Here is a 72,089-nt window from a genome sequence, read left to right as displayed (position 1 = left end):
GATCAAGTTAAGGAATGACAAATTGAGAACTTGCTTGATTGAAATTCCCGTGGAGGAATGTTCAGAAAGAAATTTTTTTAGTCTAATGGACCATTATCGTGTTAAAGATATGAATGATATGATCTGAATGAATTGTTATTTAATGATGAGTTCTATATAAGGGATATTTATCCCCGTATTCTGTTGGGTTGACCAAAATATAAGGAACCCCAGAATAAATTGGATCTTAAGAAAAAGAGTTGTCCTCTACTTGCGAGATGAGAACATCTCGCACTTTTTTAAGTGGGGTAGAATGTAAGATTCCTCCCCCAGCCTTCGAGGTATACAGGGCAAAGAAAAGGTAAGAAAGGTTAAAAAATATATTGGTTGGTCTCCTCCTCCACTTCGAAATTGATGTCTATATGTGAAGCAAAACGTAAAAAATGGTCTCTGACTCGAACTTTCTCTATTTTGTGAAACTATTTGTGTGACACAGCTACCCCTTGTCTTGGACACATGCCATTGCTAGAAAGAAAAAAAAGAGCGTGGATCCTTCTTTCACCTAGTTGAAGAGTTCTACCAGTGGAGATTGGTGGAGGGCTAGTGGTATTGTGATCGGTGCTTTCCACCTACGATCACAATGCCGTCACCGTAGGTGTTCCATTGGTGCAGGTGCAACTTCCTTAACCATGTGGTGGTGGAAACAACTCCATTACATTGTAATCTTATAGCCTAAAATGAGAAAACTCTTGCATGCACACACACACACACACACACACACACACACACACACACACTCATGCAGGAACACACAGAGACACACATACACTCATGCACGCACACAATGGGACACATACACACACACACACACACACACACACACACACACACAAGGAGAAACACATACAACACAGACACACATCTAGTAATGCTAGAGAGAGAGAGAGAGAGAGAGAGAGAGAGAGAGAGAGCAACATTTTTGTAATTTGGCAATAAGTTGCTTTGAAGCCAAACTGAAGAGCTCTCTCGCGCCAAACTACAAACACATACACACACACATATACACTTACATGACATCCACAAACACACACACACACACACACACACACACAAACACAAACACAAACACAAACAGAGAGAGAGAGAGAGAGAGAGAGAGAGAGAGAGAGAGAGAGAGAGAGAGAGAGAGAGAGAGAGAGAGAGAGAGAGAATTTATTAACGTCTTCCAAAAGGCCGAACTCGGCCTATGAGACAAATCAGTGTACATGTGTGGGGTATCCTCTGTCATCCCAACAAAATGAAAAAGTACTGAACTAAAAAGCTAAATCTGGGTGTGCAATAAGTACAATGAATGGGGGAGGTGATGGAGCTCTACTACTAGGAGAATGTAAAGCTATATGCAATGCTAGGAGAGAGAGAGAGAGAGAGAGAGAGAGAGAGAGAGAGAGAGGTTGATTTATGTCTCTTTCTACCAAGTTGATTGGTAGATCATGGCGAGAACAAAGGCCACTGCAAGGAGACAAGGTAAGGGGCTTGGATTGGCAGCAAAGGCTGCCTCTCAAAAAAAAACCAAGGAAAGGAAAACCTATTCATATTCTGAAGTAGGCCAGAACAAGGAGATTCTCACAGAACTACATTCTGAAGGAGATCAGGAAGGCGCAGAATTGTGTGGAGTTATGTGTTCCCAAGCTCCCATTCCATAGCAGGTGTGTAGGTCTATATGCGAGAACTGGAGCCTATTCGTAAGGTGGAAGAGGACAACCTTGCTCTGTCTACAAGAGGCTGTTGAAGACTTTCTCATAGAGTACTTCAATGACATGTGTGTTGTGTGTGCCCACGCACATAGGATGACTATAATGCCCAAGAATAGTGAGACACTGAAGAGGCTTAGGTGGAGGTATGAGAAGCTTCTACACCCTACAGAGATTACATACCCAAAAATGAAAAACATCCTCATGATTCCACCAGCAAGAGCTCCTTAGGATAAAATAAAAATTATAGATATTACACATGATATTAACACAAGAGCGAGGGCAAAACAGGACGCCAGATGGAAGGAAGAGAAGAAGGCAAGAAAAGACAAGGATCAACAAGTAAAATCAAACCCAAAGAATCTCCACAAATAGTACATGAAAGAAATAGAAGAGTTGGAGTCAGTCAACCTGGAGATACTAAGGAGATTGTAGAGGGGCATTTTTGTCTTTGTGAATATGGAAGATAGTGAGTGACACCTCTCGATGGAGAGGACATCAGAGATCACAGATACTATCCTATACATCTGTTTAAAGTCTGAATTGCATTTTTTGATGATATGGTACTTCCATCTTTAGTTCTTCCCTTTTTCCTCAATGAGTTACCCTTGTTTTTGCAGTTTAATAAAGTGCCAGCTTCCATGTGAGAGCCACTCTGAGGTGTTTATTCTCAACTCTCAGCTGGCACCACTGCTTCAAAGAAGGAGTACTTCCTAGCAAGAGATTCAAAAGTGGTTCACCTATTTGAACATGCTGGAGGTTACCGTATTAATTTTTCCATTCGAATCAGGGTATGTTACTCCTCTATCTTGTTAGTTATATACATCTAATAGATAGCCTAGATGCCTTAGTTTTAGATATTTCTGCTTTTGCAGGAACCATTGGAGCCTTGCCGTTATAGAATTGGATAAGAGAATCGTGAAGACTCTTAATTCAGTACCAAGATCACATCTTGAGTTAGGCCTATAAGTAAACATTCAAAGCACCTTTCTCTAGTATCTATGGCTCCTTGAAGTTGGAAATGTATCTTATTGTGAAAGCTTATTTATTATGCAGGTGTATAAAAAGGCTGCTTCATGTTCTTGGTTCCCTATATGGAGGCAATGAACTGTACAAATCAAAAGTCAAGCCTGTTCAAGTGCCAAAACAAGGAGACTCACACTCCTATGGATGGAGATCGATGATACATGCAAAATATAATGAGGTAGAGCAAGCTGAAGAGGCAGAGCCGAAGCTTGAAGAGAAAACAGACGAGAAGCAGACTGCAGAGGCAGAGGCGGGATCTAGTAGGGAGGCAAACAATGAAGAACCTAAGTCTGATGATGAGGATGCCAAGGCTAGTGAGGATCCCAAGCTTGATGAAGATCCCAAGCCTAATTTACCTGATGTAATGTAACCAACTCAATTTTAAGAATTGTTTCTATTATCTTTTTTTGTCCCTTAACAATGATTATAAGCTTAAATCATATTCAGACTGATTAGAATCATGTTAATAATGGTTCCAGACACCAAGGAGGCTTATTATCTTGCATGTTAATGGATTCTTGCTCAAAAGATAGCCCAAGAGCTTTGGACCAAGTGCTATAGGGAATTACAGAGTCAGAGAAATGCATGTCATGCTAAGGCCCAAACTGTATCAATTTATCAACTTTGTAACTAAGCACTTTGGATTGTCCATATGGTCCTCAATGATGATGCATAATTTGAGGCCTCTTGTCATGCTAGTTTTGAGAGAATCTAAGATTGAGGAAACAAAATTGTATTTTGTATATGACCAAAGGTACTGTTACATTGACCCATGTATTTTTCATCCCATCAACAAACCTGGGGTGCCCTTACTTATGAAGTGCTATGTGGATATCCAACACCCATATAATCCCACAAATACATTATTAATTGATGATACCCCTGAGAAGGCTATGTACAATCCCATGGGAACATGGATATCACCCTTTTCTTTCGAAGGTAATGCAGATGATGTTTATTTGGAAGAACAATTGATTCCATATTTAGATGGATTGTACAAATCAAAAGACTCTGTATACAAGATTATGTAATGAGAATTCCTTTTTTGTAATGTAATGTTTTCATCTATTCTATTCTCACTCAAGTAATGTGTCTTGGAAAATAGTATATATTGTATTGTTTTTTGAAAGTACTGCATTGAACAAAAGGCTCTTGATTAATTATGTTAAAAGAGTACATTCAAATTTGTAATGTCAAGTAGGAGTGTCATTAACAAGATAGACTATTAGTCGCTCCCTTCTAAGGAGGACCTTTCTTCCATTGTGAATGAAATTAAAGTGTTCCGGCATGTCTTGCAAGGATTCTTCGATAATATCCTTTTGTAGCTATTGTAAATTACATTTTCCTCATATAGAAATAATTGTCACTAGTGTTGAAGCTTCATCAATCACTTCAATGTCTATGACTTTGTCATAGACATTGCACTTGCGACTTCCTGATCCATTAGTACCAACTCTCCATTGATGTACCGGGACCTACTATACCAGAAGGACAAGATAAAAGTTTGAGTTGCAATCATGTACTTTGTAACTACTGTCTCCACTGCAATGTTACAATGGATATCGTCAAAAACTTTACTCGGCCATCCCTCATCAAGAAATCTTGGTAAGAGGAATGTGTCCAAATCTTTGTAGACAAGCATGGTTCTCGCTATCTTCACCTGAAACAAGCTAAAAAGTTCCACAAACATAGTAGTTGGTAGGTAAACAATAATTTTTACTACACGAGTTGGAATGCTCCCTCGTAGGGAGTGTTGCACATCCTTGAAGAGCTTGGTCTTTGCTGACTCCATTACTGAGGGGTATGGGATAGGCCAATCCATGTAGTTCCACTTAGCTTACAAAGGTAGCTCTTCCAAGCAGCCACGATTGTGTTTTTTGTTTAGCAGATGGTAGAAATGATCATAGAAAAAGATTCATGTATCTACAAGGATTTTGTTGCTCCTTCCCTCATACTGTAGAGCCGACCGATGTGTGCGTGAACCACATTCATAATTCCAATGATGCACTGAACTGGCTCCCACTCCTCATATGATGAGGGGTACACATCTGAAACCATAGACGTGGACAGTTTACATAGTTCATTAGACCATTATGAGAAAATGAAAGATTGACAAGCAATAGATTTACTTATAGTTTTGTCTATGCTAGGGCAATTTTATGTCATTTGGATTCTCAAGCACAAGCTCATTATGCATATATATATATATATGCTACACTAGGACTTCCTTGATGGTTGTCCTTCCAGTCTCTATCTTGAAGTCTTTTACTCTCCCTTTCCATGACGCCCTAAATGTATTCTTGTTGCTTGTCTTTCTTTTCTTCCTTGACTGCATAAGGACCCATGTGTCCTTGGTGATTAGCACTTCAGTCCATTGATTTTGTGCATTGAGAGAGTTGGATACAAGTATAGCAAACACTAATGATCTTGGTCTCCTTGCCCTAGGAATTGAATCATCTATGATGGCATTAGTGGGGCAAAATCGAGATGATATAAAACGAGATTTGCTACCCATCTTTTCAAAAAGGAATGGAGTACAAAAGCCTGAAGCTTTAGAAAATGGAGTGCAGCAGAAGGTAGAGGAAATGAAAAAGAGCGCGAGATATTGTTTAAGGCCAAGAGGAAGTTTGAGAGGGGGGAATTTTCCCTCCTTTGCAAAAAGGTGTATTTAATACACCTTTTTGAAAATAGAAGTTTTCCTCCCTACAAAAGTGTAGGTGTGTTTAATACATGAATTCAAATAGAAGTTTCCCTCCCTACAAAAGTGTAGGTGTGTTTAATACATGAATTAAAAAAGAATTTAATACATGAATTCAAATAGAAGTTTCCCTCCCTACAAAAGTGTAGGTGTGTTTAATACATGAATTAAAAAAGAATTTAATACATGAATTCAAATAGAAGTTTCCCTCCCTACAAAAGTGTAGGTGTGTTTAATGCATTCGGGTGTGAAAAGTGACTATCAAGTGTAAGTAGAGTACATTTTGACATGAGAAAGAAAAGTTTTTGGATTTAAAAAAAAAAGAAATAACTTATTTTTCAACGTAATGTTGCCTTCTTCCTGATTGGATGCACTCATTTTTCTCTCTCTACTAAAAGGCTCTACGAATGACCTCCAAAATGTCCTAATGGGAGTTGTAACCTGATTGCACTTGTAAGATTTCTCCCTCCAGCTTTTGAGGTGTACAGGTGTAAGAACCTTCCCTTCTGATCTTCAAATTATTTCCCTCTCTGAAATAAAAGAAAGATCTTGTTTTACCGTATTTTGGCCTGGAGAGAGAAAATATCTAGAGAGAGGTGATTCAAAATTGAGATATTTTTGGATATAAAATTCCTCCTAATGTCTAAAATGGTTTCCCCTAAAACAAAAATTCAAAAACAACTTTCCAATGTGCAATTGAAATTAATTGAAAATAGGTATAAAGGACCTTAGCCTAAGGGTCCAAATTTTCAGAAATTTTTGGATTATGATCCAATTAAGGTTCCTATGGGCCAATAGGATCAATCCAAGTGTAGGGAGGAGATAAATTGAAGAATAAAAGAACCCCCCTCTCCCAAAAAAAAAGAGTAAATGCTCACATAAGATGAAGAGTGGACTAAGGACCAAGGAAAAGAATTAAAAAAACTGAATTTTGACACCTCAGTGTGGAGATCTCCCCTCATGAAGTAGGTGCCTTTTTCTCATCATTACCCTCAATTCTTAATCAATAAAATGAGATATTTTCATCTCTCCTCTCTCGTATTTCAAAACTAGATCCAAAAAGTAAGCTGAACTGATCAAAAAATGGTCAAAAATTGACCAAACTAATCTGAAAAATTCTAGAATCAGTTTGCTTGGTTAGAGGCTCACTTTTTCCTATAAATAGAAGCCTCCCCCTTTGTAAAAGCTTAATGGTGTTTATTGCACTGTTACTCTACTCCTGTCCTAAGCCACCTACATTGAATTTTTTAATAATTCAATTGTTTTTAGCCTAATCCTCTCCAAAATGAATTGGTGGCCACTATTGCTTCAAACAATAGTAGAACCCTCAATCCCTCAAGCCAAAGGAGAGCTTACAAGCTCCATGTAAGCTAATTTTCTTACTTGTTTTCAAATTTTAATGAAAAATCTATGGTTTTCTTGATTTTTATGAATTGCAGATGATTGAATTAAATTCAAATGCTATGCCTTTGATGAAAAGGCCACCCCCTTCTCTTCTTTACATTCCAACCCTTCTTAATACTAGAAAGATTAACTAAGTGATTAATTAAACTCTTCTTATTGTTTACTCTCTTGAATTTCAAAAATTATATAGATTAGAGTTCTATAATTCTAAATTGGGCTAATTAAGTTAATTGTAGAATGATAAAAATGAGAAATGGTCAGTCATACAAAGGAGGTTATGGCAAAATTTTCGAGAATTTTGTGAAAAAGAAAGTTTATTTTTATGTTATTCCAAAAGAGTAATTCCCACCATATTTTACATCTAAAAGAAATATTCTAATTACTTCATGTACATATTCACCTATGAATATGCATGGATATCACTGATATTCTTATTAAAATTGATTTCTAATCATAAAAAGATGCATAAAGAATTTTTTTATTATAAAAGCGTTATTCTTATTAAATTTGATTTCTATGCATAGAAAAATGCATAAAGGAATTTTTTTTATTATAAAAGTGTTATTCTTATTAAATTTGATTTCTATGCATAGAAAGATGCATAAAAGATTTTTTTATTATAAAAGTGTTATTCTTATTAAATTTGATTTCTATGCATAGAAAGATGTATAAAGGATTTTTTGATTTCAAAAAGTGTTATTCTTATTAAATTTTATTTTTATGCATAGAAAGATGCATAAAGGAATTTTTTTATTACAAAAGTGTTATTCTTATTAAATTTGATTTTTATGCATAGAAAGATGCATAAAGTAATTTTTTTATTATAAAAGCGTTATTATTATAAAAATTGATTTCTATCCATAGAAAGATGCATAAAGGAATTCTTTTATTACAAAAGTATTATTCTTATTAAATTTGATTTTATGCATAAAAGGATTTCTTTATAAAAGTGTTATTCCCATTGAAGTTGATTTTTATGCATAAATAGATGCATAAAGAATTTTTATATCAAAATTAGAATTCTCTTAAATTCCATGTTTAAATTCTATGAGTATTTGATAAATGAATAATTAAATACTCTAAGAGAGAAATTCCTATTATTTTATATTCACACGGATTGTAAAAAGAAAATTTAAAAAATCTATCGAGATCAAAATATTTAAATAAATGATTAATTTATTCCTCATTGGAATTCGTAACTAATTTAGAAATCAGTTAAGTGAATATTCAAAGAAATAAATTCAGTAAAATAGTAACTGAATTATCAAACCTTTTCGAGAAAGATAGTTCAGGAAAAATGTTATCCGACTCGAAACTTGAATCAGACTATGACCAAGACCAAACTCTTTCGTCAGTTTCGAGGAAAGAAGGTGTGACCAGTTTAGAAAAATACACTCAAATCTCTCGCCAAATCTGAAACTAAGTTTGAGACCCTTCGAAGTGATCTGTGGATCAAGGTTATAGAATTCGAGGAATTCTGGTATGAAATTCAGAATTCCGATCAAGGAGTTTTGGGGATACTGATTCAAGAAATACTCTTATATTTAAAAGAAAATCAAACTGAAAACTTGCTTAGAAACCTTGTTTTCTTAAAGGACTGTCTTACGCCAAAATGGAGGGATGAGATGTGATTTGAATAGATGTGATGAGATGTCATGTGAATCAGATAGATGTGAATGAATGGATGAGATGTAATGTGATGAAAATGGATGTGAATGTGTATCTGAAGAATGGATGTGGATGTGTATGTGAAAGAATGGATGTGGATGTGTATGTGAAAGAATGGATGTGGATGTATGTGAAAGAATGGATGTGGATGTGTATGTGAAAGAATGGATGTGAATGTATGTGAAAGAATGGATGTGGATGTATGTGAAAGAATGGATTTGGATGTGTATGTGAAAGAATGGATGTGGATGTATGTGAAAGAATGGATGTGGATGTATATGTGAAAGAATGGATGTGGATATGTATGTGAAGAATGGATGTGGATGTGTATGTGAAGAATGGATGTGGATGTATATGTGAAAGAATGGTTGTGGATGTGTATGTGAAGAATGGATGTGGATGTGTATCTGAAAGAATGGATGTGGATGTATGTGAAAGAATGGATGTGGATGTGTCTGAAAGAATGGATGTGGATGTGTATGTGCAAGAATGGATGTGGATGTGTATGTGAAAGAATGGACGTGGATGTATGTGAAAGAATGGATGTGGATGTGTATGTGAAAGAATGGATGTGGATGTGTATGTGAAAGAATGGATGTGGATGTGGATGTGTATGTGAAGAATGGATGTGGATGTGTATGTGAAGAATGGATGTGGATGTGTATTTGAAAGAATGGATGTGGATGTGTATGTGAAAGAATGGATGTGGATGTATGTGAAAGAATGGATATGGATGTGGATGTGTATGTGAAAGAATGGATGTGGATGTATGTGAAAGAATGGATATGGATGTGTATGTGAAAGAATGGATGTGGATGTGAAGTCATAGATATGAATGTATAGATAGATGTGGGTAGTCGTACATGTGAACAATTGGATGGATGTGGATGAATGAGATGAGATGTGTATGAATGATATATGATGTGTATAGATGTGATGTGATGTGATGTGAATCGGGACGTGAATGAATGAGATGTGATATGTGAAATGGATGTGATATAAATTGGGATAGATGTGAATGGATGATATGTGATTTGAATTGATGTGATGTGATGTGATGTGAAACGGGATAGATGTGAATGAATGAGATGTGATGTGAATGGATGAGATGTGAATGAATGTGAAGTGATGAGATGTGGATATGGGTAGATGCGAGTGGATCTGATGAGGATAAATGAGGAAAGATATGATGAGATAAAAATGATGTGATTGGATGAGAATGGGAATACATAAGAAATAGAGGTGGATTAAATAATGTGGACTGATATGGAACAATGTGAAAAGACAGTTCGTTATAGAAACTATGTTTATGACCTGTTTTTAAATGACTGTTTTATGTCAAGAATGCTGGGGAAGCATTTTGACCGTCTTGTGAATGAGGTCGTGGAGACCTAGCTGATAAAGTTGTAACAGTTGATGGAGAGTCAATGGAGGACGTCTCGCGTAGCAAGGTCGGTCTTGACCAGCCTCGGTTTGAATGGTGAGCTTCCGGTACGGTGGATGAGGGACCAAGGATGCGGCCTATGAGTGAAGTGCTAGGTGACCTGTGAAGGATCCTAGAGGGTGCTGACCATACGGTGCTCGGGCTCTGGGTCATCGAAGATACCCACACGTGCGTCGTGGAAGATATTGGAACAAGGAGTAAGAGTTGTTTTCTAAATTCGGGCATGGATCTAGTTGATTGACCTTGCTGGTCCTCAACGGATGAGTCCATGGCTCTTTTATATGAATCTGTTGGTTGATCTTGCTGATATTCAACGGAGATTCCATTTTGATTTTTATAAGTGAAAATATTGCCGAGTACTATGAGCTAGGAACTATCGAAAAGGCCCTCGAGTGGACAGGTGGTGAGCGTTCTGGTTGCCAATGATGCCATAGGTATACCGATGAAGGAAAAATTGGAAATTAGGATTCAACTGGATATTTTGGAGGTTTATGATCAGTGATACTATAGTTTCATTAAAAGATTGTTTTAAAGACAACTGAATCTGTGAAAAAGGCAATTTCATATTGGGTGTGTAAGTGGTGTGACTAGTTTTAAGTTTGTATGAATATATGGCTAGGGAGCTTGGGAACTCTTTTCCCTAATACCCGGGAAAAAACCTAACCAAATTCTTAAATGGATCCCATCACTACAGTGGTTGGGCGATTGGCTAACCCACGGGACTCGATGGGGTTAGGCTGGACTGATGGATCCCTAAAATGAGACTCAAATCCGTTATGGTACGATAGATGAAGTAAATCCCGCGGATAAAAATTGTTCTATGGAAAAGAATCAACGGCTGTGTCTCTCAATGAGGAAAAAAGCGTTGGTCTCTATGATCCAAGTGCAAGTCTTTTCCTTGATCTGACTATGGGACTTACGGGTTCAGTCAGACTAGTTCAGTTAGTTCAGGCTCTTGACTACGTTAGAGTAAAAATATCAATAAAGGAATCGCCCGTGCTTTTTGGGTGAGGGAAGGTTTTTCCGAGTTCGGTTTTGGAAGAACTGAGGGATTAGTCTCTTGTCCGGATATACGTGGGCGAGGCCCCGAGTGAGGGACCATGCCCCACGCAAGAAGTGCTACTTCCGCTGCTAGCACCCCAGAATTTGTTGCACGGTGGGGACAGGGATCTTTCAGCTGGTATCAGAGCAAATTGGCTAAAGTGGATCAAGCGAGAAGCCAAAAATGTCAAAAATTTATGAAGTAACAGTAAAAAGTTAGAAATGTGTGATGAAATTCATACAAATTGATATTCATACTGAAATTCATAATTTAGTAATTGGGTCTTCAGATGGAAGTACTGCAATTGCATGGAATCCCTGACTTGCTTGACGCCTAGACATGATGGTATTTACCTTTTAATTCCAAGGAGACCGTAGCTACCCATATATACTGAGGGTATAACTGCAGCTCTTTACTGCCAGTATATATGAGTAAATCTAAGACCTTGAAGTTATAAACATAAATGCCCTCGCTATGTGCCCTTCCGTCCGACGAGCGAGCCGCTCGGCAATGGGTGGTAAGTGAGCTTGTACCTGCCCATGAATCTACATTCAGTGGCCGGGATTGATGACACTCCCTCTGTGCCGATGTTGCCCTCATCATCCTGGATTACATTGAATATGACACTTAATTTTGTTTGAAAATTGATAAGCTGAGCAAAACCACAATGAGGATGAATGGGACGAGTCCCTGTGATGATCTTCGTAACTGGAATGACGATAATGACTTCAGAAAATGTCTATGAGATTAGTGGATTGTGCTGACAGATTGCTACTATTAACTCTTGACCCAGTGGATCAAGTTAAGGGATGACAAATTAAAAATCTATATAATTGAAATTCCCATGGAGGACTGTTCAGATGGACATTTCGGTCTAATGGACCATTATTGAGTTAAAGATATGAATGATATGATCTGAATGAATTGTTATCTGATGATGAGTTCTATATAAGGGATCTTTATCCCAGGATTCTGTTGGGTTCACCAGACTATAAGGAACCCCGGATGGATCTTAAGGAAAAGAGTTATCCTCTAGTTTGCGAGATGAGGACATCTTGCGTTTTTTAAGTGGGGTAGGATGTAAGATTCCTCCCTCCATCTTTTGAGGTGTGCAGGTGTAAGAACCTTCCCTTCTGATCTTAAAATTATTTCCCTCTCTAAAATAAAAGAAAGATCCTGTTTTGGCATGGAGAGAGAAAATATCTAGAGGGAGGTAATTCAAAATTGAGATATTTTTTGATATAAAAATCCTCCTAATGTCTAAAATGGTTTCCCCTAAAACAGAAATTCAAAAAGAACTTTTCAATGTGCAATTGGAATTAATTGAAAATAGGTATAAAGGACCTTAGCCTAAGGGTCCAGATTTTCAGAAATTTTTGGATTATGGTCCAATTAAGGTTCCTATGGGCCAATAGGATCAATCCAAGTGTAGGGAGGAGATAAATTGAAGAATAAAAGAAAAAACCCCCCAAAAATGAGTAAATGCTCACATAAGATGAAGAGTGGACTAAGGACCAAAGAAAAAAATTTAAAAAAACTGAATTTTGACACCTTAGTGTGGGGATCTCCCCTCATGAAGTAGGCACCTTTTTCTCATCATTACTCCCAATTCTTAATCAATAAAATGAGATATTTTCATCTCTCCTCTCTCCTATTTCAAAACTAGATCCAAAAAGTAAGCTAAACTGACCCAAAAATGGTCAAAAATTGACCAAATTGATCTAGAAAATTCTAGAATCAGTTTGCTTGGTTAGAGGCTCACTTTTTCCTATAAATAGAAGCCTCCCCCTTTGTAAAAGCTTAATGGTATTTATTGCACTGTTACTCCACTCCTGTCATGAGCCACCTACATTGATTTTTTTAATAATTCAATTGCTTTTGGCCTAATCCTCTCCAAAGTGAATTGGTGGCCACTATTGCTTCAAACAATAGTAGAACTCTCAATCCCTCAAGCCAAAGGAGAGCTTACAAGCTCCATGTAAGCTAATTTTCTTACTTGTTTTCAAATTTTAATGAAAAATCTATGGTTTTCTTGATTTTTATGAATTGCAGATGATTGAATTAAATTCAAATGCTATGCCTTTGATGAAAAGGCCACCCCCTTCTCTTCTTTACATTCCAACCCTTCTTAATCCTAGAAAGATTAACTAAGTGATTAATTAAACTCTTCTTATTGTTTACTCTCTTGAATTTAGAAAATTGTATAGATTAGAGTTCTATAATTCTAAATTGGGCTAATTAAGTTAATTGTAGAATGATAAAAATGAGAAATGGTCAGCCATACAAAGGAGGTTATGGCAAAAATTTTTAAAATTTTATGAAAAAGAAAGTTTGTTTTTATGTTATTCCAAAAGAGTAATTCCCACCATCTTTTGCATCTAAAAGAAATATTCTAATTACTCCATGTACATATTCACCTATGAGATATCACTAATATTCTTATTAAAATTGATTTCTATGCATAGAAAGATACATAAAGATTTTTTTTTAATAAAAGTGTTATTCTTATTAAATTTATTTTCTATGCATAGAAAGCTGCATAAAGGAATTTTTTTATTATAAAAGTGTTATTCTTATTAAATTTGATTTCTATGCATAGAAAGATGCATAAAGGAATTTTTTTATTACAAAAGTGTTATTCTTATTAAATTTGATTTTTATGCATAGAAAGATGCATAAAGGAATTTTTTTATTACAAAAGTGTTATTCTTATTAAATTTGATTTTTATGCATAGAAAGATGCATAGAGGAATTTTTTTTATTATAAAAGCGTTATTCTTATAAAAGTTGATTTCTATGCATAGAAAGATACATAAAGGAATTTTTTTAAATTACAAAAGTGTTATTCCTATTAAATTTGATTTTATGCATAAATAGATGCATAAAGCATAAAAGCATTTTTTTATAAAAGTGTTATTCCCATTAAAGTTGATTTTTATGCATGAATAGATGCATAAAGAATTTTTATATCAAAATTAGAATTCTCTAAAATTCCATGTTTAAATTCTATGAGTATTTGATAAATGAATAATTAAATACTCTAAGAGAGAAATTCCTATCGTTTTATATTCAGACGGATTGTAAAAAGAAAATTCATGAAATCTATCGAGATCAAAATATTCAAATAAATGATTAATTTATTCCTCATTGGAATTCGTAACAAATTTAGAAATCAGTTAAGTGAATATTCAAAGAAAGAAATTCAGTAAAAAAAAACTGAATTATCAAACCTTTTCGAGAAAGATAGTTCAGGAAAAATCTTATTCGACTCGAACCTTGAATCAGACTATGACCAAGACCAAACTCTTTCGTTAGTTTCGAGAAAAGAAGGTGTGACCAGTTTAGAAAAATACACTCAAATCTCCCGCCAAATCTGAAACTAAGTTTGAGACCCTTCGAATTGATATGTGGAGGATCAAAGTTATAGAATTCAAGGAATTCTAGTATGAAATTCAAAATTTCGATCAAGGAGTTTTGGGGATACTGATTCAAGAAATACTCTTATATTAAAAAAAATCAAACTGAAAACTTGCTTACAAACCCTGTTTTCTTAAAGGACTGTCTTACGCCAGAATGGAGGGATGAGATGTGATGAGATGTCATGTGAATCAGATAGATGTGAATGAATGGATGAGATGTAATGTGATGAAAATGGATGTGAATGTGTATGTGAAGAATGGATGTGTATGTGTATGTGAAGAATGGATGTGGATGTGTATTTGAAAGAATGGATGTGGATGTGTATGTGAAAGAATAGATGTGGATGTGTATGTGAAAGAATGGATGTGGATGTATGTGTGAAAGAATGGATGTGGATGTGTATGTGAAAGAATGGATGTGGATGTGTATGTGAAAGAATGGATGTGGATGTGTATATGAAAGAATGGATGTGGATGTGTATGTGAAGAATGGATGTGGATGTGTATGTGAAAGAATGTGATGTGATGTGATATGAATATATGTGGATGTGAAGTGATAGATATGAATGTATGGATAGATGTGGGTAGTCGTACATGTGAACAATTGGATGGAGTGGATGAATAAGATGAGATGTGTATGAATGAGCTATGATGTGGATAGATGTGATGTGATGTGAATCGGGATGTGAATGAATGAGATGTGATGTGGTATAAATTGGGATAGATGTGAATGGATGATATGTGATGTGAAACGGGATAGATGTGAATGAATGAGATGTGATGTGAATGGATGAGATGTGAATGAATGTGATGTGATGAGATGTGGATATGGGTAGATGCGAGTGGATGAGATCTAATGAGGATAAATGAGGAAAGATGTGATGAGATGAAAATGATGTGATTGGATGAGAATGGGAATACATATGAAATGGATGTGGATTAAATAATGTTGATGTGGAACAATGTGGAAAGACGAGAGTTTGTTATAGAAACTGTATTTATGACCTATTTTTAAATGATTGTTTTATGTCAAGAATGCTGGGGAAGCATTTTGACCGTCTTGTGAATGAGGTCGTAGACCTAGCTGATAAAGTTGCAACAGTTGGTGGAGAGTCAATGGAGGATGTCTTGCATAGCAAGGTCGACCGAGGTCTTGACCAGCCTCGGTTCGATTTACATGGTGAGCTTCCGGTACAGTGGATAAGGGACCAAGGAAGCGGCCTATGAGTGAAGCACTAGGTAAGGATCCTAGAGGGTGCTGACCATACGATTCTCAGGCGCTCTGGGTCGCCAAAGATACCCACACGTGCGTCGTGGAAGATATTGGAACAAGGAGTAAGAGTTGTTTTCTGAATTCGGGCATGGATCTGGTTGATTGACCTTACTGGTCCTCAATGGATGAGTCCATGGCTCTTTTATATGGATCTGTTGGTTGATCTTGCTGATCTTCAATGGAGATTCCATTTTGATTTTTATAAGTGAAAATATTGTCGGGTACTATGAGCTAGGGTAAATCGAAAGGGTCCCTAAGTGGACAAGTGCTGAGCGTTCTGGTTGCCAATGCTGCCACCATAGGTATACCGATGAAGGAAAAATTGGAAATTAGGATTCAACCGGATATTTTGGAGGTTTATGATCAGTGATACTATAGTTTCATTAAAAGATTGTTTTAAAGAGAGCTGAATCTGTGAAAAAGGCAATTTCATATTGGGTGTGTAAGTGGTGTGACTAGTTTTAAGTTTGCATGAATATCCGGCTAGGGGGCTTGGGAACTCTTTTCCCTGGTACCCGGGACAAAACCTAACCAAATTCTTAAATGGATCCCATCACTACAGTGGTTGGGAGGTTGGCTAACCCACGGGTCGATGGGGTTAGGATGGACTGATGGATCCCTAAAATGAGACTCAATTCCGTTATGGTACGATAGATGAAGTAAATCCCGAATAAAAATTGTTCTATGGAAAAGAATCAACGGCTGTGCCTCTCAATGAGGAAAAAAGTGTTGGTCTCTATAATCCAAGTGCAAGTCTTTTCCTTGATCTGACTATAGGACTTATGGGTTCGGTCAGATCAGTTCAATTAGTTAAGGCTCTTGACTAGTTAGAGTAAAAATATCAATGGAGAAATCGCCCGTGCTTTTCGGGTGATGGAATTTTTTCCGGATTCGGTTTTGGAAGAACCAAGGGATTAGTCTCTTGTCCAGATATACGTGGGCGAGGCCCCGAGTGAGGGATGCTGCCATGCACAAGAAGTGCTACTTCCACTGCTAGCACCCCAGAATTCATTGCGCGGTGGGGACAGGAATCTTTCACCTAGTATCAGAGCGAATTGGCTAAAGTGGATCAATCGAGAAGCCAAAAATGTCAAAATTTTATGAAGTAACAATAAAAAGTTGGAAATGTGTGATGAAATTCATACAAATTGATATTCAGACTGAAATTCATAATTTAGTAATTGGGTCTTCAGATGGAAGTACCGCAATTGCATGGAATCCTTGACTTGCTTGAGGCCTAGACATGATGGTATTTACCTTATAATTCCAAGGACCATGACTACCCGTATATATCATGAGGGTATAACTGTAGCTCTTTACTAGCAGTATACACGAGTAAATCTAAGACCTTGAAGTTATAAGCATAAATGCTATCCAAATGATGAATTCGAATGTGGTTAATATGATTTTAAAACTCTGGTTGAGAACTGATGGGTTGATATGATTCCTGAATTTTTGTTGAAAAGCGATAAGCTGAGCAAAACCACAATGAGGATGAATGGGATGAGTCCCTGTGATGATGTTCGTAACTGGAATGACGATAATGACTTCAGCAAATCACTATGAGATTAGTGGATTGTGCTGATAGATTCCTACTGTTAACGTTTGACCCAGTGGATCAAGTTAAGGGATGAAAAATTAAAAATTTGTATAATTGAAATTTCCATGGAGGACTGTTCAGATGGAAATTTCGGTCTCTTGTCTGGATATACATGGGCGAGGCCCTGAGTGAGGGTCCCTGCCCCACGCAAGAAGTGCTACTTTCGCTGCTAGCACCCCAGAATTCGTTGCGCGGTGGGGACAGGGATCTTTCAGCACTAAAGGTAATCCAGTGACAAAGTCCATATACTGATTGGAATGTCTAGAGGCTGTAGTTTCCTTGGCATCTTGATTCTCTCTGCCTTGACTCTGACACATTAAGCATTGCTGCACATGATCAAGTACATCCTTTTTGAGTCCTGGCCAGAAGAAGCTTTTCTTCATAGATATATAGGTTTTTATAAACCCTGGATGTCCAGATATCAGGCTATCATGGGCTTCTCTCGTAATCCTTCCCTTTATTCCCTCATTTTTGGGAATACATAGCCGATTATTATAATACATGCATCCTTCATCCAATTTGTACCTAAGAACGCGGCTCATTTCCTGAGGAGTCTTTCTTTCCTGCATCAGAAGGGTAGCAATAGGGGCAAAGAATTTGTCCTGCATGATTCTCTCCCTTGCTTCATTGATCAATGGATTTGACACCACTGTAATTGCAAGCAAGGAGGCTTTTCTACTGAGCGCATTTGCCACTACATTTTCTTTCCCTGGCCGATACTTGATTTCAAAATTGAATTCCTGCAGGGTCTGCATCCATCTCTTTTGACACATGTTGAGATCCCAAAAGATAATGTCTCCATAACTTCAGAGCATAAACTATTGAGAGTAACTCCAAGTCATGGACGGCATAATTTCTCTCGTGTTCTGAGCTTTCTGGATTCATAGGCCACTGCATGACCTTCCTGCATAAGAGCACCGCCTAAGGCAAACCTGCTGGCATCAGTAACTACCTCAAAAGATTTGGTAAAATCTAGCAATTTAAAGATAGGGTTGGTTACTAAGGCTGTCTTCAACTTATCAAAGGCACTCTGACACATAGTAGACCACTAAAATAGGATACTCTTCTTGAGAAGGTTAGATAAAGGGGATGTTATCTAAGCATACCTGGGTATAAAGATCCTATACCATCTAGTTAATCCTAGGAATCCTTTGACTTCCTTTATCGTCTTGGGTTCTGGCCAATCTACGACTGCTTGGATCTTTGCGGGGTCAGGAGAAATCCCATCTTTAAACACTATGAATCCCAAGTATTCCACTTGGTCAACCGAAAAAGAACACTTGCTCTTTTTTGCAAAGAGTTGGTGCTTCCTTAGGATTTCCAGGACCTTGCGCACATGATCTTCATGATCTGCAACATTCTTTGAGTATACCAAGATGTCATCAAAGAAGACAAGAACAAAATCATCCAAGTATTCTCTGAGAATATCCTGCATAAGATGATTAAACGTCGCCAGGGCATTAGTCAATCCAAACGGCATGACTGTGAACTCATAGTCCCCATAGCGAGTGTTTAATGCTGTCTTCGGGATGTCCTGTTCCTTGATTCTAATTTGGTAGTACTCGGATTTGAGATCTATCTTTGTGAACATTTGGGTCCCACTTAACCGATCTAGAAGTTCATCAATCCTCAGGATAAGATACTTATTTTTAATTGTTAATTGATTCAATCCTTTGTAGTCAATACAGAGTCTTAACGTTCCATCTTTCTTCTTTTGAAAGAGAACGAGCGCACCCCAAGGTGAGACACTGGGTCTGACAAATCCCTGCTCTAACAGTTGTCTTAACTGCTCCTTAAGTTCTATGGCTTTAGGGACTGGCATTTTGTATGCACGCTGGGCTACTGGCTGAGCTCCGGGGGTTAACTCGATCTCATGATCTACTTCGCGAGACGGAGGCATCTCAATTAGCTCTTCTGGGAACACATTTGCATACTCACTTAACCACTCTGGTTCTTTAGCCTTGCATTTTATATCTACTGGATTCATCTTAACGACATAAACAGATTATCTCTTTCTGGGTCCTTTTAACAATTTAGAAAAGCCTTGACTGATTGCAGCACTGGGGATCTAGAAATTCCAGTTCCTTGAAATTTATTCCCGTGAAGGTCAAGGAAAGAGATGGTTCCATTGTGACAATGAATGTCAGCTTGATTCTTATGGAGCCAATCCATTCCAAGGATTCCATCATAGATTCCCAAAGGTATGACTCTAAACTAGCACTCTGTTACGTTCCCATCTAGTCTAAACTGAATAAGGTCTGTCTCAAGGTGTGTGAAAAGAATCTTTCCACTTGGCCAATTCCACTTGCATAGGTTTCCTTGATTTTTGATTTAGGACTAACTTACGCAGACATCCTGGAAAAATAAAAGAATGAGTACTGCCTGAATCAATCAAAAGCTTGAATTGCTTACCCTGGTACTCTGTTGGAGTCTAGAGGATTGAAAATTGACGATTCTTCTCCTGATGCTCAATTGCGGCATATATCTTTCCTTTTTCTTCCTCCACTTCCTCAGCTATAGTGACGGCTCTAGCTGCTGCAGTAGTCTGAGGTGGAACTCTCTGTCTTTGGTTACCCCAATTCTGGGAGGGAGTTCAGAGACTGCTTTGCATGGAGGCTAGAGGTTGAGCTGGCACTCTTCTGGGGTTTCCTTGATTTTGGCGTGGGGGACCTTGATTGGACTGATACGAAGGAGTCTGTCTCTGAACTCTAGGACCTTGGCTTCCTTGGCCCATAGAAGGAGATGGGCAATTCTTGAGTTGGAGACCAAACCCCTGACATCCGAATCACCTGTTCTCACTTCAAAGCTCTTCCCTTTGCATTCTTGAAAGAGCCGGAGTTCCTGAGAAAGAGCTTCGAGGAAAAGGTCTTCCTTCATTCCTGAAACTTCCAGACTCCAGATTATGGTTGGGACCTTGGTGTCTCTTTGAAGGCAGAAGGTTGGAAGAACTTCTCGGTGTCTGGAATCTCTTGAAGGATGAGGGAGCTAGCTTTGGCGGGACTTTAACGCGATGAAGGATGAGGGAGCTGGCTTTGGCGAGACTTTAACGCGATGAAGGATTTAGCAAAGTCCTTCGCCATTCTTACAGCTTCAGCCATGGAAACTGGCTTGGCATTCTTGACCAAGGTGTCTAAAGGTTCGTTCATTCCCCAAATGAACCTGGCCATAAGTTGCTCTTTGTCTAGCGGTGGTGAGTACTTGAGGAGAAGAGCAAATGTCTGGTGATATTCTTCAATAGTTTTGCTCCCCTGGTTTAGCTCTAAGAATTCATTCATCTTGGTTTCTAAAAATCTGGGAGACAAAATCTCTTCCTTAGGTAAGCTTTAAGATCATTGCAGGACTAGGTATTTCTATCCAGATGGTTGGTGTTGCAATGGTTTCTCAATGCCACCCTGGTTGTTTCCACAATCTTCAGCCTAGCGAGAGCCATTTCGCTCCTCTCCTTGTATCCGGTGACATCAAAATATTCCTCCATGGCTTTAACCCACTTCTCCACAGCCTCGGCCAAGTTCTCCCCTTCACCTTTGAAGGGCCTGGCTGAGTTCTGTAAAGAGCCTTACGAACGTCAGGGTCAAGCTCTTCCTCATCAGTGAGAGGATTTGGCTATCGGCCATGGTTCGTCGCTCGCCTCATGATTTTGCTAAAAATGATACATTATTTAATTTTTATTTTGATTTCGTCAACGAGATCCTAAGACTTAAGAGGTTCGGAAAATATCTGCTTAAATAAGGTAAATGATCTTATTGGAGATCTATGACATATGTCCGAGTTACAGATCTTGTTTCTTCAATTCGTCAAATAATAAACAATCACTTATATAACAGGAAATTTTCCACAAAACATTTCTTTATTCATATAAAGGTTGCAATATGTACATAGAGTATCTCGGCTCCAAAAAGTCAAAACCTCCTCGAAAAATGCATAAGATGGCGATACTAGGCTACAGACATGCCCGATACAAATGTTCCCTTACTGCCAAAGGAGCTACTATCTTACTACTTGGGATAAAACATCTAAGAAGTCTATAGATATGGTAGGAAAGTCTGAAATCTTGAGGCGTGGGTTGATACAAAATGACACCATGAATCACTTTTAACCTCAACACGACTTGCCCTGTGTGCCACTTGCGCTACTATCTCTCCGCTGGATCTGGGAAATATAAATCCTCGAAATGGCTTGCGAGTCTGGCTGAGCTCGTTCGAGTCGTAGTAGCGGAAGAGACGATATGCTCGAAGGCGAAGGCAGTCATATCCTATGATTGGGTGAGATCGAGAAGGTGGAAGGCAAAGGCAGTCATATCCTGTGATCCAGAAGGTGGAACTTCCATCTATAAATCCAAATTCTTTGATTAAAAATCTCCATTAATGAAGCTTTAGGAATGAAAATACAATACGTAAATGCTCTTTTTGAGCTTTTATTATAAATTTCTGATAAGAATTCATGTTTCCTTATTAGCTTTCAACAAGGCTCTGATACCAACTATGAGACCCCCGCCCCCCCTCCGAGAATGTCCCTTCCTGAGGGTGCTGGCGGCGGAAGCAGCGTCAGCCTCTCACACGGGCCAGGGATCCACACTCGGGGCCTCGCCCACCCACGGATATCCGAACAAGAGACTAGCCTAGCGGTTCCTCCAAAACCAAACCCAAAAAAAATTTCCCTCGCTCGGAAGGCACGAGCGATTCCACTAGGAAAATCATTTAACGGGAGAATTGATCTAACGAGTCAAAGTCTTAACCAACCAATTTGATCCAACCGAACCCGAAAGTCACATGGTCAGATCAAGGAAGAGACTTACACTTGGTCCATAGAATCTCCGCTTTTTTCCTCCTTTAGCGAGGCACAGCTACTTATTCCCTCCCACAGAACAAGGGTCTTCCTATTATAATTATTTAGAGTACATGTGAAGGATGTTGAGAGATGGTATGTCTAAGGGTAGTCTAGAATGAACTCTAGTTATAATTATTTCGAGGACATGCAAAGGATGCTGAGACATGCAATCTTTGCTCGCGACATTGTCTTTGTGTACAAAGAGAAAAGAGAGGAGCTTAGGGCTTCTGGAATGGTGGTAGAGAAGAGCTTAGAGCTTTCACGAGATGATGGTAGATTCAAGGTCCCCTATGCTAGAGAGCATACTACTGCACATAGGCATGGCAAAGTCTAGGCTCACATGCAGCCCCCTCCTCGACATAGATGGTTACACCACGTGTATTTGCTTATAGTTCTTCAGCGTTAAAATTGAATTGTAGAATAAAAAACACGATTGGCAAAGCAATCAGCTCGTGGTATTCCACATCAATTGAGCCTTCACATGTGGATTAAAACCAATGGATTACAGGTCATCATGGATTATCTCATCTAGCTCTTCTATTATCATGATTTTTTGGCATCTACTATGTAGCGATATTATTTATGATACATAGGTTATATGGTTACATAGACAAGCATTTTTTTTAATGACCTCCTCTCAAATTTATAGAGTCAAAGGTTACGACCATATGTGTTTTTCATGTCCTTAGCCGTAAACCTATGTTCTACCTAAATCAACTTATCCTAGGTATATTTTTTCTTTAATTCTATGATTTATAAGTTTTTTTAAAAAAATTTAAGATTTTATTGGCTACTATCTACTATATGGAATGAGCTTTTACATATTTATTGGTGATAAAAATAAAAATAATTCTCATAAAAAATATAAAAATATTTCAAAGTTAAGAAAAATAGCCCCCTAAAAGTTGATGTTTCACATCAAAGTTGATGCAAAACATCAACTTTTTCACACAACTCGATGTTTTTCATTCATGCAAAACATCAACTCCACAAAACTCGATGTTTTGCATCAAGTTTTAGATGCTCTAGAGAAGAAAGTTGAAGGATCGGAGGTCTATTTTCACAAACGGCCTATTTTATCGATTATGTCCGTAATGGCATGCTCAGATGACCTATTCCACAAATTTTGAGTACCAACACGACTATGTTACAGTGCGATGTGCAAACGTCACAAAACGATTTGCCGCTCTCGCGGGGACAGAATCGCTAAAACAAGCCGTTTGTGGAAGTAGACCTCCGATCCTCCAATTTTCTTCTCCAGAGCATCTGAAACTTGATGGAAAACATCGAGTTTTGTGGTAGAGTTGATGTTTTGCATCAAACTCGATGCAAAACATCGAGTTGTGTGGAAAAGTTGATGTTTTGCATCAACTCCATATGCAAAACATCAACTTTAATAAAAGTTGATGTTTTGCATCGAGTTAATGCCAAACATCAACTTTTTTATAAAACTTGATGTTTTGCATCAAAGTTGATACAAAACATCAAGTTTTATGGGAAGTTGATGTTTTGCATAACATTGATACAAAAAATCAAGTATTGTAAAAAAGTTGATCTTTTGCATAGAAAGTTAATTTTTTGAATATAAAGTTAATGTTTTACATCAACTTGATGTAAAATATCAAATTTTCATAAAAGTTGATGTTTTGTATCAAGTTGATGGAAAACATCAACTCTTAGCTGAGAAGTTCCTACTCAGCATTAAGTTGGCTGCAAATGTTGTATAGCTAAAACATCCTTACTATGTGTAGTAACTAGTAGGATTCGAACCCCTAAGTCCTTGTCTCATATTTTACAAAAAAGTATTTTGAAAAGTATAAACTTTTGTTTCTTAAAGCAAGCTTTTTCATACTTTCTAAACTCACAATAACTAAAATTACCATTTAACCCTTTTTGTCACATCAAGGACACATCTTCTTTAAAAATGAGTGTGTAATTATTTTTCAAAATTAGACAACTTTTAAATAACTTATTCATGATATTTTAAAATTCATCTGTACATAACAAACTCTTTTTAAAAAAGTATATATTATCAATTAAGAAATTGTGATATTCCTCAAGAGCTTCAAAATGGATTTTAATACTACTCTCATCAAGAGCCAAAATAGGGTTTTATAATTAAGATAATAATTGTATCAAGATAATACTTTTGTAATATAATTATATAAATAGTTTTTTATAGTTGCACTTTGTAGCACATCCTCAATCATGCTAACATGGCAGATGACCCAAGGAGTCTAAGCTTCAAGTGTACACATAGAAGAAAAAAAATGTATTTGTGGATAGTGAAGAAGATGATGCCTTGTCTACCTTCTCAGGGAAAGACACATCAACTAGTGATGGTGTAGCAATGATTATGAGGAACCATAACTATGCCATAAGCTATATGTTTAGAAAAAAGCTTCTTTTTACAGTTACATCATTTTTTTAATGGATTGAAGATGAAAATAATAAGGATTGTCTCTATTTTGGCATGTTTTTTGAAAACTTATTGTTAGATTTTCAATTATAATCTCAAAAAGTAAGCAAAACGAAGTCTTTTTTTTCATGTCAATTTTTGTAAGAAATATGTAAAGTGCCCAAAATATTATCGTTTTTTGGCAGCGTTGTACGCATGCGTAGACCACTTTTTAAAAAGAGGTAAAACGCTAAACTTTTTTGATGGAATCTTTGAAAGATGCCAAATGTTTCTTGGTTTCAAGAAATATTACCTATTTTGTCTACAACAGTGTTACTAACTACTACTACTACTGCTGCTGCTGCTATTGTTATGCTGCTACTACTAGCTAACTAACTACTACTACTTCTACTACTACTACTACTATTAACTAACTAACTACTACTACTACTACTACTTCTACTTCTACTACTACTACTATTAACTAACCAACTAACTAACTACTAACTACTAGCTACTAGCTACTAGCTACTAGCTACTAACTACTAACTGCTACTGCTCTACTGCTACTAATACTACTAACTAACTAACTAACTAACTACTACTGCTGCTACTACTGCTACTCCTGCTGCTGCTGCTGCAGCAGCAGCTGCTGCTGCCGCCGCTGCCGCCGCCGCCGCCGCCGCTGCTGCTACTAACTAACTGCTACTACTAACTAACTACTACTACTGCTGCTGCTAACTACCTAACTACTACTATTGCTGCTGCTGTGCTGTTGGCTGCTACTACTACTGTTGGATGTATGCACGTTAAGGTGGTACCAAAAGTTATGTTCGAGACATTGCTATTTAGTTGATTTCAATAGTTGGATTTCTTTTACTCTATTCCCTTTAAAAGTAGTTCAAAATTCATGTGTTTTCGAGCCCGATGGTTAAGAGGCATTCAATACTCTATGCATTCGCTCTCAAATAATTCTCATAGCCTCTTCACTTTAGCACCTACCCCCCCTGACACCCATCCTCCTGTTGCCCCCTCTCCACCCTACCTCTCTCATTTTCCCCCTCTCCACACTCCCTCTCTCATTCTCCCCTGGAAGCAGCACAAATCACTCAAGGTTGCTCTCTCTCATTTATACCAATGATGATAGATTTCTCTTAACCACAATGGTCACGTATGTATCAAGACTCCATGGAGTGCATCTCCACACTTGGAAGCTACATATGACAGAGCTGAAGAAACACCATGTAAATGTAAGGTTCTGCCAACATCCCCCACATGCATCATGTGCTCTATGTCAGAGCAAAATTGCAATAAGGAGGTATGAGAAGCTAAAAGAAAAAGAGTGCAACACGAGCAAAAAAAGGTCAACTTGGGCTAGGTAAACATTAATGAGGACACAACAAGCGATAGTCTCAAATGCTAAAAAATTAGTAAGGTAGTGTCATGTTTTTTTGAAAAAAAAAGATGGAATGACTTCTGAGGCAGTGAGAGATGTCTAGGGCAGAGTGTCTCTTCATCCATTGCTCAACCATGTTGAAGATAGAAAGAAGAGAACATAAGTGCGAGTTAACGAAGCAAGCGATGGTGAAATAGCCTAGGTCAAATGAAGAGCTATTTCGTAAAAGGAGCAGCATGATGGCCCTAATGAATTCTACTAGGGTTTGCAAGGCATGACTTGACATCAATGTTCGTGCTGTCTTAAGAACATTGAACATTCACCAAAGGAACTTGCATATTGCATGCACTAGACTTCTCCTTTTGGAAGATGGATGTTTGCCCCTGAAAACATGTCAACAAGAAGATCACACTATTTGTATCATAGAAGAGGTGAAGGATTTGGTATTTGAGTTATGGTCATCCCCCCATACCAGAGTCTCACCAAACAAGAAGGAGCTGAATTTAAAGGAAAAAAATTCTACAAACTTGTAGCTCACTATGAGGTACTTGTACCCATACAAGTTCAGCTTTCATCCGTTTGGTGATGCAGTTTCTTTAAAATGTGTAAGAAATTTCAACAACTTCCACTTATATATGCCCTACTGTACTGAAGATTGTAATAAAGTCTTAGGAGTAATTAAGAGCTACCAGAGGGAAAAAAATGTTGAAATCATTAGGTAAAGAAGATCATAAGTAGTAATTAAAACTCCAAGCAGAGCAACAAAGCACAGTATGTCTATGCTACATTATGAGTTGTTAAAAAGCTTTACTATCCTTGCCTAGAACATATGCCAAGAACCTCCACTTGGTGGCTTAGAAATTGGTGCTTACAAGGTAGGTTTATGTTAATGTTGGGCTGCTAAAAACCCTACATATACTAGGTCTTTTCATCTTATCTTTTTTTAGTTGATCAGCACCTTGCTAGGATTTGAATTGTGAAGTATACAGCAAGTAATACTCTAATTTGAGTTGAAGATGGAAAGGAGATGATGCTATATAATAATAGGAGGTGAACCTCCTCCTCAAAAATAAACACTGCATAATGTTTACAAGCTCCAGCAGCATACTTGGTTCCAAAGAGCATGGTGCCTACAAGGCCCATACATATGAGTCCACAAAGTGCATGCAGGAAGATAATTCGCACCCCCACAACTGAGTTAGCTAGGAAAACAAGACTAGCCATCAGTGTACGTTTCCAGATCATGCTCTTCTGACTGTGACTGGAACAAAACTTACCACAGCTGCTCACCAGAAACATTATGTTCAGGCAATCACAATATGATATTACACTAGGCTTGGAAAGACTCCAAGACAGTTTTCAATACTCCTTGAGATGTAGACCATTGTGCATCACTAGCACTGACGACAAAGAGCAAAACCACATTTCCCTTTGCTGTGGCTGCAGCAAGATTGTGAGTTCCTGTCCGAGCATATGGTGTATCCAGTGCATAAACATAGTACTGCATGAACAGAGAAATATATCAAACAAAATCTCTCTCTCTCTCTCTCTCTCTCTGCGTTTTCTTCACTTTGCGGATGGTGCTAGATGCGATTGATAGACTACACATAGGGAGGGCGCAAGATCATGAAGGTCTAGCAGCTGAACATTTCTCATATGCACGGGATACTCTGGCCCAATCCTTGTACACATGTTTAATAGAGCTGCATGTGAAGGTTTCCCAGCTAGTTGGACAGATAACACTATTGTGCCGTTGCTTAAGAGCGGAGATCCCATGATGCCTAGTAACTATCGTACGATCATGATTGGCCATTATCTAGCTAAGGTATACGGATCCATCTTGGAGCATGAGATGAGCCGGTGGGCAGAGAGGCAGGGACATAGAGCAACTGGACAGGCTGGTTTTAGGAGGGGATACGCCACACTGGATCATATGACATATACTCACCCTCAGAGCTCTTATTGAGGAAGGACGAGCACGAGGACGGAGGATATATTGTTGTTTTGTGGACTTCCGCAAAGCATTTGATACGGTACCACGTGCCAGGCTTATGAGGAGACTACAGGATATTGGTGTCCCCGAGGAGATGCAGTGGGAGTATACACTTTGTATGAGTCAGTGATAGGCAGAGTACGTGTCCCAGGGGGCTTGTCGGATGCAGTGAACAGTACTATTGGCGTGAAGCAGGGCTGCCCGCTTTCACCCATGCTCTTTGGGCTATACATTGATGAGGTATCAGACTATGTGGATAGATTGGGTGGCCCAGGGGCGAGCCTAGCTGGGGTGTTGATACCCATCCTACTATATGCAGATGACATTGTGCTTATCTCAGACACTCCTGAGGGACTACAGAGACACTTGGATGCATTGCAGTCTTTTTGTGTAGACAAAGATCTCACAGTGAACCTTTGTAAAACCAAGGTTATGACATTTAATACCACACAAGCATGGGTGACTAGAACACAGACGCAGTTTACGTTTAGAGGAGAGCCAGTTGAGTATGTCAGATCCTATGTGTACCTGGGGGTGACCTTCAGAGGGCCGTGGTTTTCTATGAGGGAGGCAGCAGAGGCTAGACTAGCATGAGGATTTGCAGCTTTGGGGCCACTTGAGAGACAGTGCGCAAACATACAGTTTCAGGAGCCACGCACGAAACTATGGCTATTTGACACTCTGGTTACATCGACACTTCTCTATGGAGCAGAGATATGGGGGCCTAGTCTTTTCCATAAGAGGAGGAAGCCATTGGCAGGACAGGACGGACCAGAGAGAGACTATTATGATGGTGGCAGCATATGGAGAGGCCATTAGTGATGATGATTGCACGCATGATTCGGAGCAAGTCATCAGGGCAGAGATGGGGGCTGCCCCAGTGGTTACTGAGGCTTTGTTCCGTGCAGTTACTTTTCTCCATAGAATATGGGAGCTCCAAAACACGCAAATGAGCCACAGAAGGCTTCATGCCATGCCAAGCTTCATAAGGAGTTTTAGACTGCAAGGCCTCCACGACTCATGTCTGGGCAGTCGGCCAGCCACAAGACTGCAGATGGGACAGTTGGCCAGCCACTAGGTGCTCCTGCCAACCTCTGGCATCCCTCCACACCACTGGAAAAAATGGGAAAAATAAAGAAAAAATACGGGGAGTGAGAAAAAATGATAAAACACCTCATAAAGGCGGGCACACCCACAACAAAGGACCTGGTGTATAAAACTAGATAGGAGATGACTTCTAACACCCCCTCTCAGCTCTTGGCTGTGAAACCAACCACAGGGAGCTGGGGTGCCGCCTGAGCAAATCCTGAGATAGCAACTTCGTGAAGAGGTCCACTGTACTGTCCTCCGTCGAACAGAACTCTAGCAAGATGTCATCAGCAACGATCTGTTCACGAACAAAGTGCCTCTGTATGACAATGGGTTCCTCCAGTGGAAGCCCAAACCTGCAATGTAAACTCTGCATTCTCACCACCTCACAAGCAGCATCACAAGCAGCTCGGTACTCTGCCTCTGTCCGCGACAAGGCAAAAGATGAATGCCTCTTACTGCTCCGTAGAACTCCTGGGCCTGAAGTAGATCTCCTCGTGTCCCGATCTCCTCCCCAAACTGAGTCACTCCAACAGACGAGTAAAATGCTGAGTACGAAGAGGGCAAATGTGACAGCAACGTTATGGCCATATCCTCTGATGATATCTCCTTCCCACCTGAAGAACTTCTTGCTGAAGAGCCTGCAGCTTGTTAATATGCTCCCGCATCGTCGACGACTTTGCAGGGTTCATAACCCACATCTATACTTCCAAGGAAATCCTCTTCATGGGCTGTTGTAAAGAGAAGCCAAATGCTGCCATATACCTCTGGCCAGCGTCATATGCTTTACATGATTGATTACCTGTGGTGTGCAGTTGAGAAAGATAAACGAACGGATCCTGGTGTTGACACGATCCCACATCTGTGTCTGAGCCTCCCGGTCCTTTCGGATCGACGGTAACTCCCCTTCCTCTACTTCCGGCCGTGGAACACTAAAAACGACGAAATCAGCGAGGTCGTAAGACTCCAGAACAGATTCCATCATAACCTTCCATATGCCGTAGTTGTTCCCGTCCAACTGACAGTCCACTGGGAACGTGGGGAGTGTTGGGATCTTCACATGCCTCTCGGCCATCTCAAACAGATCTGCCATTGCGGGGATGTACTTTGGAAAGGGTGGGTGGATGGGAATAAAGAAGAACTAATACCTGCAAGTGGCTGTCCAGAAAATCAGCCCGCCGTCCTCTTGCTTCTCCTCTTCCCGAACAGTCCAAAACAGTCCACCAATCAGCAACACAACAATCCCTCTCTTGCTCACACAAATCCCAAGAACTATCTAGAGCCTAGGCTCTGATACCATGTCAGAATGCGCAACAGAGATGATGAGCAGATCTGGGAACACGAGCAAAACACATGCAGAAAAAATACAGCACAAGAGAGAGAGAGAGATATAGGCGTGTAACTCTGCTCTATATACACAAGAAGATCCCGCAAAAGACTGAATGAGGAAGTGGTGGGGGCATGGGGCCTATTTATATGCCCCATGTGAGCAGTCGGCCAGCACTGGCGGCCCTCCACGACTGCATGAGCAGTCGGCCAGCAAAAAGTCCACGACTGCATACATCCAGTCGGCCAGCAATACAGAAGTCCACAACTGATGTCTGGGCAGTCGGCCAGCCACAAGACTGCAGATGGGACAGTTGGCCAACCACTAGGTGCTCCTGCCAACCTCTGGCATCCCTCCACACCACTGGAAAAAATGGGAAAAATAGGGAAAAATACGGGGAGTGAGGAAAAATGATAAAACACCTCATAAGGGCGGGCACACCCACAACAAAGGCCCTGGTGTATAAAACTAGACAGGAGATGACTTCTAACAAAGTATTGACGCACTCCCGCCTTTTGCTTATAGCCTGGACTGCCCGTTCTTAGATCTTAGCCGTTCAGAGCTGAATCGGGTGATCAGGATGGACATTGTGAGACTAGATACAGAGAGGACATGGGTGGACACACACCTCTCACATGGTATTCGGAGTGCTATTGGACAGATTCGCACCTCTTCACACTGGCTGAGGATAGAGACAGGATATATCACTAGAGGACCGCATATGCCAGCTTTGCCATCAGGAGGTGGAATTGGAGGAACACTATATATGTCGTTGTACTGTCTACTATGAGATCCGAGGAAGGTACCACTGCCTGTTCTGTGAAGGCTTTGGACCTTTGCATCGGATCATGGAATTTGAGGACCAAAGGTGCTTAGGGCTCTTCATACTTGAGCTTAGATGCCACAGAGAGAGCCTATTGAGGGACAGGAAGGCAGTGGGACCAAAGCTGCCTAGACAGAGAGCCCTCACAGATTTTTTCAGAGCTAGCACTGTAACCCCACCAGCCTCTACTCCCCCATCTATAGGCCTACCTCGCAGACCACTCAGAGGACTCACCCTCGACAGAGCCATTGCCATCTGTAGAGCGAGACGCCCACGACCACGAGGATCGTGTCCACGACTCCCTCACCATTGGCAGATTCGAGCCATCATTGCCTGCCACCAGAGGAGTTTACAGCGACGATTCAGCGGTTCAGCTTTCAGCTCTTAGCTCTCTTAGGATGTTACTATTTTCATTCTTTCTTTCAGATTTGTTATGATGAGACATCATCATCATCAGTTGTACCTTGTTTTGGTCTCATGGGCCATTTTGGCCTTTAGGAGACGTTAATATATCTTTCTTTCTTTGTGTGTGTGTGTGTGTGTGTGTGTGTGTGTGTGTGTGTGTAGGCGCGCGTGCGCGTGTGCGTGTGGGCGGGGATGCATGCTGCCCAAAAGTCCGTCCTCCATGTCATTAGAACCACAGCCAAACCACCCACTAAAAAAATTCCCCAAATTCCATGGTATGGTAAGGAATGTAAAGCCAACTATGATCAGCTTCAGCAAGAGCAAGCTACAGGTATACATTTAACCAAGGGGCCAAACACTCCTCACAGCTTTTCCCACAATGTTGGGGAGCCCCAAGCTAGAGTCAGTTAACAAAGAGAAACAAGGACACCCAACCAGAGCACACCTTAACATACCTCTGCCCCACAGAGTCCTCCATCATGACCTTGAGACACTCTGCTGCATCTAGATTGTCAACACCCACACACTTGTCTAAAACATCTTGGATACCAAGAGCCCTTGTAACCCCATTGTTTAAACAGAAAATGAGCTTGCAACCCTAGAAGAGGCACACATGGCCAAAGCTCATATAAAACTAATCAGGCATATGCTGTGTTACAATGACCTAAGAGTTCCTTGTGGTGCACAAAAAGCCGATACCTTACTACCCACAAGCAAACGGCCAAGCCGAAAGCACAAACAAGACTCATCTTCTATATCTTTGTTGTTATAGTTTTTAGGGATGCTCAATGCATCTCCGTTCATAGGCCATTTTGGTTTCTCACACACGTTAACAAATCTCTCTCCCCCCCCATTTAGCAGAGTTAGAATCAGCAGACACACCAGATCAGAAACAAATCTCTCTCTCTCCCCCCATTTAGCAGGGTTAGGATCAGCAGACACACCAGATCAGAAACACTACTGACAGGTAGTTCTCACTGTAGAGCCTTGCCAAGAGGGAAGAGAATAATTAGAAGTTAGAAGACACCCAGCTGGTCCCTGGGAAAGACCTCACCCCACAACAACACAAGAGCTAATAGGTAATGCTGACATTCTACCATTGGCAGAGACTTGAGAAAATGATGCTCAAAGATCCCACCAAACAGCTCATGTGCAAAGCGTTCTCCATGGAGGTCAACAAAAATCAGCAGCAAGGAAGGGGAAATGATTGTGCTGCATGCATGATTAGAAAAAATCTGAAGTCAAGGGTTTCCATAATCAAAGAGGATATGGATAATACTTTAGGTCTATTTAGATGTACCTTCACAATCACTTCTTCTTGTGGCTAGATGCTACATCTCCCACAGATTAAATGTTCCTATAATGGGCACGACCAATACATTGAGAGCTCACATGCCAGGCAGATGTTCTGGTTTTGGGAGATTCGAATGCATGCTCTGCCAGTTTTTCCAGACAGCCCATAGTAGATATGGATACCCCATTGCAGTGAGCCAGACCACCATGGAAGGGCACCGATTCAGGTGTAACAATAATATACGATAATAGGGAATGAAATTTTACAATGATAAGTCAAAAACTTGCATCAAACACAATGGTAGTAGTGTCGTCAATTACTTACTCCTCTCAGAGACCAGCATCTATGCGACTTTCTTTTTGTGAACTTGTATTAGAATCTGACCATAGACCAGTGCATGTCAAAATTGCAGAGGGAGCCATTGGATTACAACAGTCAGCTTGTGATACATACCCAGCTGCGTTTTGGGTGGCCTGGACAGCAGGTTTTGGGCGCCTAGGTCTGGTGTATTGTGCAGCAACATAGTGGAGTCGTGAAAGCTGGCCGAATAGTGGCCAATCAGTCCCACAGCTGTGTGTGTGTCGACTACTTGTTACACATAAGAGTCCTTAGAAAGGGGTGCACAAATCGGGTTTGAGAAGAATGAGTTTGAGGTAAGTTGGCCTAGAAAACCTGTAAATTTTTCTATTCTGGCATCCCGTGTGTGCGCTAACTGCCTGTTAGGGTAGAACCCCTTAGAATCAGGAGTGCAGAAAGGTCGGGTTTGGGAAGTAATTTTTAGTTTTCTTATTGATCTCTGGTTCATAGCTGCTCATCATGGATGCAGAGCAAGTGTCGACTATGTTTGCCAGCACGTAGGCCTGTATGAATGCCCAGGCAGTTGCTATGGCAGCCATGAACACATATCTGGGCGCCTGGCAGCATCCGGGCAAGGATTGTGTACACCCACGATGTGTACAGGCTATGGTAGGTAAGCACAGTTCTAATGGGGGAGTTGTCCCATGCACAACAACAGGCACTTCAGGAGGATTTTTCAAAACCATCCAAAAAGTTGGCTAGATAGTCTTTTACTTTCTTCCGCAGTAGAGGTGGTTCCATCCGCAAAGATGGCACCACAGGAGGACATGTCAGTAGAGGTGGTTTCTGCACCACAAGATGACATGTCAATGGATGTCTTCACCACAAGAGGCTGTGTTAGAGGACGAGATTTGTTAATAGCTCATCAGATAGAGGCCGGAGCATTTTCTATGGTATAGAAAACACATATAGTCTGGCTGAATTGGAGGAGCTAGGAGATGATCTCAGTACCCGTGGAGTTCTTCAGCTAGATGAGCTCGTCTGGCAATGATTCCTTATGTTTAGCATGGACTTCAAAAAACTCATGTATGAGATGGTTGAGAAGAGATTAGAAAAACTTCTTTTATCACCATCCAACCCAGCTATTTATCACTCATGCCCTGCTGAATGTGAAGTCTTCAAAGAATTTCTCTGAGAATGCTTAATGAGATGCTTTGCTGTAAAAAGCCCGAAAGGGCTGCTTAACAAAATGTGATTTGCTTCAATTTTAGATATGACTTTGAAGCATTGCCAAGCACTACATATATATTCCAAACTCTTACTAGAACGAAGCATAAACACATAGTTCACAAATGAGGACATGTACCGACATTCTAATACACCTTACTCCAAAGCAGATGCCAGACAAATGCGAAGGAAGAATAGGCCAAACAAAGTCAACAAGGGATTGCATGTGCATGATAGAAGACCAAAGATTGTGGAAAACTTTTGGAGAACACACAGTGCACACATGAGGACATATACCAACATTCTAATGCACCTTACTCCAAAGAAGATGTTGCACAAATGCCTAAGCGTGAGTGGCTCACAGAAACTTTCACCCACTTCACAATGAAAGACATTCGGTGGGGGGTCCAAAGATCCTCAATGCGTAAGGCAGCTAACTTGCAAGGCTATGGCTGAGATGCTCAAATCAGTGGGAGAATTGGCTGAATAGTGAATCCAGGATATCTTTACTTTGGCATTGCAGCACGGGATGCTGGCTCAATGAACCATAAACTGGCTAAAATCTGTTCACAAAGAAGGAGGCTAAACTCTGTTCACAAAGGAGAAGACAAGAATCAATTAGGTAACTACTGAAGGATCATGGTTAGCTCCGTCATGGCCAAGCTCTTTGTTACTGTCATAGAATGCAGACTTAGCAACTGGGCCGGCAAAAATAACAAGCACATGTTCAACTTGCACATAACACTATTGACCATCTGGCAACTCTAGGGGTGCTGAAGGAAGAGACTAGGTAACAGGCTGTATTGTTGCTAGACTTCAAAAAATCCTTTGACCAGGTTCCACAAGATGGCCTGTGGAAAAAAAAGGATGGGCTGGGAGTTCCATGTGAACAATGATTGCAACTGCACAAAAATAACAACAGGTAAAATGAAAGGTGTACACGAGAATTGAAATCTCAGAGAATGAATGCCATCTCTCACCCATTCTATTTAGTCTCTGCATTGATAGACTCAAAGTCTTGGTGCTAGGCTATGCTAGACCATGGTCAATGTGCAGAAGACAAAAACAATGTTCATAAAAACCTTGAAAGGGCATCTTCCCATTCCTTCTGTTAAGATCAGCCAAAGTTGTGGACACCTTCAAACAGTTGGGCATACAAGGATCTGTGCAAAGCCTCCTCCCATGATCTGCTCCTCCTCAGAGTCAAGAGTGAAGGTCTGATTTTCCAAATGTGTTGCATCCATGTCAAATCAAAGAAAACACTCACCATCCTTCCACCAATAGGTTTTAGGCCTGAAAAGATGTACTCTTGTCCCTGCTCTCATACGAATGGCATCTAGGCACTCTGGTGGAAGTGATACTTTGTCAAGATATTACGCACAATCTCTTTTCGACATTAATAAGAATACTAAAATCTGATGCCACATTAGCACTGAGTCCCAATGGCCAGCTAGGCACTTTTTTGCAAAGTATTTGCTTTACAGATATGAGAGTGAAAGTATTAAGGGTAAAGGCTGGAACTGAATCAATAACTACCTAAATATACTCTTTATGCTAACAAGCTGGGGACAGAGAAAAAGTCTGATTTCTTCTCCTCCAAGAAGAAAATGCTGCTGCAGGCTCAAAAGCCCTAAAGATCTGCTGCATCTTCGCTGCGTTCTACAGTTGTATCTGGCAATACTATGGCTGCTGCGACAAAGGTGCTGTTGGATTGCTAAAAAAATGAATGAACAGATAATGGCGAAGTGTGCCTTCTTTAAATGATAATTATTTAGAAGACATGACCAAATCTGGGAACACGAGAGCAAACACAGTGCAGAAAAACAGCACAAGAGAAGGAGAGAGAGAGAGGCGTGTAACTCTGCTCTATATACACAAGAAAATCTGCAAATACAAGATACAAGAATGGCAAGGGCTGTGGGGCCATTTTATATGAAGAGTCATCTGCAACCATGAGCTCAACAGCCTCATCAGGAAGCTCCCGTCCAATCTGGTATCCATCAACCAAATCAATGAACCATTCTGCTTCCGAGTCAAAGAGGCATCATACTGCTCACAAGGATCAACACTTGTTACGGTGGAAAGCCAAGTCCTAGAAACTTGATGAAGACCACGCAAGGCCTTCTGAAACCTGTCAACCACCCCCTCTAAATCCAGAACCACAAAGCCCGGAGGATCCACCTCTGTCACGTGCACACCAGTCAGGTGTACAGTGACATGGCATCATTATGGCATCATTAGCATCATCAGATTCATCAGGCATTTTACCAGCATTTATTCAGGCATTTTTATGCATTTTTGGGGCAGCCTACTACCATTTATGGTATTATGGCGTTTTATGGGAGTGATGCATCTGGCCGACTACAGCATCTGGCCGACCAGCCCTCTCATGGACATATATATAGGCGCCTCACCATTCAGCTTTAGGCACATCATCCATTCAGTCATCAGGCTCATCAGAGTGAAGCGCATCCTCATCTGGAGCATCAGGCGTTTCAGCATATCAGCCTCAGCACCATAATCAGCAAACGCAGCCTCCTCTGGAGCATCATGCGTTTCAGCCATCATCACCAGCAGTAGCATTTTTGGCATTTTTATGCATTTTTGGGGCAGTCGACTACCATTTATGGTATTATGGCGTTTTATGGGAGTGATGCATCTGGCCGACTACAGCATCTGGCCGACCAGCCCTCTCATGGACATATATATAGGCGCCTCACCATTCAGCTTTAGGCACATCATCCATTCAGTCATCAGGCTCATCAGAGTGAAGCGCATCCTCATCTGGAGCATCAGGCGTTTCAGCATATCAGCCTCAGCACCATAATCAGCAAACGCAGCCTCCTCTGGAGCATCATGCGTTTCAGCCATCATCACCAGCAGTAGCATTCAGTTAACGCATCTCCATCAGCATTCGTCCTCAGCAAACGCAGCCTCATCAGCCAATCAGATCTGCGTTTCATCCTCAGGACAACATTCAGCATCATATTCAGCAGTTCAGCCCGCATATAGGCAGCATATTCAGTCTTACAGATCCATTTGGATCATCATTGTAACTTCATTCATTCATTTAATATAGCTGCATTGCATTGACACATACTTGTCTATCGGTTTGTCTCTTAAACATCATTAAGTGCAGTTAAGTGTAGACTAAGGTTGAGATTACTACGGTCACCATCCCTCCCATGTCACATTGGTATCAGAGCGTCACAGGGTAGCCAGCCTTAGAGCATGTTCATTCCAGCAGTCATTCAGTCAGTCATCATTTTTATCGCTTCCGCACAGTTAAACCCAGTTCTGAAAATTTTGCAAGCCACCCTTAGGGATTTTCCCTTAGGTCTGCATCAGTAACCCATCCATCTGCATTCTTGCACAGCATATAGGGTTGCACATGGTTTGCATAGCAGTCATCGTAGCAGTCATCTTAGTAGTCAGTCCTGCATACATGTTACCCATGAACTCTCAAGGAAGAAGGACATCCATCATCAAAGGAGCACATAAGTTTTGGCTTCAACTGGCAGCAGCAGGGGGTTTCTCTTCCACAGAAGACGGAAGTTTGCTCCAACATCGCCTCAGGAGGTTCAGAGCTTCAGGTACGCCGGAAATGGTAGGTGAAAGGTTTCCAGGAACAGGTCAGGGGTGACTCAGGTAGTTGCCATTCAGTTCCCACAGTATATAGCGTCTTGGCTCAAGGATTTCACTCCTGCAGACGGCCTCAGTCCCAGCAGAAGACAGAAGGGGGCAGTGGTTCGGAGGAGAAGGATCGCAGACGAGTCGAAGGTTGCCAGGTATCCACCCAGCAACAGTTTAGCAGCAGGGAATGTCACGTGCACACCAGTCAGGTGTACAGTGACATGGCATCATTATGGCATCATTAGCATCATCAGATTCATCAGGCATTTTACCAGCATTTATTCAGGCATTTTTATGCATTTTTGGGGCAGCCGACTACCATTTATGGTATTATGGCGTTTTATGGGAGTGATGCATCTGGCCGACTACAGCATCTGGCCGACCAGCCCTCTCATGGACATATATATAGGCGCCTCACCATTCAGCTTTAGGCACATCATCCATTCAGTCATCAGGCTCATCAGAGTGAAGCGCATCCTCATCTGGAGCATCAGGCGTTTCAGCATATCAGCCTCAGCACCATAATCAGCAAACGCAGCCTCCTCTGGAGCATCATGCTTTTCAGCCATCATCACCAGCAGTAGCATTTTTGGCATTTTTATGCATTTTTGGGGCAGCCGACTACCATTTATGGTATTATGGCGTTTTATGGGAGTGATGCATCTGGCCGACTACAGCATCTGGCCGACCAGCCCTCTCATGGACATATATATAGGCGCCTCACCATTCAGCTTTAGGCACATCATCCATTCAGTCATCAGGCTCATCAGAGTGAAGCGCATCCTCATCTGGAGCATCAGGCGTTTCAGCATATCAGCCTCAGCACCATAATCAGCAAACGCAGCCTCCTCTAGAGCATCATGCGTTTCAGCCATCATCACCAGCAGTAGCATTCAGTTAACGCATCTCCATCAGCATTCGTCCTCAGCAAACGCAGCCTCATCAGCCAATCAGATCTGCGTTTCATCCTCAGGACAACATTCAGCATCATATTCAGCAGTTCAGCCCGCATATAGGCAGCATATTCAGTCTTACAGATCCATTTGGATCATCATTGTAACTTCATTCATTCATTTAATATAGCTGCATTGCATTGACACATACTTGTCTATCGGTTTGTCTCTTAAACATCATTAAGTGCAGTTAAGTGTAGACTAAGGTTGAGATTACTACGGTCATCATCCCTCACATGTCACAACCTCCTTCTGCAAGTAATCAACTGCCACCTGCCTGGCTTTCCAAGAGGTCCCCGTGGAAAGAACATCCTCATCTACAGGAGTTTCTTTGTCCCGAATACTACGAGACATCAGAGCATAGGTTTCTTGTAAAGTTTCCTCTGACTGACGAACACAAGAACTACCAACATCAGTACTGGAAAGTTCCTGCCAACTGCTGCCATCAAACTGGCAAGCTATCCACCATTTGGTCCGAGAAAGCCTGCACCTGCAACGTATCCACACCTAAGTGGCCATTACCAGACTGCCACTCATCACAAAATTGAGGACCTGGGAGAGAGAGTGCTGAAAGCTTGTAAACTCCATTCTCCACTCCGCCTTCCCATACTACCTGGCCTGTTGCCTTGTCCCGGAGAGCAACAAAGTGCTCATCAAACTCCACCTGTACGCCAGTCTTGCAAACCTGATGCACTGACAACAGATGGAAACCAAGTGACGGAACATATGACACTTGGGAGGAATGCTTCCCCCCCTTTGCCATCGAGAACTATCTCCAACCTGCCCTCACTATGAACTGGAATAGTGGATGTATCCCCAGTAAGAATGTGACCAGAATACCTGCAGAGATCTTGTAAATCTGAACGGAAAGGAGTCATGTGCCTGGAAGCACCACCGTCTAGAATCCACTCCCAAGTATCCGTAGCGGCGAGTCCTCCAACCTCCTCCCTGCCTGAAGAAAATGAAACATCGCTGTCCATCACCTCCAGGTGCACAAATGCTGGAGTCTTCACGATTGCTGTTGAGGAGTCTTCACCCTTCTTGGTGTTCCGCTTGGGACACTGCCTCCAATAGTGACCTTTCTCGCCACAATCATTACAGGTCCTCTCTGCCTTTAGTTTCTCGCGGTCAGCGTCGGACTTCTGCTCAAAAGACTTCTCTGTTGAAGCCTTCCCTTTGCCCTTGTTACTACGGCCTTTCGACCGTACTGAGCCTGCCACTGGTAATCAAAGACGAGTAAAATGCTGAGTACTGAGAGAAGGCAAATGCGACAGCAATGTTATGGCCATGTCCTCCGACGATATCTCCTTCCCAGCCTGAAGAACTTCCTGCTGAAGAGCCTGCAGCTTGTTAATATGCTCCCGCATCGTCGACGACTTTGCAGGGCTCATAACCGGCATTTGTACTTCCAAGGAAATCCTCTTCATGGGCAATACCCTGTTATAAAGAGAAGCCAAATGCTACCATATACCTCTGGCCAGTGTCATATGCTTTACATGATTGATTACCTGCGGTGTGCAGTTGAGCAAGATAAATGAATGGACCTTAGCGTTGAAACGATCCCACAACTGTGCCTGTGCCTCCCAGTCCTTACGAATCGACGGTAACTCCCCTTCCTCTACTTCGGGCCGTGGAACCCCCAACAACGATGAAAACAGCAAGGTCGTAAGACTCCAGTTCAGATTCCATCATAACCTTCCATATGCCGTAGTTGTTCCCGTCCATGGGAAAAATGGGGGAAAAATACGGGAAGTGAGGAAAAATGAGAAAACACCTACAATGGGCGGGCACATCCACAACAAAGGCCCTAGTGTCTAGATAAAGACAGGAGATGACTTCTAACATAAACTCCCCCCTTGGCCCTACCTATTGGCCCAGGTGACCACACTATTTTAGCACCTTTTTGGCCCATGTACACCACTTTTCATCACCTAAAACTGCTGATTTCTCTTGGTCCATCTTGTGTTTCTTTGAATCTAAGCCTGACACTCTCAATCTCAGGATGGTTAAGCCTTGCACTTAATTCTACTTATATTATGGATTACAAGAGGCCAACTCTCATCTAATCCCTTGACACATGCATCCATGCTAGAGGTGATGCATGTGGCTTATCTCCTCTTGGCATGATCATCAAGCTGATTTTTAACATAAGGCGCATTCAAGAGGCAGCCAATCTGCATCAGGCAACACACACACACACACACACACACACACACACACAAACACAGAGTAAGACATTCCAGTGACAGGATGAAAGAAATTAGCCTTAATGTTGCAACAAATCCAGATGCACCCCTTGACTCGGCATGCTTACCATGACATACGGCAGAGAAACACTACATGCTTCAAATGATTCAAGATCTCTATCCAAAAAAAATGTGCTTTTGTAGACAGGATACCCTTACCGTTTGGTCGCCACGCTTCTCTACATGTGTCTCAACAACTTCATCAGGGTCATAACTGTTACCCGTCACAAACGGACCGAGTGCTGAAATCAATTTCTCAGGGCTACCAATCTCTTCAATCTTTGCATTTGGCTTGTTGGTGAGACGCACCATTGGAGATGCAAAAACTTGTACAGTTCCCTGCTTATCATCCTCAAACTTCACCTCCACCCATGGCTCTGCACACTTGGGCTGACAGTAATTTCCCGACAAAATATTGGCAACTCGTGCTTGCTTCCAGGTGGGAGGAAGAACAAATCGATAAGGTTGTACATTACCTGCAAATCCAAAACAATTGACCTTAAACTTCTGTTTAAATGATATTTATATACAAGAGAGAGAAAGAGAGAATGTGTGTACGTGTAAGTGCACAGGTATGTGTATGCGTGTCATAGTCACCAAAAACGTGAAACGGGAACGGAAACGTTTGAGGAATGGAAACAGGGAAACGAGTTTTTAGGGGTGGAAACGGCCGTTTCTTGTGACATATCACTTGGGAAACGAGAAACAACCATGGAAATGGATGGGGTTCTGAAACGGAGAAACATTGAAACGGCCGTTTCCTGTGACTATGATGCGTGTATGTGTATGTTATCATTTATGCATATGTATGTGCACACACAAGAGAGAACATTTATATACAAGAGAGAGAATGTGTGTACATGTAAGATCATAGGTATGTGTGTGTATGTGTATATTGTTATTGTTGTGTATGTGAGCACACACACGTGTTGCTTGAAAGAGTCAACAGGCGGCCTGGACACTATTGACTTTAAAGCTTTAGCAGACAGATTGGCAGTTGAATGATTGGTGAGGGCTCTTCACCGTATAGACAAAGCCTAGTCTCGACTCTTGTCGGTAAACCTTCATAAGGTTAGCCCAAAAGCATGCAAATCCTGGGGAGAACTACCAGAGGTTTCTCTATTTTGTGGGCTGTTTGAAACAGACACCACAGGTTCAGATCTTTGGAGGGCAGCATGGTGCAAGCACAAAGCTCTGCTAAGACAGGAAGGAAGAGGTGGGAGGTTGGGTAGTGCTGAAAATGACTCCCTCTGGTTTTAAGTATGTATCAAGGACACACAATTTGATCACAAGTAAGCCAGAAGCTTGGATACCAAAGGCATGAATACTTGGGGTTATCTATGGAACACAAATACACGACGGTAAGAAGTAATATTAGAGAATGATTCAAAGCTTTGAGAAGTGGTCTGGCTAGTTCCCCAAAAAGTCAATGTCAACTTTTGTGGGAATGTTCACTAACCACCCTCTCTCTCATCTCCATTTCTTTAATCCAAGGTCTACCTTGGTTCTGTGTGCCAAAATTCGGACCCATTCTCCAATTCATGATGATGCTTCTGTCAACCCTTGAGAACCTCTTTTTTTTTCCAACTGGCCTTAGGCCCAAGATCCTCCTGTAGTCGTTGTTTTTCACTGCCCATAGGTGCTTTTTATCTGCCCGTAGGCGATGTTGCCAACGAGGAAGCACCTTGTGGGGTTTTGAACCCAAGACCTCCTGGTCCTAGACAAGCACCTTCACCACTTGAGCTAACACCTCATTGGCAACATGTCTAGAGTCGGATGTATGGCATTTGAGGCTTGTTCATCAAGCATAATATTTTGAGAAAAAAGAAATCGAGAACCAAAAATGAGCAATGTCCTTCACATACAATTGAAAGCAAATGTGGGATTAATTACAGTCCTTGGAGCAAATATTGATGGATAACAACAGTGATCAATGTGATTTCTGATGCTGTACATGCAAATCTTTTTTCCCAGAACAATTTGTACAAGAAAGAATGATCAAAAGAGTCTTGATGGACAGACAACCTAATCAATTGGTTGCTCGAGCTCTAATCAATAGATTTTATTAAAATTATTTACTATACTGAATAATTTTTAATGGGTTTGCCTGAAAGCTATGGAAAAGGGGCTGATTAGCCCAAAAATTAATATACTTAATGATTAAGGATAGGTTTGTCTGAAACATATGAAAGAGGGGGCAGATTAGCTTGAAGAAAGTTGATGAAGAGGGGGTACCTGCTCTGAGAGCTGGGGTGTCTTTGGTTGTGGCGGTGAACAGGACGAAGCCTTTGGCAGAAGGGGCAGGTGGGAGGTAAACGCCCACAGCAACATCCTTAGCAAACCCTGTCTCTGCAAAGAGGCCCAGTGAACAAGAAGCACTTCCTGCTAACCCAAGAAGAAAACCTTGCCGCCTGCCCAACAGCACCGTGTGACCCACCTCTTCTTTGGCACTGCCCACATCGCTTCCTTCTATCCCACAGCGGAATCCCACGTTGATGCTTCTTCTCCTGCCTCCCCCCTGCACTTGCAGCTTCGTAAACTTCCTCGCTGATGACTTCCATTGCACTGCTTGATGGGTACTCCAATATGGGCAAGACCACAAGGTTGATAACACTGAGCCAGTGACTACCATCTTCATGGTAGCCATCGTTCGGTGTAAATTGTCCAGCCTTTATTAAGTAGCACCTCCCTCATGTGGATAATAAAAATTTTGTATGCATATCTAATAAATTACTTTACATAATATTAAGTATACATATATATAGTTGTCTATTGGCCCTTCTTTACTTTTAAATATAAATTACTTTACATAATATTAAATATAGATATATATAGTTGTCTGTTGGCTCTTCTTCACTTTTAGAGCCATTGAAATGCTTTTGCATTTTAATGCAAGTTAACTTCACTTCGAGTTTGGCATATTCTGAGTGAGAGACTAGTGACGTCGAGCTTGGCATGGTATGCTTACTCATGTGCAGGTTGTAAATAACCCCATGCACCTTTAGTTGATATGTTCTTAAAAAAAGAACTTCACGATAGAGAGGAACTATGCTTTTAGTCGAACTTGGAGCAAGTGCAAACCATTTGGTTAGACCACTAGCAATGTATGGGGCATCTTTTTGATTCGTGCAAGGAGGTTCAGCATGCGGGGGAAATCGAGGCTAGAAGCTCTTCCCTTAAAGGTGGAAGCTGACTTCTTGTGATGAACAAGAAGGAGCCAACATGATAGACCTCTCTCTCTCTCTCTCTCTCTCTCTCTCTCTCTCTCTCTCTCTCTCTCTCTCTCTCTCTCTCTCTCTTCAGCACACCGCAGAATTGGTAGTTCATTGAGTTGATATTCAACACATCGTATGTTCGAATCTCACTTCCCATCGGATAGATCGTTTCGATCTCTTGGGACTGTTCTTACGATGTTAAAAATCTTCTCTCTCTCTCTCTCTCTCTCTCTCTCTCTCTCTCTCTCTCTCTCTCTCTCTCTCTCTCTCTCTCTCTCTCTTCAAATGCATTTGAAATGTTCTAACATGTTTCTTTTTATGGTTCTATCAAATGGATCCTCCTCCCTTGGGTGAGCCCAAACCGTAGATCTAATTATGCAATATATGCAACATTTCCACTTGCAAGATGGTAACTTTACCCCTTCCTATAATGTGTTGAAACCCCCCCCCCCTCTCTCTCTCTCTCTCTCTCTCTCTCTCTCTCTCTCTCTCTCTCTCTCTTAGTTTCATTTGGTTGTTCTCTTTGATGAGACACCAACTTCAGATGTACTCTCAGTATTGGTCTCATAGGGCATCATGGCCTTTTAGAGGAATTAATATAGCATTTCATTTCTCTCTCTCTCTCTCTCTCTCTCTCTCTCTCTCTCTCTCTCTCTCTCTCTCTCTCTCTCTCTCTCTCTCTCTCTCTCTCTCTCTCTCTCGTGTGTGTGTGTGTGTTTTTTCCTTGGGGTTTTTAACTTTTATCAGTGAATCACAAAAAATAGGATGCATAATGGTTGTCGCATAGTTTCTATGAAAGAGTTTTTGTGAAATTTTTCCACATGACTAGGGCTATTGTTACATGACACCCTACTATGCTAGTACAATGGTCTTTGCACTATTTATGTGCACTACACTTCTATTTTGTTAACTTACTTTCAATTTTTGTCTTATAAAAAAACCGCTACCCAAGCACATAAGTTACTATTAGAGAGAGAGAGAGAGAGAGAGAGAGAGAGAGAGAGAGAGAGAGAGAGGTCTATCATGTGGCTCCTTTTGGTTCATCACAAGAATCCAGCTTCCACCTTTAAGGGAAGAGCTTCTAGCCTCAGTTTCCCCTGCATGTTGAACCTTCTTGCACAAATCAAAAAGATGTCCCATACATTGCTAGTGGTCTAACGAAATGTGTTGATCCCTTTCCCCTCCCCTCCTTTCCCCTCCCCTCCTCTCCCCTCCTCTCCCCTCCCCCCAACCCCCCCCCCTCTCTCTCTCTCTCTCTCTCTCTCTCTCTCTCTCTCTCTCTCTCTCTCTCGTGGGTGTTCGTATTTTCTTTGGGGTTTTTAACTTTGAGAGTTAAAAGTTATCACGGAATCACAAAAAAATAGGATGCATAGTGGTTGTCTCATAGTTTCCATGAAAGAGTTTTTGTGAAAGGTTTCCACAAGACTAGGTATTCCTTTCTTGCTATTATCAAATGACACCCTACTGTGCTAGTACAATGGTCTTTTGCACTGTTTATATGTGCACTTCACTTCTATTTTGGTTAACTTACCTTCAATTTTTGGCTTACAAAAAACCGCTACCCAAGAACACTAGTTACTATTGTGAGAGAGAGAGAGAGAGAGAGAGAGAGAGAGAGAGAGAGAGAGAGAGAGAGAGAGAGAAAATGAATATCTATAGGAAGGACAACAATGTGTCAACATGTAGATACATAGCATACATGACAAATGAGGTAAGATACACACTTGTATGGCAAGATTCACACATGATATACAAATTGAGTAACCAAGTAAAATACATATATGGTACATATAGATATTATACCAAGTATAAAAATACAAGAAAACATACATGGTTTACATACATACTACATACTGTATGCATGTAGATGGTAGTATACATGCAAATGCATAAGCAAGAAACTAAACAGACTAGATAGAGATTAAATGGAAAAACCAAGCAGGAGACATACATGGTACATATAGAGAGATCAAAACCAAGACAAGTAGACATACATGGTATATTTACACAATATACATGCAATTAGCAGCTCACATATAGATGATAGTCTGCATGGCAACATTTATGGTAGTGGTGCACAATCTATTAAGAAACTAAAGAGATTGGATATAATAGTCTACCTCATAGCCACCAAGAAGAAAATCTTTAGCCCTTTATCCGGTGATGCTTCTAGTTCTTTGCTTCGATTGTTGAATATAGAAGGCGCCTCTCACAGAATCCATATACATTAACAACTTAACTAACATTGATCGCGCTAATGAAGTTAATCATTTCGACTACGCCAAAAATGCTTCTTATGTGCATGTGAAACACTATACAACACTAGGTATGACGGAGTGGTGGCGCAAGCCTCTCCTTGAAAATAAAATATTAGATAAATGTGTCATTCCCCCATTTAGATAAGCACTTTCAATGTTAAAAGTAGAAGATAGTGCTAGAGGGTACAATCAATTGTATTATCATTTCCAATAGTTAGTCCGAATCGGGTTTTCATCAAAGGTCCTTATAGTGCTTTTAATAAGTCTGAAAAATGGTTTCTTTTGTTGCTATGCTCACGTCTCAAGTTCATGCCTCTAGAATCACATATATAGGCTCACATCTGTAGGCTCACGTATATAGTTTCACGTATCCAGGTTTATGTCTGTATATAGTTTCAGGTATCCAGGTTTATGTCTGTATGTTCACCTGTCTAAGTTTACATATCTAGGTTCATGCCTCTAGACTCACATCTATAGGCTCACATGTCAAGGTTCATGTATCTAGGTTTACGTCTCTAAACTCATATCTACAGGTTCACATATCTAGGTTTATATATGCAGGTTCATGTTTGCAAGCTCACATCTTTTTTGTATGAACTAGGCTCACATACTTTCTTTTCATGAAAAAAGCCTACAAAGGCATGAACTTCTAGGAATTGGGTCTATGACTTTAATTATTGGGTAATAATTAAAGTGTACACTTTAATTATTGGGTAATAATTATACTTTAATTTCTTAATAATTACGAAGGATAATAATTTTCCTTGAAATTTGTAGTTGTGTATGACAGGAAAATCCTCAAAGGACATCAGTAGGTATATCCTTACGAGTATCTAAGGTAGTAATAATTGGTCGGTATAATGTTAGGTATACTAGACTCATGTCTGGAGGCTCATGGCTCACGACTCACCTGTCTACCTAGGCTTATGTGTTCATACATATTCTTTTTGCATGGGGACATATTCTTTTTGCATGGGGAGCTGTGATCTCATGTCCCCAACCCAAGAGCTAGTTTGGCCTAGTTTTTGGTGATTTTTGAGATTTTTTGGACTTGATGGGGGTGATTAATGATCTTAGTGATTAATGGTCCTAAACCTAGTGAATGGTTTTTATGCAAGTAATTAAGTGTTTTTTGATGGATTTGTATGCCTCTAAGCTACCAATTCAACAATGCAAGAAAAAAATATGAAATTTATGAATTAATGAACATAATTGACAATCCCACTCTAATCCACCCTAATAGAGCTTAATGCTCATGTTTTTGGAGTGGATTCCACTCCTAATCACAATTGCTAAGCTATTCCTGGCTCAAAGCAATGGAATCCATGCCTCTTGGGCTCTAATTTCATGCAAATCACAAATGGACCAAGATTTTTCACTTCCAAGATTAAAGTAGAATTCTTTAAGCTTCAAAGAATAATCAAACACAATAAGCATATCCAACACCATATGTTTTTTGGAGTGTGACCTGCTAATAACACCGAGAAATATTGGGGGTGACCCCAACAGCTTAGAATGAAATGGATGGATGAAGCTAAGCCCTCTGCTAGTCTCGAATAGTGGCACCAAATATGTTTAAGTCAAGAGCTTACCTTAGCCTTGCCGAAGCATGTGTCATAGGGTCTTACCTTAGAGCCGCAAAAACTATAACTTTCTTATATGGGTGAGTTAGCTCATGCATCTTACATCCTCACTCTATTGTCACGTCGGAGTGCTCCTTTGGCAAAGGGGGGAAGTGAGAGCTCTCTATTCCTAGATGGAGACAACAGGAGATGGTCCTTCGCAATAGTTCTCTCTCCACAAAAGGTACGAAATGAAGAGGAAGCTAGTGCAAGAAGACAACCTACAACTAAACCTATCTAGCATACATCCATCAAGAAGACAACCTACAACTAAACCTATCTAGCATACATCCATCAAAGCAAGAAAGATTCAATAAAATACATTTAAACAAGTTATGCCTAACATTGATCATGGAGATGCTTCGTACTCTGAATCAAGATTGTCAGTTGGTGCTATGACATTGATCCTAGTGATGATCTGTCCTCAGCTAATTATGCTTTATAGCAGTTGTTAGTAGAATTGTCTCTATGGCTTTTGCATTTGAGGGGGGGACACATGATGTCTATTGTTTGCTGATGGTGATGTTTGTGGTTACTTATGCACTTGACCTCTCAGTTGTGCTTTGTCTTAGACACATAGCTGTATGCACTCTATTGCTGATTCCACCTTGTCGACTTCTCCATTAATGATAAAGGTTACAGAGCTTGGCAGGCAAGATGGCGTAGTGGATGTTGATCCTGCAGGAATTCGAGTTCACCATAGTGCACACCCTGAGTGTAAATCACACAATGGTAAATTACCAGTCTAGAGACTAGAATTTGGCAAAGCCCTGATTGCGGATGACCTACCCGATGTGCAGAGCTGTTCATATAGCCGAAGCAATCATCCTAATTTCCCAAACATGGTATAATGAAATTTTGGTGTTTGTCACCACCAGTCTGGAAGGAGGATAGCCTTTCTCACGATCAGAGGAAATAGATTGATGTCCAAAGCTAGTCTTTGCAAGTCATAGTAGATGGCCAGGTGTACAAAAAAGGCATTGATCAGATCCTCCGGAGGTGCATTCCATCTCATGAACAAGAAATTGTCCTCAGATAAGCCCATCAAGGAATCAGTGGAGGTCACTTCGCGGGAGAAGTAATAGGACAAAAGATCCTCCAAGTTGGTCTTTGGTGGCCGTCGATAATTGGCGATGCCTATAAGTGGGCCAAGTAGTGTGATGTTTGCCAGTGGCTCGGCCAACCAAGTGATAGAGACCGCATGGTGTATAATCCAATCCTTCCCCTCGAACCATTCTAGAAATGGGGTCTCAACTTCATGGGGTTGTTCAAGTCACCGTCTTGCCAGCCCACTTCACCGGTGTAAAACAAGTATATCATGGTGGGAATTGACTATAGCACCAAGCGGGTGGAAGCCCGAGCTCTCGGGACAATTCAACTAAGTCAAGCGACAAGTTTCTCTACAAAATGATCATCAGTTTTTTTGGCTGCTCGATCGAGCTGATCATCAGTGACCAGGGCAAACACTTTGTCAATGATGTCATCTACCAGCTGGTCACATAGCATCTTATCATTCATAAGAGATCCACAGAGTACTATCCACAAGTAAATGGTCAGGCAGAGTCTACCAACAAAATACTCCAGCGGATCTTGACGAAACTGGTCAATGAAAATTGCACCGACTAGGATGAGAAGCTGTAGTCAGCATTGTGGATGTTCCACACAACCTATAAGGTCTCCACATGAATGACTCCATTCAAACTAGTATATGGCACATAAGCAAGTGTGCCAATGGAGTTCTTGGTGCCGCGCCTTCAGATTGCCATAGTCGAGAAGTTAATCCCTGAAGAGTCCTTGCAACATCGTCTGGATCAGCTCCTCAAGCTGCATGAAGATCGATTCAAGAGCTTCTTTGTCACCACAATGATCCAGAAGCGGAGGAAGAAATGGTTCGATCGCCACTCCAAGTTCCAATTGTTCAAGGAAGAAGATCCAGTCCTATTGTTCCAGTCCCGGATGGGTCTGCATCCGAGGAAGCTAAATCTCAGGTGGACTGTACCTTTTCGGATCGTGGAAAAGTTATACGATGGAAAGTTCCTCCTCGGCACGCTCATAGGGGAGCACTTCAAGAAGCTGGTCAACGGCGGCTATCGGTTGTGATCGTACAATGGGCTGATGCCATCAAATCCATTCATTTATATGATGTCACCACTAACCCACTACCTTGGAATCCATCACATTAATTCGGGTGCCCCTCTCCGAACAATTATCACAGATTTGCTTAGGAAGCGAGCGATATGATCCCCCTCCTTCATGATTATTCGACGGTGGCATGACAATCATGCACGACATGAAGCATGATAACCATTTCACAAACTGCAGTTAACTTTATTGTATCTATCTAATTGCATGCAGCCCCTCTTCTTGCTCATAACTACCTACGACCCTACACCTGTGAAACCCTTTGCTACACCTGCAACTCTTTCTCTTCTCTCTCGCCCACCCCCCTATTCATAGCCATGGTGACCTTTGAACCTTTCACTAGTACTGTCACCGACAACGCCGAAGTGCAAGAATGGCTGGGTATCACCCACTTGCCAAATTCCTCAACATCCCTTGGCACACAGTGCCTATACACCCCGACGCAAATGACCTAGTGCGGCAACAACGTGTCAGCACCACAATCACCCTGTGCAGTGATAAAACCACCCTTACAGAAGCCTTGGTGGCTACACGCTTGAAGCTACTCCTCCTCGGCCTCACAGAAGTCGCCCCAGCCAAGACCAAGTACATGGTATGCCACTTCGGTGACAATGTGAGCTAGGAACATAGGCTTGGCAATCACAAGAACCCCACCAACATTCTATGCTACAGAATGTTTTTGGAGACCATCTGGCTATAAAAAAAAGACCCAACACATCTCAGCAGCAGTAGGCACAACAATTAGGAGACCTTTGGAGATCTTTTGGGCCTTGTAATAAGGATTCCTAATTTTTAGGGATTAAGGCTAATTTTGTGCTTTCTTAAGGAGACAAGGTCAATCAAGAGGGCTACTTGGAACCTATAATTTGAGCTTTCTAACCCATAACTCCCCTACAAAAATAGGGTCTAATGTCATTCTCTCTCCTCTCTAGCAAACTCGTAACTAAGGGGGGTCCAAAATGGATAATTTTTTCTTTCCATTTTACAAGTTTTATACTTTGAAACTGACCCCATACCCATATATATGTATAACATTCAATTTTTAACCTTGATTTCCCCCTAAAACCCACTCTATCTCATCATTGAATGCCCTTTTTCTCCTTCATTTAATGCCTCCATTTCTCCACCAAATCAACCAAATCAGAGATCTCTTGTCACTTTCCACATCATAAGTCTTGCAACTAGGGGGGGCAAAAATAGCGAAAAAAAATCTCTCATTTTTGAACTTTTTTGCTTTAAAAGTTATCCCAAACCCATATATATGTTAAAAATCAAATTTCAATCTCTTTTTCCCCCCAAAATTGAATTGACTCTCTCTCTCTCTCTACTGTGAGCTTGGCCTCACTCTATCCCTCTCTCTACAATCCTCTCAAGGCTACTCTCCACTCTCCCTTTCTCTCTCTACTGTGAGCTAATGGCTTGCAAACACGCTCTCTCTCTCTCTCTCTCTCTCTCTCTCTCTCTCTCTCTCTCTCTCTCTCTCTCTCTCTCTCTCTCTCTCTCTCGTGATTGCATCCTCCCTCTCTCTAATCTCAACTCCTTGGAAGGTTATGGCATGCACTTACTCCCTCTAATCTCAACTCCTCTCTCTCTACTTTGATCTTAGGGCCTCCCTCTTCTTTTCCACTATCAACTCCTTCTAAGCATGGCATTGCATGAAATCACTAACACTAATGTGCCATTGAATCAACGCAAGATGGATTTGCATGTGCAGTTGTTGGAAGAGTATGCAACTTCGGGCAAGGTTCATCTCATAGAACAGGAGAGGAATGTACGTAGACAAGGGAGTCACACTAATGTGGATCTATGGGTTGATGGGCATCTATACCCAGCTAACCCAGTAGTGCATTACCCCCCCACTTTTAAATACTTACCATCATTTATTCAGTATGTGGGAGATGGTGAGAATGGGATGCTCGACTACTGAGATTAGCGCGGTATGGATCCTCTTTCTTTTTCTCTAGCACTTTCAATTCAAAATGCCAATGTAAATCAAGTGTGCAATTGTGTAATGTCAATGTAATTTTGCTGGTTTTTAGAGTATTTCTTCAAGATGCCACATGTTCTGATCAAACCAGGGATTGTAATGAGCTCTTGCGCTCTTTCACAAAATGAGGGAGCATGTGCTTAAAATGATTAGGGATCCCCATTGCAAGAAGATACGTATGGATGTTTCCAATGAAATCATACAAGAGGTTTCCCAAAGTATCAAGAGTGTTGATGTTGTAAATGCATGCAATGAGGTAGGCATTAGGACGAAGGGCTACAAGGCTCTTCATCAATTGTTGCTAAGAGACACCCTTCGTAAGAAAGGTATCACGCACAACCTTTTCCCGCCACTAAAGAGGGTTTGTCTAGCAAAGGGAGTGAGCAATGAAGATGTAAAATGCAGGATTGGGGATTACTACCACATCAATGATACACTTGCCATTGCAGCATGGGGAAAGAAGAAGACTGCGGATGGTAATGTTTCATTCAAATTCAATAAGTTTAACAACATTTTTGTTGAAATGCCAAAGCTACAAAAGGCAATGATATTGTTCTATGGGTTGCCTTCTTCTGGATGTAAGTATCACAAGTAACCTTGTACGCATTAGGTCTATGCTCATTTATAGGGAATGACTTAACATTTTGTTTGATTTTCATGTTTTTTACATTCCAAGGTCTCCTTCGTGCTGAAGTTGGACGAGTGCTAGATTGTGAAGGGAAGAAGGCTAGAGAGAATGAGAGTCACACTCATGAACCACACTATGGCGGAAGCCTTTAAGTCTCCATCTGCTACCACTGTTGTAGAAGGGTCCGATGATGAGGTGGAGAGCATAGTTGATTTTCAGGAGCAAGGGCATGACAATATTTCACACACTTCATTGTTCAATCAGAGAAAGATATATGGTGGTTAGGAGCATTTGAGGTTCCCAAAAAGGAGACACATGAGGTGCTATCATGGGTCTTTGAGAGGTTACCTTCGGATAGTGATGTGATAAAGTCACAAATAGGGGGTGAGAAGCTTGATGTTGATGGTTTAGGGAGCTTTGACATTGATTGGCATCTTGGCGGGGATCTAAAGACAATAAAGTGTATGCTGGGTTGCACTCAAGGTGCAAATATAGCTCCCCATGCCCTTGGTGCATGCATGGATTGAAACAAAAAACCAAGAAAAAACGCAAGGGGACAGCAATTGGTGAAGAGGAATGAGATGAAACTAGAAATTACAAGGGAGAGTGGGACGGTGGTGTCCTTTCATCACCTATGTTGGCGCCTCCAAATAGGGACTTAAGGGATAATAGTTGGAACCCCATAATTTATTTCCCTCTCTTAGGAATGTTCACTTTTGTACTTTGCATGCTTTCATGCGTATCTTTGACCACCTCTTAAAGTGTCACATAGACTATGCATTCACTATGCCCGATAAAACTCGATAGGATGAGGCGATTGCTAGAGTGGAGAAGATCTTAAATGACATTGGTTGCCATGGGGGCAACGTGGAGATAAGAGCTAGCCAAAAGACCTCTGGAGTTTCACATATGGTTTCTCAAAAGGTTTCAATGAGTGGAGGCAAGGCAAGAAGGTTTCTCCAGAAGCCTTGCAACAAGTGGGACAAGGTTCAGAGAAATGCAGATAGGCAACATGTCGAGGAAGGTGAAAATGTTCTTGCGAAGAGATGACTGCTTTGGAAAGACCTTTGTGCTTATACTACTTCAGACTGCTTGGATGCAAACATTGTTGTTTTGCGTGTGAGCAAGTGTGGGCAAATTTCAATAAGGTAGAGCGGTTGATGAGTCAAAGTAGCACAACAAACAAAAATTACAAATAGTAAGATTCCTCCCTCCAACGTTTGAGATGTAAAGGTATAAGAATCTCCCCTTCTATTCTTGTAATCATCCCCCCTCTGAAATAGAAGAAAGATCTTGTTTTACCCTGTTTTGGCCTAAAGAGAGAAAATATCTAGAGAGAGATAATTTAAAATTGAGATATCTTTAGATACAAAAATTCTCCTAATGTCTAAAATGAATTCCCCTCAAACAGAAGTTCAAAATAAACTTTCCAATGTGCATTAGGAATTATTTGAAAATGGTATAAAGGGACCTTAGCCTAAGGGTCCAGATTTTTTAAAAAAATTAGATTATGGTCCAATTAAGGTTCCAATGGGCCAATTCGATAAATCCAAGTGTTGGGATATGAGATAAATCCAAATAATAAAAGAAAATACCCAAAAATTAGTAAATGCTCACATAAGATGAAGAGTTGGCTGAGTATAAGATTTATTAGTTAAAAATTAAGAGATATTACTAAAAAATGGGATATTTTGGAGAAATGATACATTTTTGACACCTTGGTAAGGAGAGGGAGACCTTTGAGGTAGGTGCCTTTTTCACATGTGTGGTTGGGTTTTTTAATTAAAAAAATGTGATTTTTTTATATCTCCTCTCTCCTGAAACAAACTAGATAAAAAGGGAGCCAAACTGGTCCAAATCTTGTCCAAATTGAGTCAAACTAAAGTTGGAAAATTCTAGAACCCAGTTGGACTTGGTTAGTGGCCTCCCTCACCTATAAATAGACCCTCATTCCTTTGTATTTTCATATTGGAGCTATACCATGCCAGTATTATCTTAAAATAATCATATTTATATTATCCCTTAAATTTTTCTCTCTCTTGGGAGCTTGGAGCTTCTCTCTCTCTCTCTCCAACAACTCTTGAAGTTGCTCTTCTCCTCTTGGTGGACCAATTGATTGGTTGGGGGCTTCACTGCTAATAATGAAGAATCAAGCCAAACTTGGAGGTAAAATTGATTTATGTGGTTTTTTCAATTATCTCAATGACTTTCTTCTTCTCAACCACTCTCAAGCTTGAGAAGCTTTCAAAATGATTGTTTTTATTCAAATCAAGCTTTCTCTAAGATTCTTAATGTTTAGTTAGCATTAAGTTAATCTTTATGCTTAATTGTAATGCTTTCTTTAAGTAAATCTCTCTCTCTCTCTAAAAGAGTAGCCATCTTTATGGCTAAATCTCTTGGAAAAGGATGCTTCTCAATGATAGTCTCTTGTTTCAAATCTAAACTCTAGGCTCGATGAGCTAAAGGATAAGAATTGATATTTTCATAATTTTAGATTAGTGAAAATAATGGTTATTTCTTTTTAGAATGTTTATGAGTAGATAAGAATCACTTTAACTCATTCTAAATGAGAAAAGGATTATCTTAGTAAATTGGGAAAAGAGGAATGTCTAAATTAGCTTAAGCTAGTGGAATAATCATAATTATGTTTACATAGTTTGATTTTAAGCTTAAAAGAAGAACTTCTATCATATTTTCATTACAGTCTTTTATTCTCTTAGGAAAAATTGAGAATTATCAGTAATAGCAGTGAAGCTATGGCAAATTTTTCAGAAAATAATACATATCTTATTTTTATGCATAATGCTAAAAGAGGACTTCCTACCATATTCTAGGATTAGACATCCTATGCAAAAAGAATGATTTTCATCATATTCATGGAAAATATTTTTTAAGTATTTATGCATAATTAATTGATTATAAGAAAAGAGTAATTTTTAATAAATTTATTTTTATGCAAAAAGAGGAATTCCCATGATATTCGAGATCCAAATAATTAAATGTTAAAAGAGTAATTTTTGGCATAATTCAAATTATGAGTATATATCAAAAGTGAAATTTTGAGTATTATCATTTTTATTGAGAAATATGGATAGAATTGATTTTTGTAAATCCCATGAATCTTTTATTCAAAAAGAAGAATATTGAATATATCTTACTTGAGAAATTTGAGAAAGATTGTGAAAATATCCATCGAGAAAACTTGGATAATTTTTATTCAGAAAAGGGAAATTGAAATCCCAGGAAGGATCAAGGATCCTATGTGAGTAAACGGAAGTTTAGAATTAGCTCTCATTAATGAAGCTTAAGGAATGAAAATACAATACGTAAATGCTCTTTCTGAGTTTTTACTATAAAATTTTAATAAGGTCTATTTTCCCTTTTTAAACCTTCAACAACACTCTGATATTTAGATTTAATGGGATCAAGAAAAAGTTACCTTTAACTAAGCTAAGCAATTGGCTGAAACTTAGAAAAGTTATATCAGTATCGAGTAGAGTAATCGTACTGAATGGATGTGATGATATGTGGACGTGATGTGATGTGGATAGATGTGATATGGATCTGAATGAATGTAGATGGATGTAAATGGATGTGATGAGATGTGAGTGGATGTGAGTGTGATGTGAATGTGATGTGATGAGATGTGAATGGATGTGATGAGATGTGAGTGGATGTGAGTGTGATGTGAATGTGATGTGATGAGATGTGAATGGATGTGATGAGACGTAAATGGATGTGAGTGTGATGTGAATGTGATGTGATGAGATGTGAGTGGATGTGATGAGATGTGAGTGGATGTGAGTGGATGTGATGAGATGTGAATGGATGTGATGAGATGTGAATGGATGTGATGTGATGTAAATGGATGAGAATGAGATGTGATGATATGTGAATGGATGAGATGAGATGTGATGGATGAGATGAGATGTGAATGGATGTGATGTGATGTAAATGGATGAGAATGAGATGTGATGATATGTGAATGGATGAGATGAGATGTGAATGGATGAGATGAGATGTGAATGGATGTGATGTGATGTAAATGGATGAGAATGAGATATGATGATATGTGAATGGATGTGACGAGATGTGAATGGATGTGATGAGATGTGAATGGATGTGACAAGATGTGAATGGATAAGATGTGATGTGGATGGATGTGATGTGATGAGATGTGGATCTGAATGAATATAAATGGATGCGTGAATGGATGGATGAGATGTAATGTGGATGAATGTGATGTGATGTGAATGTGAATGTGATGTGATGAGATGTAAATGGATGTGAATGTGATGTGATGAGATGTGAATGGATGAGATGCGATGTGGATGGATGTGATGTGATGAGATGTGGATCTAAATGAGATGTGGATAGATGTGATGTGATGCGATGTGGATGGATGTGGATGGATGTGATGTGATGTGATGAGATGTGGATGGATGTGATGTGATGTGATGAGATGTGGATATGAATGAATATAAATGGATGCGATGTGATGTGAATGAATGGATGAGATGTAGTGTGGATGAATGTGATGTGTGGATCTGGGTAGATGTGAATGGATGATATGTGACGTGGATAGATGTGATGTGGACCTGGATAGATGTAAATGGATTAGATGTGATGTGGATGGATGTGACGTGATGTAATGAGGATAGATATGGATAGATGTAATGAGATGTAATATGATGTGATTGGATGAGTATGGATGGACGATGGGAATAGATATGACTGGATGTGAAATAAGCAATGTGAATTGATGTAGAAGAATATGATGTGATTGGATGAGTATGGATGAAGGACGATGGGAATAGATATGACTAGATGTGAAATAAGCAATGTGAATTGATGTAGAAGAATGTGGAATAACGAGAAATGATGTGGAACAATGTGGAAAGATGAGAGTTCGTTAGAAATTGTATTTATGAAACCTATTTTTAAAAGACTGTTTTATGTCAAGAATGTTGGGGAAGCATTTTGACTATCTTGTCAATTATGGTTATGAACGACCTAAGTGAAAGTTGCAACAGTTGATTGGAGAGTCAATGGAGGACATCTCGCATGGCAAGGTTGGCAGAGGTCTTGACTAGCCTCGGTTCGATTTAAATGGTGAGCTTCCGGTACGGTGGATGAGGGACCAAGGAAGCGGCCTATGAGTGAAGCTGTAGGTGACCTGCGAAGAAGCCTCGAGAGTGCTGTGACCATACGGTGCTCAGGCTCTGGGTCACTGAAGATACTCACATGTGCGTCGAGGAAGAAAATGGAACAATGAGTTGGAGTTGTTTTGTAAACACGGGCATGGATCTGGTTGATTGGCCTTGCTGGTTTTCAACAGGATGAGTCCATGGCTCTTTTATATGGATCTGTTGGTTGATCTTGCTAATCTTCAATGGAGAGTCCATCTAGATTTTTCTTATGTGATTATATTTTTGATTACTCTATGAGCTACGAACTATCGAAAAGGCCCCTGAGTGAGCATGTGGTGAGCATTCTGGTTACCAATGATGCCATAGGTACACCGATGAGTGAAGGAATGATTGGAAATTGGAATTCAAGCTAGATATTTTGGAGGATTATGATCAGTGATACTATGGTTTCATTAAAAGATTATTTTAAAGATAGTTGAATCTATGAAAAAGGCAGTTTCATATTGGGTGTGTAAGTGGTGTGACTATCTTGAACTTTGCTTGAAGCACCGGTTAGGGGGCTTGGAAACTCTTTTCCCTGGTACCCGGGGTAAAACATAACTAAATTTCTAAATGGATCCTATCAATACAGTGGTTGGGCGGTTGGCTAACCTGTGGGATTGGATGGGGTTAGGCTGGACTGATGGATCCCTAAAATACGACTCAATTCTTTTAAGTTACGATAGTTGAAGTAAATCCTGGATAGTCCTTGTTCTATGGAAAAGAATCAATGGCTGTGCTTCTTGATGAGGAAAAAAGCGTTGGTCTCTATGATCCAAGTGCAAGTCTCTTCCTTGATCTGACCATGTGACTTATGGGTTCGGTCGAATCAGTTTGATTAGCTAAGACCTTGACTCCTTAGAATAATTCCCGCGTTAGACGATTTTCTTGGTGGAATCGCCTATGTCTGCTAGGCAAGGGAAGTTTTTTCGGGTTCGGTTTTGGAAGAACCAAAGGATTAGTCTCTTGTTCGGATATCCATGGGCGAGGCCCCGAGTGAGAGGCTCTGCCCTACACAAGAACTGCTACTTCCGCTGCTAGCACCCCAGATTTTGTTGCACGGAGGGGGCAGGGATCTTTCACAAACAATTTCAAGCAGAGTTGAAAAGCTTCATTGAAGCTATGGTCCGCACATGAAGTGAATTGAATATTATGCATTACATGGTAATATAAATTCAAGCAGAGTTGAAAAGCTTCATTGAAGCCGTGGTCCGCACATGAAGTGAATTGAATATTATGCATTACATGGTAATATAATTCTTTTAAAGGTTTCCAAAACAAATTTCTTCTTCTAATGCACTTTTCCTGAATGGTGGTTTTATTTGCTATCTGCAACACATCTTGTATGCTCATGGTGCATATTTTATGAACACCTATGGCTCTCTTGACATGTGGAGAACCCAAGTAATGGAGAAAAGTCATTACCGTACAAGGGGAGTCTATTTCAAGAACACAAGACATGGAGGTGGCAAGACTCGATCAACCTATCTCAAAGAAATGTTTGATTGGTTCTTTTGTTATACCTTTGGGAGAAACCTTTCAAGGCAGAGGGCTCGAATGTCTAAATTGGCCCAAATTTCCAAATTGAAAAATAAGGATCAGAAAACAGCAAGGTGGAGGGCAGGGACAGGACCTCCATGTCATGCGGCATAGAGGGTTACACATAGGAGAGTTGGTAAAGTATGGGTTCCTATAGACTTGAATGAGGCCTAGGGTTGATGTGTAGTTGATCTATGGAGACACTATCTATTGAATGTAATAAGGTGTTATAATTGAGAATGTAAATGGTTCTTTTTTGCCTAATATGCAACCATGTTATCTTTTGTATTTAAAAATCCATTTTTTTGGTGCGTGATATTTTTTTGAAAACTAGGGTTTCGTGTAATGATTACGTTGGCCACTATAAATGAGCACCTTCTCTCTTTTTGTCCATTTTGTACAAGAACTTTGAGAGCACACAAACATTAACTCCTCATGGGCACAATCAGTGCTTCCAAACTCGCACGGTACTTATTCTCTATGAAGGTCCACATGCAACCTGATGAGGATACTCTCTCACCCAAGAGCTAGAAGTTAGGGATTTGCACAACCTTGCCGCCTAGATCGACAATTTTGTTTTTTGCATGTAGCATGCATGGCTTAGTTTTCCATGCTGACAAGCGGGAGGCCATGTAATGACACTTGAAAGATCACTATCCTCACCGCGCAACAAATTCTGGGGTGCTAGCAGCAGCAGAAGTAGCACTTCTTGCATGGGGCAGGGTCCCTCACTTGGGGCCTCACCCATGTATATCCGGACAAGAGACTAATCCCTCAGTTCTTCTAAAACCGAACCCGAAAAAACTTTCCTCGCTCGAAAGCACGGGCGATTCCTCCAGGATATTTTTACTCTAACGTAGTAAAGAGCCTTAACTAACTGAACTGATCTGATCGAACCCGTAAGTGCCATAGTCAAATCAAGGAAAGACTTGCACTTGGATCATAGAGACCAACGCTTTTTTCCTCAGTGAGAGGCATAGCCGTTGATTCTTTTCCATAGAATAATTTTTATCCGGGATTTACTTCATCTATCGTACCATAACGGAATTGAGTCTCATTTTAGGGATCCATCAGTTTAGCCTAACCCCATCCAGTCCCGTGGGTTAGCAACCACTATAGTGATGGGATCCATTTAAGAATTTGGTTAGGTTTTGTCCCGGGTACCAGGGAAAAGAGTTCCCAGGCCTCCTAGCCAGATATTCATGCAAACTTAGAACTAGTCACACCACTTACACACCCAATATGAAATTACCTTTTTCACAAATTCAGTTGTCTTTAAAATAATCTTTTAATGAAACTATAGTATCACTGATCATAAACCTCCAAAATATCCGGTTGAGTCCTAATTTCCAATTTTTCCTTCATCAGTGTACCTATGGCATCATTGGCAACCAGAACGCTCACCACTTGTCCACTCAGGGGCCTTTTCGATAGCACCCAGCAATATTTTCACTTATAAAAATCAAAATGGAATCTCCATTGAAGATCAGCAAGATCAACCAACAGATCCATATAAAAAAGCCATGGACTCGTCCATTGAGGTCCAGCAAGGTCAATCAACCAGATCCATGCCCGAATTCAGAAAACAACTCTTACTCCTTATTCCAATATCTTCCCCAAAGCACGTGTGGGTATCTTCGGCGACCCAGAGCCCGAGCACTGTATGGTCAGCACCCTCTAGGATTCTTCGTAGGTCACCTAGCGCTTCACTCATAGGCCCCTTCCTTGGTCCCTCATCCATCGTACCGGAAGCTCACCATTTAAATCGAACCGAGGCTGGTCAAGACCTCAGCCGACCTTGCTACGCGAGACGTTCTCCATTGACTCTCCGTCAGCTATTGCAACTTTATCAGTTTGGTCTCCCCATGACCTCATTCACAAGACGATCAAAATGCTTCCCCAGCATTCTTGACATAAAACAATCATTTAAAAACAGGTCATAAATACAGTTTCTATAACGAACTCTCGTCTTTCCACATTGTTCCACATCAATCCACATTATTTAATCCACATCCATTTCATACGTATTCCCATTCTCATCTAATCACATCATTTTCATCTCATCACATCTTTCCTCATTTATCCTCATTAGATTTCATCCACTCGCATCTACCCATGTCCACATCTCATCACATCACATTCATTCACATCTCATCCATTCACATCACATCACATTCATTCACATCTATCCCATTTCACATCACATTCATTCACATCTATCCCATTTCACATCACATCACATCACATCACATTCATTCACATCACATACCATCCATTCACATATATCCCAATTTACATCACATCCATTTCACATCACATCTCATTCATTCACATCCCGATTCACATCACATCACATCTCATCCATTCACATCTCATATCATTCATTCACATCCCGATTCAGATGACATTACATCTCATTCATTCACATCACCATGCCATCACATACATTCTATCCACATAACATCACATCACATCTATCCACATCATATCTCATTCATACACATCTCATCTATCCACATCACATCACATCTATCCACATCTCATCTCATTCATACACATCCATCCAATCGTTCACATGTATACGACTACCCACATCTATCCATACATTTATATTTATCACTTCACATTCACATATATTCATGTCACATCACCTCACATCTCTTTACATCACATCACATTCTTTCACATACACATACACATCCACATCCATTCTTTCACATACACATCCACATCCACATCCATTCTTTCACATCCACATCCATTCTTTCACATACATCCACATCCATTCTTCACATACACATTCACATCCATTTTCATCACATACACATCCACATCCCATGTTATTCAATTACATCCCGATTCACATGACATCACATCTCATCCATTCATTCAGATCCCGTTTCACATCACATTACATCTCATCCATTCATTCACATCCCGTTTCACATCACATTACATCTCATCCATTCATTCACATCTATCTGATTCACATGACATCTCATCACATCTATTCACATCACATCTCATCCCTCCATTCTGGCGTAAGACAGTCCTTTAAGAAAATAGGGTTTCTAAGCAAGTTTTCAGCTTGATTTTCTTTTGAATACAAGGAGTATTTCTTGAATCAGTATTCCCAAAACTTCTTGATCGGAATTCTGAATTTCATACTATAACCTTGATCCACAGATCAATTCGAAGGGTCTCAAACTTAGTTTCAGATTTGGCCGAGTTTTGAGTGTATTTTTCTAAATTGGTCACACCTTCTTTTCTCGAAACTGATGAAAGAGTTTGGTCTTGGTCATAGTCTGATTCAAGGTTCGAGTCATATAAGATTTTTCCTGAACTATCTTTCTCGAAAAGGTTTGATAATTCAGTTACTATTTTATTGAATTTCTTTCTTTGAATATTCACTTAACTGATTTCTAAATTAGTTACGAATTTCAATGAGGAATAAATTAATCATTTATCTGAATATTTCAATCTCGATAGATTTCTTAAATTTTCTTTTTACAATCCGTGTGAATATAAAACGATAGAAATTTCTCTCTTAGAGTATTTAATTATTCATTTATTAAATACTCATAGAATTTAAAAATAGAATTTAAGAGAATTCTAATTTTGATATAAAAATTCTTTATGCATCTATTTATGCATAAAATCCAACTTCAATGGGAATAACACTTTTATATAAAATAAAAATCCTTTTATGCATCTATTCATGCATAGAATCAATTTTAATAGGAATAACACTTTTAAAATAAAAAGAATTTCTTTATGCATCTATTTATGCATAAAAATCAATTTTTATAAGAATAACGCTTTTATAATAAAAAAGATTCCTTTATGCATATTTCTATGCATAAAAATCAAATTTAAGAATAACACTTTTATAATAAAAAAATTCCTTTATGCATCTTTCTATGCATAAAAATCAAATTTAATAAGGATAACACTTTTATAATAAAAAATTCCTTTATGCATCTTTCTATGCATAAAAATCAAATTTAATAAGGATAACACTTTCATAATAAAAAAATCCTTTATGCATCTTTCTATGCATAAAAATCAAATAAAATAAGGATACCACTTTTATAATTAAAAAAAATCCTTTATGCATCTTTCTATGCATAGAAATCAAATTTAATAACGATAACACTTTTATAATAAAAAAAATCCTTTATGCATCTTTCTATGCATAGAAATCAAATTTAATAAGGATAACACTTTCATCTTTATGCATCTTTCTATGCGTAGAAATCAAATTTGATAAGGATAACACTTTTATAATAAAAAAATTTCCTTTATGCATCTTTCTATGCGTAGAAATCAAATTTGATAAGGATAACACTTTTATAATTTAAAAAATTCCTTTATGCATTTTTCTATGCATAGAAATCAAATTTAATAAGAATAACACTTTTATAATAAAAAAATTCTTTTATGCATCTTTCTATGCATAGAAATCAATTTTAATAATTAATATCAGTGATATCCATGCATATTCATAGTAGGTGAATATGTACATGGAGTAATTAGAATATTTCTTTTAGATGCAAAAGTGGTGGGAATTACTCTTTTGGAATAACATAAAAACAAACTTTCTTTTTCACAAAATTTTGGAAAATTTTGCCATAACCTCCTTTATATGGCTGACCATTTCTCATTTTTATCTTTCGTTATTTAACTTACTTAACCCAATTTAGAATTATAGCACTCTAATTTACACAATTTTCTAAATTCAAGAGAGTAAACAATAAGAAGAGTTTAATTAATCACATAGTTAATCTTTCTAGGATTGAGAAAGGTTGGAATGTAAAGAAGAGAAGGGGGTAGCCTTTTTATCAAAGGCATAGCATTTGAATTTAATTCAACATTTGCAAAACATAAAAATCAAGAAAACCATAGATTTTTCATTAAAAATTCGTAAACAAAGTAAGAAAGTTAGCTTACATAGAGCTTGTAAGCTCTCCTTTGGCTTGAGGGATTGAGGGTTGTACTCTTGTTTGAAGCAAGAGTGGCCACCAATTCACTTTGGAGAGAATTAGGCAAAAAATAATTAAATTATTAAAAAATTCAATGTAGATTGCTCAGGACGACAGGAGTACAGTAAAACGGTGCATAAACACCATTAAGCTTTTACAAAGGGGGAGGCTTCTATTTATAGGAAAAAGTGAGCCTCTAACCAAGCAAACTGATTCTAGAATTTTTCAGATCAGTTTGGTCAAATTTTGACCATTTTGGGATCAGTTCAGCTTACTTTTTGGATCTAGTTTTGAAATAGGAGAGAGGAGAGATAAAAATATCTCATTTTATTGATTAAAAATTGGGAGTAATGATGAGAAAAGGTGCCTACTTCATGAGGGGAGATCCCCACACTGAGGTGTCAAAATTTAATTTTTTAAATTCTTTTCTTTGGTCCTTAGTCCGCTCTTCATCTTATGTGAGCATTTACTCATTTTTGGGGGGTTTTTCTTTTATTCTTCAATTGATCTCCTCCCTATACTTGAATTGATCCAATTGGCCCATAGGAACCTTAATTGGACCATAATCCAAAAATTTCTGAAAATTTAGACCCTTAGGCTAAGGTCCTTTATACCTATTTTCAATTAATTCCAATTGCACATTGGAAAGTTCTTTTTGAATTTTTGTTTTAGGGGAAACCATTTTAGACACTAGGAGGATTTTTATATCCAAGAATATCTCAATTTTGAATTACCTCCCTCTAGACATTTTCTCTCTCCAGGCCAAAACAGGGTAAAATAGGATCTTTCTTTTATTTTAGAGAGGGGAATAATTATAAGATTAGAAAGGGAGGTTCTTACACCTGCACACCTCAAAAGCTGGAGGGAGGAATCTTACAACACTTCCATACCACAAGCTGACCGCACGAGGGCGTTGCGGTCTATGGTGCAAATATTGTTGCATTTTTTGGAGTCCCCCTTGGTTTTGAGGACCGTGAAGTCATGCGTCATTACCAATTTTGTTAGATTGATATACCTCCCTTGCTAGGTTTGATTGGTAGCTAGGAAGCTTTGTAATATCTTCAAATATAGTTTTTTTGATGACTTGAATTGTATCCCAAAGATTTATGTTGCTTTGTAATACTTGAAGAAGTCTCAAGATGTTGATTTTTGAAATATGACATGCTTGGTATTCCACATATTCGTGTGTTTTGATGCTTTGTGATAAGTGTCTAGAAGGGTGCGAAATTCACCGTGCAATTTGGCCGGAAAGGCTAATTTTGCACCCTTTTGGACCAATAAAATATTTTCTCGATTTTATCAAATGTCTCTAGTGAACGCTTATTCGAATGATGTCCCATGCATTTAGCATGCATACGATTTTTTGCACGCGTGAGTGACCTCTTAAAATTAGGGTTTTTAAGGGTTATTGCAATGATGGCATTTTCTTGTATAAATAAAGGTCGACCTCTATTTTTGCCCATTCTTACACTCATCCTTACTCTCAGCTCTCCTCACCATGGCGTGGACAAAGCAAACAGTGAAGAAGATGAGTGATGAATGACACGCCCGATTGAGGGGCAGCACAAACAAGGACTTGGAGTGTTACAACTGCACACTCAAGAAAAAATTGACAAAGCAAGCCAACTCATCTTGGCCAAGCAAACAGGTAAAGTTGGTGGATTACGGCACGGAAGACAATAGCGCAATAGAAACCAACACCACCGACACCGGCTGTGGGGAGCCTACATGGGCACACATGGAGATTCCCAACCACCCAGCCATAGGGGGAAAGACCTTGCCACGCATCAACACCCACCATCAAGAGCAACAAGAGCAAGAGCAAGAGCAAGAGCAAGAGGAACAAGCACCAGCCTCAAAAAGAAATCAAATTTAATAAGGATAACACTTTCATCTTTATGCATATTTCTATGCGTAGAAATCAAATTTGATAAGGATAACACTTTTATAATAAAAAAATTTCCTTTATGCATCTTTCTATGCGTAGAAATCAAATTTGATAAGGATAACACTTTTATAATTTAAAAAATTCCTTTATGCATCTTTCTATGCATAGAAATCAAATTTAATAAGAATAACACTTTTATAATAAAAAAATTCCTTTATGCATCTTTCTATGCATAGAAATCAATTTTAATAATTAATATCAGTGATATCCATGCATATTCATAGTAGGTGAATATGTACATGGAGTAATTAGAATATTTCTTTTAGATGCAAAAGTGGTGGGAATTACTCTTTTGGAATAACATAAAAACAAACTTTCTTTTTCACAAAATTTTGGAAAATTTTGCCATAACCTCCTTTATATGGCTGACCATTTCTCATTTTTATCTTTCGTTATTTAACTTACTTAACCCAATTTAGAATTATAGCACTCTAATCTACACAATTTTCTAAATTCAAGAGAGTAAACAATAAGAAGAGTTTAATTAATCACATAGTTAATCTTTCTAGGATTGAGAAAGGTTGGAATGTAAAGAAGAGAAGGGGGTAGCCTTTTTATCAAAGGCATAGCATTTGAATTTAATTCAACATTTGCAAAACATAAAAATCAAGAAAACCATAGATTTTTCATTAAAAATTCGTAAACAAAGTAAGAAAGTTAGCTTACATAGAGCTTGTAAGCTCTCCTTTGGCTTGAGGGATTGAGGGTTGTACTCTTGTTTGAAGCAAGAGTGGCCACCAATTCACTTTGGAGAGAATTAGGCCAAAAATAATTAAATTATTAAAAAATTCAATGTAGATTGCTCAGGACAACAGGAGTACAGTAAAACGGTGCATAAACACCATTAAGCTTTTACAAAGGGGGAGGCTTCTATTTATAGGAAAAAGTGAGCCTCTAACCAAGCAAACTGATTCTAGAATTTTTCAGATCAGTTTGGTCAAATTTTGACCATTTTGGGATCAGTTCAGCTTACTTTTTGGATCTAGTTTTGAAATAGGAGAGAGGAGAGATAAAAATATCTCATTTTATTGATTAAAAATTGGGAGTAATGATGAGAAAAGATGCCTACTTCATGAGGGGAGATCCCCACACTGAGGTGTCAAAATTTAATTTTTTAAATTCTTTTCTTTGGTCCTTAGTCCACTCTTCATCTTATGTGAGCATTTACTCATTTTTGGGGGGTTTTTCTTTTATTCTTCAATTGATCTCTTCCCTATACTTGAATTGATCCAATTGGCCCATAGGAACCTTAATTGGACCATAATCTAAAAATTTCTGAAAATTTAGACCCTTAGGCTAAGGTCCTTTATACCTATTTTCAATTAATTCCAATTGCACATTGGAAAGTTCTTTTTGAATTTTTGTTTTAGGGGAAACCATTTTAGACACTAGGAGGATTTTTATATCCAAGAATATCTCAATTTTGAATTACCTCCCTCTAGACATTTTCTCTCTCCAGGCCAAAACAGGGTAAAATAGGATCTTTCTTTTATTTTAGAGAGGGGAATAATTATAAGATTAGAAAGGGAGGTTCTTACACCTGCACACCTCAAAAGCTGGAGGGAGGAATCTTACAACACTTCCATACCACAAGCTGACCGCACGAGGGCGTTGCGGTCTATGGTGTAAATATTATTGCATTTTTTGGAGTCCCCCTTGGTTTTGAGGACCGTGAAGTCATGCGTCATTACCAATTTTGTTAGATTGATATACCTCCCTTGCTAGGTTTGATTGGTAGCTAGGAAGCTTTGTAATATCTTCAAATATAGTTTTTTTGATGACTTGAATTGTATCCCAAAGATTTATGTTGCTTTGTAATACTTGAAGAAGTCTCAAGATGTTGATTTTTGAAATATGACATGCTTGGTATTCCACATATTCGTGTGTTTTGATGCTTTGTGATAAGTGTCTAGAAGGGTGCGAAATTCACCGTGCAATTTGGCCGGAAAGGCTAATTTTGCACCCTTTTGGACCAATAAAATATTTTCTCGATTTTATCAAATGTCTCTAGTGAACGCTTATTCGAATGATGTCCCATGCATTTAGCATGCATACGATTTTTTGCACGCGTGAGTGACCTCTTAAAATTAGGGTTTTTAAGGGTTATTGCAATGATGGCATTTTCTTGTATAAATAAAGGTCGACCTCTATTTTTGCCCATTCTTACACTCATCCTTACTCTCAGCTCTCCTCACCATGGCGTGGACAAAGCAAACAGTGAAGAAGATGAGTGATGAATGACACGCCCGATTGAGGGGCAGCACAAACAAGGACTTGGAGTGTTACAACTGCACACTCAAGAAAAAATTGACAAAGCAAGCCAACTCATCTTGGCCAAGCAAACAGGTAAAGTTGGTGGATTACGGCACGGAAGACAATAGCGCAATAGAAACCAACACCACCGACACCGGCTGTGGGGAGCCTACATGGGCACACATGGAGATTCCCAACCACCCAGCCATAGGGGGAAAGACCTTGCCACGCATCAACACCCACCATCAAGAGCAACAAGAGCAAGAGCAAGAGCAAGAGCAAGAGGAACAAGCACCAGCCTCAAAAAGAAATAGAAGGAAGTCGAGTATTACAGGCCTCGCCCCTTACAACCGCGTCCCGCCGATCGTCTTCTTTGTGGCTCCGCTCGTAGGAGACAGGGTACAGGGCTTTCTAGGAGATATGGCACTACCAGAAGTCCATGGCGCTTCTCATCTAGAGGGCACCTTTCTCACGAACATGCAAAGAAATTTTGTGGTAATACAAGATGGAATGCTGGATGCAGTCGGTTGCCCTGGAGGCCTTGCAAGAAGCCATTGAAGCATATCTCGTTAACTTATTTGAGGACACAAACTTGTGCGCCATCCATGCAAAGTGGATCACCATAATGGTGAAGGACATGCAATTGGCCTATCGTATTCGCAAAGAAAAGGAAAATGAAAAATGATGTATCTCAACTTTTCATATTAATGAATTTTCGATGTATCTCAACTTTTCAATGTATCTCAAATTTTCATATTAATGAATTTTCGATGTGTTTTATATCTTCCTCTTGCATATTTGATTATCTATTTCATTGTGTAATTTATTTAATCGTGTAATATATCTTCCATCACGTTTCAATAAAGGGCCAAAAGGGTGTGAAAAAGGCCCCTCCGGGCCGCGTGCAATGGCCATTTTCGCACCCTTCTGGGGCCCACATGGTTTTAATTGTAACATGGTTTTTAATTGTAAGATGTATCCTCGCGAAGGGCAATGGGTGGGAAAATGCTGTGTACGGGCCTCGAACATGCCATTTTTGTGATGGCCAGAGCGGTGCGAAAGTGCTATGTGGAGGGCCTCGTACATGCCATTTTCGCACCCCTCTAGCCCTCCTAAAATTTTTTGTAAATTTTTTCCTAAAATTTGAAGGTTTTTATGAATATTAAAATTCAAATCCCTTAAAATCGACCGTAGATCAAAGTTTCCATTAGGATGGAAATATCATGGAATTAAGATACTCTATAGGCAACCCAATACATCATGAAGTTGGTCTCCTTAAATGGTCTTTTCCCAAAGTAAAGAATGCAAGAAGGGAAGAAATATGATGTAAATACAAGACATAATTGATTTTAAACCTTCAAAATCAAAATGCATGTAATTTTTGATGTTCTTTGTTAAATTAAGGTAAATTAGAGATCAAAAGGGATAGCCTCGTACATCTTCATGTGGTTCTCAATATCTTTTTACATGCTCCACTGATTACCAAACCGAAGTTATTTTTTTAATTTCCACCATTTTTTGTGGTTAATTAGGGGGTAAATAAGTTATTCTCATTCTAGTATATTAGAATTTCGTGGTGCTCATGCTAGATCAAAGATGTGGAGGAGAGAGACTCACAAAATACAAGAAAATATCTTGCTTATTAAGTTGCTCAAAATACAACTAGGCTTCTTGCTCCATACAAAAATGCCTTCTAGCTCCACCTTTAAATAGGTGAGCTAGTGGACCATAAGTCCATTCACACACACACCCATCTCCTCCCCTTTTACTAAACCTTAGTCTCTTAATACCCCCCCTCAATACCAACTATGAAAGAAAATTAGAATCGGTGGTGGTATTGGACATAGGTTGCCTTTATAACATTAGGCGTATAAGGTTAGGAATATAGGTGTGGTTACATTGAGATTTAAAACAATTTCTCAGTGGAGTTAGAGGCTGATACAAAGTTAGCCTCTAGCTCTTTGTTAGGACATTTAGAAGTGATATGTCCCGTTTGTTTACACTTGTTACATTTCATTTTGTTGGGATATTTGATCCAACAATTATTTGCCAAATGACCCACCTTTTTGCAATGGACACATCTTACTTTGATTACTTGATGTGACAAAGCTTGTTCGATATTCGATGAAGTTGTTGCACTTGAAGATTCAACTCCTCTCTTTGGCCTCTTTTCTTCATCCAAGACAAGATTGAATGACTCCTTCAAGGGTGGGATTAGGTATGTTCTTCAGGGTGGTGACTAAGGTGGGGTACACCTTCTTAAATGCTTTTAGCAAAACAGCCACCACTGCATCATCTTCATCCATTCTCGCATTCATTGATGTAAGTTGAGCCATAAGGCCCTTCAAGTGAGAGATGAAGGCTCCAATGCTGTCTCCCGCTTTGAGTTCCAAGCTGAAAAATTCAATTTTAAGTGAGATCTTGGAATTCTTACCACGAGCTCCATAGAGCTTATCAAGCTCATCCCATTTCTCCTTTGCAGTCAGAAGCTGGTCCACATGGTGAATGAGAGCCTCATCAAGATGAAGCATGATGATGGCTTGTGCCCTCTCATCATCTTCAATATCTTCAGCCTTAGTTCGATCAATAACCTTAGTGCCGGAGATGAATGGCCAAAAACCTTTGGACATCATCTTGTATTTGACAAGGACTTGCCAAGTGTGGAAGCCCTCTCTTGAGAACTTCTTAATTTGGGTGTTGTCCTTTGACATTGAGTACTGAAGGAGATTACTAGAGAGTAATGGGCTGATATATGAAGAAGAAAAAACCAAAATTTTTTGATATTTTGGCTTAAGTAGAAAGAGAAAGGCTTATGAGAGTGCAACAACCCTTAATCAAGCCAAGGATGTCGCATAAAAAAGGAGATTAAGATGGTAAATTTTATGGTTTAGCACTTAGGGTTTGTGCCCAACCACAAATTCTGATGGAGATTAGCTTCATTGGTGTCACTGAACACTTTATTTGGTGATTAAAATCACCATTAGTGTTTAAAAATACGAATAGTGCTTAAGAGCACATTTATAGCATCTAATGACACTTGCATTGATGATTAGATTCACCATTAGTGTTTAAGAACACTCTTAGTGTTTAAAAACACTTTGGAATGACTCCCCT

The 72,089-nt window shown here is 39.7% G+C and overlaps 2 protein-coding genes across 4 annotated transcripts; both read right to left on the bottom strand.

Moving 5' to 3' along the window:
* Positions 1 to 26,940: 26,940 nt before the first annotated feature.
* PPD6 (thylakoid lumenal protein (Mog1/PsbP/DUF1795-like photosystem II reaction center PsbP family protein)) lies at positions 26,941 to 43,901 on the bottom strand. 2 transcript variants are annotated; one of them, XM_086807523.1, is made up of 3 exons: positions 43,448 to 43,901; positions 41,434 to 41,688; positions 26,941 to 27,426 (listed from the first exon to the last, which is right to left on the bottom strand). In XM_086807523.1, the coding sequence occupies exons 1-3, from the start codon at positions 43,857 to 43,859 to the stop codon at positions 27,320 to 27,322; spliced, it is 774 nt and encodes a 257-aa protein (XP_086663649.1). In that variant the 5' UTR covers positions 43,860 to 43,901; the 3' UTR covers positions 26,941 to 27,319. The 2 variants fall into 2 exon arrangements, with proteins under 2 accessions (XP_086663649.1, XP_086663648.1); XM_086807522.1 differs by having other exon boundaries at positions 41,372 to 41,688; positions 43,448 to 43,898.
* Positions 30,930 to 41,355, bottom strand: LOC147632698 (uncharacterized). Of its 2 annotated transcripts, none has more exons than XM_086807524.1 (2): positions 39,213 to 41,355; positions 30,930 to 36,561 (listed from the first exon to the last, which is right to left on the bottom strand). In XM_086807524.1, exons 1-2 carry the CDS (start codon positions 39,318 to 39,320, stop codon positions 36,247 to 36,249), a joined length of 423 nt encoding a protein of 140 aa, XP_086663650.1. In that variant the 5' UTR covers positions 39,321 to 41,355; the 3' UTR covers positions 30,930 to 36,246. Both variants share the same exon structure in this region, with proteins under 2 accessions (XP_086663650.1, XP_086663651.1).
* Positions 43,902 to 72,089: the final 28,188 nt, after the last annotated feature.

Source organism: Cibotium barometz, chromosome 13, assembly GCF_041138505.1.
Source record: "Cibotium barometz isolate CiBa-2024 chromosome 13, ASM4113850v1, whole genome shotgun sequence".
Classification (NCBI taxonomy): domain Eukaryota; kingdom Viridiplantae; phylum Streptophyta; class Polypodiopsida; order Cyatheales; family Cibotiaceae; genus Cibotium; species Cibotium barometz.
Note: the sequence above shows the minus strand (reverse complement) of the source record. Positions and strands in the feature narration are given on the sequence as shown.

Excerpts from the sequence above, each read along its gene's own strand:
- LOC147632698 (XM_086807524.1), bottom strand. The coding sequence starts at position 39,320 with ATGTCTCGTAGTATTCGGGACAAAGAAACTCCTGTAGATGAGGATGTT. Across the intron at positions 36,562-39,212 it reads TTGATTACTTGCAGAAGGAG|GTGGATCCTCCGGGCTTTGT; the intron begins GTTGTGACATGT and ends CACGTGACAGAG.
- PPD6 (XM_086807522.1), bottom strand. The coding sequence starts at position 43,859 with ATGGCTACCATGAAGATGGTAGTCACTGGCTCAGTGTTATCAACCTTG. Across the intron at positions 41,689-43,447 it reads CACCCCAGCTCTCAGAGCAG|GTAATGTACAACCTTATCGA; the intron begins GTACCCCCTCTT and ends TTGGATTTGCAG. Across the intron at positions 27,427-41,371 it reads AGAAGCGTGGCGACCAAACG|TACTATGTTTATGCACTGGA; the intron begins GTAAGGGTATCC and ends CTGTTCATGCAG.